This window comes from Symphalangus syndactylus, chromosome 22, assembly GCF_028878055.3.
Source record: "Symphalangus syndactylus isolate Jambi chromosome 22, NHGRI_mSymSyn1-v2.1_pri, whole genome shotgun sequence".
In the NCBI taxonomy this organism is placed as follows: domain Eukaryota; kingdom Metazoa; phylum Chordata; class Mammalia; order Primates; family Hylobatidae; genus Symphalangus; species Symphalangus syndactylus.
The window spans coordinates 5,210,366-5,282,454 of NC_072444.2; positions in this window are offsets into that span (position 1 = coordinate 5,210,366).

Sequence of the window (72,089 nt, forward strand, 5' to 3'; positions counted from 1 at the left end):
TAGTTTATATTTGAATATATTCCTTTTTCCACTACTACTCTCTTAGCGCTCCAAATGTCCAGTTGCATTTTCTACAGAAAGAGTGTTCAGATCTGCTCAATCAAAAGTATGGTTTAACTCTGTTAGCTGAATGCACAGATCAGAAAGATGTTTCACAGAATGATTCTGTGTAGTTTATATTTGGAGACATTCCTTTTTCCACTATTACCCTCTTAGCGCTCCGAATCTCCACTTGCATTTTCTACAGAAAGAGTGTTTCAGAACGGCTCAATCAAAACTAAGGTTCAACTCTTTTAGTTGAACAAACAGAACAGAAAGAAGTTTCACACAATTCTTCTGTGTAGTTTTTATTTGTAGACATTCTTTTTCCCAATATAGGCCTCTTAGCGCTCAGAATGTCCAATTGCAGTTTCTACAGAAAGAGTGTTTCAGAACGGCTCAATCAAAAGTAAGGTTCAACTCTGTTAGTTGAATGCACAGAACAGAAAGAAGTTTCATACAATGCTTCTGTGTAGTTTATATTTGAACATATTCTTTTTTCCACTATTACCCACTTAGCGCTACGAATGTCCAGTTGCATTTTCTACAGACAGAGTGTATCAAAACTGCTCAATCAAAAGTATGGTTTAACTCTGTTAGCTGAATGCTCAGATCAGAAAGAAGTTTCACAGAATGCTTCTGTGTAGTTTATATTTGAATATATTCCTTTTTCCACTACTACGCTCTTAGCGCTCCAAATGTCCAGTTGCATTTTCTACAGAAAGAGTGTTCAGATCTGCTCAATCAAAAGTATGGTTTAACTCTGTTAGCTGAATGCACAGATCAGAAAGAAGTTTCACCGAATGATTCTGTGTAGTTTATATTTGAAGATATTCCTTTTTCCACTATTACCCTCTTAGCGCTCCGAATCTCCACTTGCATTTTCTACAAAAAGAGTGTTTCATAACTGCTCAATCAAAAATATGTTTTATCTCTGTTAACTGAATTTACAGATCAGAAATAAGTTTCACAGAATGCATCTGTATAGTTTTTATTTGAAGATATTCTTTTTCCCAATGTAGGCCTCTTAGCGCTTGGCATGTCCAATTGCAGTTTCTACAGAAAGAGTGTTTCAGAACGGCTCAATCAAAAGTAAGGTTCAACTCTGTTAGTTGAATGCACAGAACAGAAAGAATTTTCACAGAATGCTACTGTGTAGTTTATATTTGAATATATTCCTTTTTCCACTATTACCCTCTTAGCGCTCCGAATGTCCACTTGCATTTTCTACAGAAAGAGTGTTCAGAACTGCGCAATCAAAAATATGGTTTAACTCTGTTAGCTTAATGAACATATCAGAAATAAGTTTCACACAATGCTTCTGTGTAGTTTTTATTTGAAGATATTATTTTTCCCAATAGAGGCCTCTTAGCGCTCAGAATGTCCAATTGCAGTTTCTACAGAAAGAGTGTTTCAGAAAGGCTCAATCAAAAGTAAGGTTCAACTCTGTTAGTTGAATGCACAGAACAGAAAGAAGTTTCATACAATGCTTCTGTGTAGTTTATATTTGAACATATTCTTTTTTCCACTATTACCCACTTAGCGCTACGAATGTCCAGTTGCATTTTCTACAGACAGAGTGTTTCAAAACTGCTCAATCAAAAGTATGGTTTAACTCTGTTAGCTGAATGCTCAGATCAGAAAGAAGTTTCACAGAATGCTTCTGTGTAGTTTATATTTGAATATAATCCTTTTTCCACTACTACTCTCTTAGTGCTCCAAATGTCCAGTTGCATTTTCTACAGAAAGAGTGTTCAGATCTGCTCAATCAAAAGTATGGTTTAACCCTGTTAGCTGAATGCACAGATCAGAAAGAAGTTTCACAGAATGATTCTGTGTAGTTTATATTTGGAGACATTCCTTTTTCCACTATTACCCTCTTAGCGCTCTGAATCTCCACTTGCATTTTCTACAGAAAGTGTGTTTCGGAACGGCTCAATCAAAACTAAGGTTCAACTCTTTTAGTTGAACAAACAGAACAGAAAGAAGTTTCACACAATTCTTCTGTGTAGTTTTTATTTGTAGACATTCTTTTTCCCAATATAGGCCTCTTATCGCTCAGAATGTCCAATTGCAGTTTCTACAGAAAGAGTGTTTCAGAACGGCTCAATCAAAAGTAAGGTTGAACTCTGTTAGTTGAATGCACAGAACAGAAAGAAGTTTCATACAATGCTTCTGTGTAGTTTATATTTGAACATATTCTTTTTTCCACTATTACCCACTTAGCGCTACGAATGTCCAGTTGCATTTTCTACAGACAGAGTGTTTCAAAACTGCTCAATCAAAAGTATGGTTTAACTCTGTTAGATTAATGAACATATCAGAAATAAGTTTCACACAATGCTTCTGTGTAGTTTTTATTTGAAGATATTATTTTTCCCTATAGAGGCCTCTTAGCGCTCAGAATGTCCAATTGCAGTTTCTACAGAAAGAGTGTTTCAGAAAGGCTCAATCAAAAGTAAGGTTCAACTCTGTTAGTTGAATGCACAGAACAGAAAGAAGTTTCATACAATGCTTCTGTGTAGTTTATATTTGAACATATTCTTTTTTCCACTATTACCCACTTAGCCCTACGAATGTCCAGTTGCATTTTCTACAGACAGACTGTTTCAAAACTGCTCAATCAAAAGTATGGTTTAACTCTGTTAGCTCAATGCTCAGATCAGAAAGAAGTTTCACAGAATGCTTCTGTGTAGTTTATATTTGAATATATTCCTTTTTCCACTACTACGCTCTTAGCGCTCCAAATGTCCAGTTGCATTTTCTACAGAAAGAGTGTTCAGATCTGCTCAATCAAAAGTATGGTTTAACTCTGTTAGCTGAATGCACAGATCAGAAAGAAGTTTCACCGAATGATTCTGTGTAGTTTATATATGAAGACATTCCTTTTTCCACTATTACCCTCTTAGCGCTCCGAATCTCCACTTGCATTTTCTACAAAAAGAGTGTTTCATAACTGCTCAATCAAAAATATGTTTTATCTCTGTTAACTGAATTTACAGATCAGAAATAAGTTTCACAGAATGCATCTGTGTAGTTTTTATTTGAAGATATTCTTTTTCCCAATGTAGGCCTCTTAGCGCTTAGCATGTCCAATTGCAGTTTCTACAGAAAGAGTGTTTCAGAACGGCTCAATCAAAAGTAAGGTTGAACTCTGTTAGTTGAATGCACAGAACAGAAAGAATTTTCACAGAATGCTACTGTGTAGTTTATATTTGAATATATTCCTTTTTCCACTATTACCCTCTTAGCGCTCCGAATGTCCACTTGCATTTTCTACAGAAAGAGTGTTCAGAACTTCGCAATCAAAAGTATGGTTTAACTCTGTTAGCTTAATGAACATGTCAGAAATAAGTTTCACACAATGCTTCTGTGTAGTTTTTATTTGAAGATATTATTTTTCCCAATAGACGCCTCTTAGCGCTCAGAATGTCCAATTGCAGTTTCTACAGAAAGAGTGTTTCAGAAAGGCTCAATCAAAAGTAAGGTTCAACTCTTTTAGTTGAATGCACAGAACAGAAAGGAGTTTCATACAATGCTTCTGTGTAGTTTATATTTGAACATATTCTTTTTTCCACTATTACCCACTTAGCGCTACGAATGTCCAGTTGCATTTTCTACAGACAGAGTGTTTCAAAACTGCTCAATCAAAAGTATGGTTTAACTCTGTTAGCTGAATGCTCAGATCAGAAAGAAGTTTCACAGAATGCTTCTGTGTAGTTTATATTTGAATATATTCCTTTTTCCACTACTACGCTCTTAGCGCTCCAAATGTCCAGTTGCATTTTCTACAGAAAGAGTGTTCAGATCTGCTCAATCAAAAGTATGGTTTAACTCTGTTAGCTGAATGCTCAGATCAGAAAGAAGTTTCACCGAATGATTCTGTGTAGTTTATATTTGAAGACATTCCTTTTTCCACTATTACCCACTTAGCGCTCCGAATCTCCACTTGTATTTTCTACAAAAAGAGTGTTTCATAACTGCTCAATCAAAAATATGTTTTATCTCTGTTAACTGAATTTACAGATCAGAAATAAGTTTCACAGAATGCATCTGAGTAGTTTTTATTTGAAGATATTCTTTTTCCCAAAGTTGGCCTCTTAGCGCTTAGCATGTCCAATTGCAGTTTCTACAGAAAGAGTGTTTCAGAACGGCTCAATCAAAAGTAAGGTTCAACTCTGTTAGTTGAATGCACAGAACAGAAAGAATTTTCACAGAATGCTACTGTGTAGTTTATATTTGAATATAGTCCTTTTTCCACTATTACCCTCTTAGCGCTCCGAATGTCCACTTGCATTTTCTACAGAAAGAGGGTTCAGCACTGCGCAATCAAAAGTATGGTTTAACTCTGTTAGCTTAATGAACATATCAGAAATAAGTTTCACGCAATGCTTCTGTGTAGTTTTTATTGGAAGATATTATTTTTCCCAATAGAGGCCTCTTAGCGCTCAGAATGTCCAATTGCAGTTTCTACAGAAAGAGTGTTTCAGAAAGGCTCAATCAAAAGTAAGGTTCAACTCTGTTAGTTGAATGCACAGAACAGAAAGAAGTTTCATACAATGCTTCTGTGTAGTTTATATTTGAACATATTCTTTTTTCCACTATTACCCACTTAGCGCTACGAATGTCCAGTTGCATTTTCTACAGACAGAGTGTTTCAAAACTGCTCAATCAATGTATGGTTTAACTCTGTTAGCTGAATGCTCAGATCAGAAAGAAGTTTCACAGAATTCTTCTGTGTAGTTTATATTTGAATATATTCCTTTTTCCACTACTACTCTCTTAGCGCTCCAAATGTCCAGTTGCATTTTCTACAGAAAGAGTGTTCAGATCTGCTCAATCAAAAGTATGGTTTAACTCTGTTAGCTGAATGCACAGATCAGAAAGATGTTTCACAGAATGATTCTGTGTAGTTTATATTTGGAGACATTCCTTTTTCCACTATTACCCTCTTAGCGCTCCGAATCTCCACTTGCATTTTCTACAGAAAGAGTGTTTCAGAACGGCTCAATCAAAACTAAGGTTCAACTCTTTTAGTTGAACAAACAGAACAGAAAGAAGTTTCACACAATTCTTCTGTGTAGTTTTTATTTGTAGACATTCTTTTTCCCAATATAGGCCTCTTAGCGCTCAGAATGTCCAATTGCAGTTTCTACAGAAAGAGTGTTTCAGAACGGCTCAATCAAAAGTAAGGTTCAACTCTGTTAGTTGAATGCACAGAACAGAAAGAAGTTTCATACAATGCTTCTGTGTAGTTTATATTTGAACATATTCTTTTTTCCACTATTACCCACTTAGCGCTACGAATGTCCAGTTGCATTTTCTACAGACAGAGTGTATCAAAACTGCTCAATCAAAAGTATGGTTTAACTCTGTTAGCTGAATGCTCAGATCAGAAAGAAGTTTCACAGAATGCTTCTGTGTAGTTTATATTTGAATATATTCCTTTTTCCACTACTACGCTCTTAGCGCTCCAAATGTCCAGTTGCATTTTCTACAGAAAGAGTGTTCAGATCTGCTCAATCAAAAGTATGGTTTAACTCTGTTAGCTGAATGCACAGATCAGAAAGAAGTTTCACCGAATGATTCTGTGTAGTTTATATTTGAAGATATTCCTTTTTCCACTATTACCCTCTTAGCGCTCCGAATCTCCACTTGCATTTTCTACAAAAAGAGTGTTTCATAACTGCTCAATCAAAAATATGTTTTATCTCTGTTAACTGAATTTACAGATCAGAAATAAGTTTCACAGAATGCATCTGTATAGTTTTTATTTGAAGATATTCTTTTTCCCAATGTAGGCCTCTTAGCGCTTGGCATGTCCAATTGCAGTTTCTACAGAAAGAGTGTTTCAGAACGGCTCAATCAAAAGTAAGGTTCAACTCTGTTAGTTGAATGCACAGAACAGAAAGAATTTTCACAGAATGCTACTGTGTAGTTTATATTTGAATATATTCCTTTTTCCACTATTACCCTCTTAGCGCTCCGAATGTCCACTTGCATTTTCTACAGAAAGAGTGTTCAGAACTGCGCAATCAAAAATATGGTTTAACTCTGTTAGCTTAATGAACATATCAGAAATAAGTTTCACACAATGCTTCTGTGTAGTTTTTATTTGAAGATATTATTTTTCCCAATATAGGCCTCTTAGCGCTCAGAATGTCCAATTGCAGTTTCTACAGAAAGAGTGTTTCAGAAAGGCTCAATCAAAAGTAAGGTTCAACTCTGTTAGTTGAATGCACAGAACAGAAAGAAGTTTCATACAATGCTTCTGTGTAGTTTATATTTGAACATATTCTTTTTTCCACTATTACCCACTTAGCGCTACGAATGTCCAGTTGCATTTTCTACAGACAGAGTGTTTCAAAACTGCTCAATCAAAAGTATGGTTTAATTCTGTTAGCTGAATGCTCAGATCAGAAAGAAGTTTCACAGAATGCTTCTGTGTAGTTTATATTTGAATATATTCCTTTTTCCACTACTACTCTCTTAGCGCTCCAAATGTCCAGTTCCATTTTCTACAGAAAGAGAGTTCAGATCTGCTCAATCAAATGTATGGTTTAACTCTGATAGCTGAATGCACAGATCAGAAAGAAGTTTCACCGAATGATTCTGTGTAGTTTATATTTGGAGACATTCCTTTTTCCACTATTACCCTCTTAGCGCTCCGAATCTCCACTTGCATTTTCTACAGAAAGAGTGTTTCAGAACGGCTCAATCAAAACTAAGGTTCAACTCTTTTAGTTGAACAAACAGAACAGAAAGAAGTTTCACACAATTCTTCTGTGTAGTTTTTATTTGTAGACATTCTTTTTCCCAATATAGTCCTCTTAGCGCTCAGAATGTCCAATTGCAGTTTCTACAGAAAGAGTGTTTCAGAACGGCTCAATCAAAAGTAAGGTTCAACTCTGTTAGTTGAATGCACAGAACAGAAAGAAGTTTCATACAATGCTTCTGTGTAGTTTATATTTGTATATATTCTTTTTTCCACTATTACCCACTTAGCGCTACGAATGTCCAGTTGCATTTTCTACAGACAGAGTGTTTCAAAACTGCTCAATCAAAAGTATGGTTTAACTCTGTTAGCTGAATGCTCAGATCAGAAAGAAGTTTCACAGAATGCTTCTGTGTAGTTTATATTTGAATATAATCCTTTTTCCACTACTACTCTCTTAGTGCTCCAAATGTCCAGTTGCATTTTCTACAGAAAGAGTGTTCAGATCTGCTCAATCAAAAGTATGGTTTAACCCTGTTAGCTGAATGCACAGATCAGAAAGAAGTTTCACAGAATGATTCTGTGTAGTTTATATTTGGAGACATTCCTTTTTCCACTATTACCCTCTTAGCGCTCTGAATCTCCACTTGCATTTTCTACAGAAAGTGTGTTTCGGAACGGCTCAATCAAAACTAAGGTTCAACTCTTTTAGTTGAACAAACAGAACAGAAAGAAGTTTCACACAATTCTTCTGTGTAGTGTTTATTTGTAGACATTCTTTTTCCCAATATAGGCCTCTTAGCGCTCAGAATGTCCAATTGCAGTTTCTACAGAAAGAGTGTTTCAGAACGGCTCAATCAAAAGTAAGGTTGAACTCTGTTAGTTGAATGCACAGAACAGAAAGAAGTTTCATACAATGCTTCTGTGTAGTTTATATTTGAACATATTCTTTTTTCCACTATTACCCACTTAGCGCTACGAATGTCCAGTTGCATTTTCTACAGACAGAGTGTTTCAAAACTGCTCAATCAAAAGTATGGTTTAACTCTGTTAGATTAATGAACATATCAGAAATAAGTTTCACAAAATGCTTCTGTGTAGTTTTTATTTGAAGATATTATTTTTCCCTATAGAGGCCTCTTAGCGCTCAGAATGTCCAATTGCAGTTTCTACAGAAAGAGTGTTTCAGAAAGGCTCAATCAAAAGTAAGGTTCAACTCTGTTAGTTGAATGCGCAGAACAGAAAGAAGTTTCATACAATGCTTCTGTGTAGTTTATATTTGAACATATTCTTTTTTCCACTATTACCCACTTAGCCCTACGAATGTCCAGTTGCATTTTCTACAGACAGACTGTTTCAAAACTGCTCAATCAAAAGTATGGTTTAACTCTGTTAGCTCAATGCTCAGATCAGAAAGAAGTTTCACAGAATGCTTCTGTGTAGTTTATATTTGAATATATTCCTTTTTCCACTACTACGCTCTTAGCGCTCCAAATGTCCAGTTGCATTTTCTACAGAAAGAGTGTTCAGATCTGCTCAATCAAAAGTATGGTTTAACTCTGTTAGCTGAATGCACAGATCAGAAAGAAGTTTCACCGAATGATTCTGTGTAGTTTATATATGAAGACATTCCTTTTTCCACTATTACCCTCTTAGTGCTCCGAATCTCCACTTGCATTTTCTACAAAAAGAGTGTTTCATAACTGCTCAATCAAAAATATGTTTTATCTCTGTTAACTGAATTTACAGATCAGAAATAAGTTTCACAGAATGCATCTGTGTAGTTTTTATTTGAAGATATTCTTTTTCCCAATGTAGGCCTCTTAGCGCTTAGCATGTCCAATTGCAGTTTCTACAGAAAGAGTGTTTCAGAACGGCTCAATCAAAAGTAAGGTTGAACTCTGTTAGTTGAATGCACAGAACAGAAAGAATTTTCACAGAATGCTACTGTGTAGTTTATATTTGAATATATTCCTTTTTCCACTATTACCCTCTTAGCGCTCCGAATGTCCACTTGCATTTTCTACAGAAAGAGTGTTCAGAACTTCGCAATCAAAAGTATGGTTTAACTCTGTTAGCTTAATGAACATGTCAGAAATAAGTTTCACACAATGCTTCTGTGTAGTTTTTATTTGAAGATATTATTTTTCCCAATAGACGCCTCTTAGCGCTCAGAATGTCCAATTGCAGTTTCTACAGAAAGAGTGTTTCAGAAAGGCTCAATCAAAAGTAAGGTTCAACTCTTTTAGTTGAATGCACAGAACAGAAAGAAGTTTCATACAATGCTTCTGTGTAGTTTATATTTGAACATATTCTTTTTTCCACTATTACCCACTTAGCGCTACGAATGTCCAGTTGCATTTTCTACAGACAGAGTGTTTCAAAACTGCTCAATCAAAAGTATGGTTTAACTCTGTTAGCTGAATGCTCAGATCAGAAAGAAGTTTCACAGAATGCTTCTGTGTAGTTTATATTTGAATATATTCCTTTTTCCACTACTACGCTCTTAGCGCTCCAAATGTCCAGTTGCATTTTCTACAGAAAGAGTGTTCAGATCTGCTCAATCAAAAGTATGGTTTAACTCTGTTAGCTGAATGCTCAGATCAGAAAGAAGTTTCACCGAATGATTCTGTGTAGTTTATATTTGAAGACATTCCTTTTTCCACTATTACCCTCTTAGCGCTCCGAATCTCCACTTGTATTTTCTACAAAAAGAGTGTTTCATAACTGCTCAATCAAAAATATGTTTTATCTCTGTTAACTGAATTTACAGATCAGAAATAAGTTTCACAGAATGCATCTGTGTAGTTTTTATTTGAAGATATTCTTTTTCCCAAAGTAGGCCTCTTAGCGCTTAGCATGTCCAATTGCAGTTTCTACAGAAAGAGTGTTTCAGAACGGCTCAATCAAAAGTAAGGTTCAACTCTGTTAGTTGAATGCACAGAACAGAAAGAATTTTCACAGAATGCTACTGTGTAGTTTATATTTGAATATAGTCCTTTTTCCACTATTACCCTCTTAGCGCTCCGAATGTCCACTTGCATTTTCTACAGAAAGAGGGTTCAGCACTGCGCAATCAAAAGTATGGTTTAACTCTGTTAGCTTAATGAACATATCAGAAATAAGTTTCACGCAATGCTTCTGTGTAGTTTTTATTGGAAGATATTATTTTTCCCAATAGAGGCCTCTTAGCGCTCAGAATGTCCAATTGCAGTTTCTACAGAAAGAGTGTTTCAGAAAGGCTCAATCAAAAGTAAGGTTCAACTCTGTTAGTTGAATGCACAGAACAGAAAGAAGTTTCATACAATGCTTCTGTGTAGTTTATATTTGAACATATTCTTTTTTCCACTATTACCCACTTAGCGCTACGAATGTCCAGTTGCATTTTCTACAGACAGAGTGTTTCAAAACTGCTCAATCAATGTATGGTTTAACTCTGTTAGCTGAATGCTCAGATCAGAAAGAAGTTTCACAGAATTCTTCTGTGTAGTTTATATTTGAATATATTCCTTTTTCCACTACTATTCTCTTAGCGCTCCAAATGTCCAGTTGCATTTTCTACAGAAAGAGTGTTCAGATCTGCTCAATCAAAAGTATGGTTTAACTCTGTTAGCTGAATGCACAGATCAGAAAGATGTTTCACAGAATGATTCTGTGTAGTTTATATTTGGAGACATTCCTTTTTCCACTATTACCCTCTTAGCGCTCCGAATCTCCACTTGCATTTTCTACAGAAAGAGTGTTTCAGAACGGCTCAATCAAAACTAAGGTTCAACTCTTTTAGTTGAACAAACAGAACAGAAAGAAGTTTCACACAATTCTTCTGTGTAGTTTTTATTTGTAGACATTCTTTTTCCCAATATAGGCCTCTTAGCGCTCAGAATGTCCAATTGCAGTTTCTACAGAAAGAGTGTTTCAGAACGGCTCAATCAAAAGTAAGGTTCAACTCTGTTAGTTGAATGCACAGAACAGAAAGAAGTTTCATACAATGCTTCTGTGTAGTTTATATTTGAACATATTCTTTTTTCCACTATTACCCACTTAGCGCTACGAATGTCCAGTTGCATTTTCTACAGACAGAGTGTTTCAAAACTGCTCAATCAAAAGTATGGTTTAACTCTGTTAGCTGAATGCTCAGATCAGAAAGAAGTTTCACAGAATGCTTCTGTGTAGTTTATATTTGAATATATTACTTTTTCCACTACTACGCTCTTAGCGCTCCAAATGTCCAGTTGCATTTTCTACAGAAAGAGTGTTCAGATCTGCTCAATCAAAAGTATGGTTTAACTCTGTTAGCTGAATGCACAGATCAGAAAGAAGTTTCACCGAATGATTCTGTGTAGTTTATATTTGAAGACATTCCTTTTTCCACTATTACCCTCTTAGCGCTCCGAATCTCCACTTGTATTTTCTACAAAAAGAGTGTTTCATAACTGCTCAATCAAAAATATGTTTTATCTCTGTTAACTGAATTTACAGATCAGAAATAAGTTTCACAGAATGCATCTGTGTAGTTTTTATTTGAAGATATTCTTTTTCCCAAAGTAGGCCTCTTAGCGCTTAGCATGTCCAATTGCAGTTTCTACAGAAAGAGTGTTTCAGAACGGCTCAATCAAAAGTAAGGTTCAACTCTGTTAGTTGAATGCACAGAACAGAAAGAATTTTCACAGAATGCTACTGTGTAGTTTATATTTGAATATAGTCCTTTTTCCACTATTACCCTCTTAGCGCTCCGAATGTCCACTTGCATTTTCTACAGAAAGAGGGTTCAGCACTGCGCAATCAAAAGTATGGTTTAACTCTGTTAGCTTAATGAACATATCAGAAATAAGTTTCACGCAATGCTTCTGTGTAGTTTTTATTGGAAGATATTATTTTTCCCAATAGAGGCCTCTTAGCGCTCAGAATGTCCAATTGCAGTTTCTACAGAAAGAGTGTTTCAGAAAGGCTCAATCAAAAGTAAGGTTCAACTCTGTTAGTTGAATGCACAGAACAGAAAGAAGTTTCATACAATGCTTCTGTGTAGTTTATATTTGAACATATTCTTTTTTCCACTATTACCCACTTAGCGCTACGAATGTCCAGTTGCATTTTCTACAGACAGAGTGTTTCAAAACTGCTCAATCAAAAGTATGGTTTAACTCTGTTAGCTGAATGCTCAGATCAGAAAGAAGTTTCACAGAATGCTTCTGTGTAGTTTATATTTGAATATATTACTTTTTCCACTACTACTCTCTTAGCGCTCCAAATGTCCAGTTGCATTTTCTACAGAAAGAGTGTTCAGATCTGCTCAATCAAAAGGATGGTTTAACTCTGTTAGCTGAATGCACAGATCAGAAAGAAGTTTCACAGAATGATTCTGTGTAGTTTACATTTGGAGACATTCCTTTTTCCACTATTACCCTCTTAGCGCTCCGAATCTCCACTTGCATTTTCTACAGAAAGAGTGTTTCAGAACGGCTCAATCAAAACTAAGGTTCAACACTTTTAGTTGAACAAACAGAACAGAAAGAAATTTCACACAATTCTTCTGTGTAGTTTTTATTTGTAGACATTCTTTTTCCCAATATAGGCCTCTTAGCGCTCAGAATGTCCAATTGCAGTTTCTACAGAAAGAGTGTTTCAGAACGGCTCAATCAAAAGTAAGGTTGAACTCTGTTAGTTGAATGCACAGAACAGAAAGAAGTTTCATACAATGCTTCTGTGTAGTTTATATTTGAACATATTCTTTTTTCCACTACTACCCACTTAGCGCTACGAATGTCCAGTTGCATTTTCTACAGACAGAGTGTTTCAAAACTGCTCAATCAAAAGTATGGTTTAACTCTGTTAGATTAATGAACATATCAGAAATAAGTTTCACACAATTCTTCTGTGTAGTTTTTATTTGAAGATATTATTTTTCCCTATAGAGGCCTCTTAGCGCTCAGAATGTCCAATTGCAGTTTCTACAGAAAGAGTGTTTCAGAAAGGCTCAATCAAAAGTAAGGTTCAACTCTGTTAGTTGAATGCACAGAACAGAAAGAAGTTTCATACAATGCTTCTGTGTAGTTTATATTTGAACATATTCTTTTTTCCACTATTACCCACTTAGCCCTACGAATGTCCAGTTGCATTTTCTACAGACAGACTGTTTCAAAACTGCTCAATCAAAAGTATGGTTTAACTCTGTTAGCTCAATGCTCAGATCAGAAAGAAGTTTCACAGAATGCTTCTGTGTAGTTTATATTTGAATATATTCCTTTTTCCACTACTACGCTCTTAGCGCTCCAAATGTCCAGTTGCATTTTCTACAGAAAGAGTGTTCAGATCTGCTCAATCAAAAGTATGGTTTAACTCTGTTAGCTGAATGCACAGATCAGAAAGAAGTTTCACCGAATGATTCTGTGTAGTTTATATATGAAGACATTCCTTTTTCCACTATTACCCTCTTAGCGCTCCGAATCTCCACTTGCATTTTCTACAAAAAGACTGTTTCATAACTGCTCAATCAAAAATATGTTTTATCTCTGTTAACTGAATTTACAGATCAGAAATAAGTTTCACAGAATGCATCTGTGTAGTTTTTATTTGAAGATATTCTTTTTCCCAATGTAGGCCTCTTAGCGCTTAGCATGTCCAATTGCAGTTTCTACAGAAAGAGTGTTTCAGAACGGCTCAATCAAAAGTAAGGTTCAACTCTGTTAGTTGAATGCACAGAACAGAAAGAATTTTCACAGAATGCTACTGTGTAGTTTATATTTGAATATATTCCTTTTTCCACTATTACCCTCTTAGCGCTCCGAATGTCCACTTGCATTTTCTACAGAAAGAGTGTTCAGAACTTCGCAATCAAAAGTATGGTTTAACTCTGTTAGCTTAATGAACATGTCAGAAATAAGTTTCACACAATGCTTCTGTGTAGTTTTTATTTGAAGATATTATTTTTCCCAATAGACGCCTCTTAGCGCTCAGAATGTCCAATTGCAGTTTCTACAGAAAGAGTGTTTCAGAAAGGCTCAATCAAAAGTAAGGTTCAACTCTTTTAGTTGAATGCACAGAACAGAAAGAAGTTTCATACAATGCTTCTGTGTAGTTTATATTTGAACATATTCTTTTTTCCACTATTACCCACTTAGCGCTACGAATGTCCAGTTGCATTTTCTACAGACAGAGTGTTTCAAAACTGCTCAATCAAAAGTATGGTTTAACTCTGTTAGCTGAATGCTCAGATCAGAAAGAAGTTTCACAGAATGCTTCTGTGTAGTTTATATTTGAATATATTCCTTTTTCCACTACTACCCTCTTAGCGCTCCGAATGTCCACTTGCATTTTCTACAGAAAGAGGGTTCAGCACTGCGCAATCAAAAGTATGGTTTAACTCTGTTAGCTTAATGAACATATCAGAAATAAGTTTCACACAATGCTTCTGTGTAGTTTTTATTTGAAGATATTATTTTTCCCAATAGACGCCTCTTAGCGCTCAGAATGTCCAATTGCAGTTTCTACAGAAAGAGTGTTTCAGAAAGGCTCAATCAAATGTAAGGTTCAACTCTGTTAGTTGAATGCACAGAGCAGAAAGAAGTTTCATACAATGCTTCTGTGTAGTTTATATTTGAACATATTCTTTTTTCCACTATTACCCACTTAGCGCTACGAATGTCCAGTTGCATTTTCTACAGACAGAGTGTTTCAAAACTGCTCAATCAAAAGTATGGTTTAACTCTGTTAGCTGAATGCTCAGATCAGAAAGAAGTTTCACAGAATGCTTCTGTGTAGTTTATATTTGAATATATTCCTTTTTCCACTACTACGCTCTTAGCGCTCCAAATGTCCAGTTGCATTTTCTACAGAAAGAGTGTTCAGATCTGCTCAATCAAAAGTATGGTTTAACTCTGTTAGCTGAATGCACAGATAAGAAAGAAGTTTCACCGAATGATTCTGTGTAGTTTATATTTGAAGACATTCCTTTTTCCACTATTACCCTCTTAGCGCTCCGAATCTCCACTTGCATTTTCTACAAAAAGAGTGTTTCATAACTGCTCAATCAAAAATATGTTTTATCTCTGTTAACTGAATTTACAGATCAGAAATAAGTTTCACAGAATGCATCTGTGTAGTTTTTATTTGAAGATATTCTTTTTCCCAATGTAGGCCTCTTAGCGCTTAGCATGTCCAATTGCAGTTTCTACAGAAAGAGTGTTTCAGAACGGCTCAATCAAAAGTAAGGTTCAACTCTGTTAGTTGAATGCACAGAACAGAAAGAATTTTCACAGAATGCTACTGTGTAGTTTATATTTGAATATATTACTTTTTCCACTATTACCCTCTTAGCGCTCCGAATGTCCACTTGCATTTTCTACAGAAAGAGTGTTCAGAACTTCGCAATCAAAAGTATGGTTTAACTCTGTTAGCTTAATGAACATGTCAGAAATAAGTTTCACACAATGCTTCTGTGTAGTTTTTATTTGAAGATATTATTTTTCCCAATAGACGCCTCTTAGCGCTCAGAATGTCCAATTGCAGTTTCTACAGAAAGAGTGTTTCAGAAAGGCTCAATCAAAAGTAAGGTTCAACTCTTTTAGTTGAATGCACAGAACAGAAAGAAGTTTCATACAATGCTTCTGTGTAGTTTATATTTGAACATATTCTTTTTTCCACTATTACCCACTTAGCGCTACGAATGTCCAGTTGCATTTTCTACAGACAGAGTGTTTCAAAACTGCTCAATCAAAAGTATGGTTTAACTCTGTTAGCTGAATGCTCAGATCAGAAAGAAGTTTCACAGAATGCTTCTGTGTAGTTTATATTTGAATATATTCCTTTTTCCACTACTACGCTCTTAGCGCTCCAAATGTCCAGTTGCATTTTCTACAGAAAGAGTGTTCAGATCTGCTCAATCAAAAGTATGGTTTAACTCTGTTAGCTGAATGCTCAGATCAGAAAGAAGTTTCACCGAATGATTCTGTGTAGTTTATATTTGAAGACATTCCTTTTTCCACTATTACCCTCTTAGCGCTCCGAATCTCCACTTGTATTTTCTACAAAAAGAGTGTTTCATAACTGCTCAATCAAAAATATGTTTTATCTCTGTTAACTGAATTTACAGATCAGAAATAAGTTTCACAGAATGCATCTGTGTAGTTTTTATTTGAAGATATTCTTTTTCCCAAAGTAGGCCTCTTAGCGCTTAGCATGTCCAATTGCAGTTTCTACAGAAAGAGTGTTTCAGAACGGCTCAATCAAAAGTAAGGTTCAACTCTGTTAGTTGAATGCACAGAACAGAAAGAATTTTCACAGAATGCTACTGTGTAGTTTATATTTGAATATAGTCCTTTTTCCACTATTACCCTCTTAGCGCTCCGAATGTCCACTTGCATTTTCTACAGAAAGAGGGTTCAGCACTGCGCAATCAAAAGTATGGTTTAACTCTGTTAGCTTAATGAACATATCAGAAATAAGTTTCACGCAATGCTTCTGTGTAGTTTTTATTGGAAGATATTATTTTTCCCAATAGAGGCCTCTTAGCGCTCAGAATGTCCAATTGCAGTTTCTACAGAAAGAGTGTTTCAGAAAGGCTCAATCAAAAGTAAGGTTCAACTCTGTTAGTTGAATGAACAGAACAGAAAGAAGTTTCATACAATGCTTCTGTGTAGTTTATATTTGAACATATTCTTTTTTCCACTATTACCCACTTAGCGCTACGAATGTCCAGTTGCATTTTCTACAGACAGAGTGTTTCAAAACTGCTCAATCAATGTATGGTTTAACTCTGTTAGCTGAATGCTCCGATCAGAAAGAAGTTTCACAGAATTCTTCTGTGTAGTTTATATTTGAATATATTCCTTTTTCCACTACTACTCTCTTAGCGCTCCAAATGTCCAGTTGCATTTTCTACAGAAAGAGTGTTCAGATCTGCTCAATCAAAAGTATGGTTTAACTCTGTTAGCTGAATGCACAGATCAGAAAGATGTTTCACAGAATGATTCTGTGTAGTTTATATTTGGAGACATTCCTTTTTCCACTATTACCCTCTTAGCGCTCCGAATCTCCACTTGCATTTTCTACAGAAAGAGTGTTTCAGAACGGCTCAATCAAAACTAAGGTTCAACTCTTTTAGTTGAACAAACAGAACAGAAAGAAGTTTCACACAATTCTTCTGTGTAGTTTTTATTTGTAGACATTCTTTTTCCCAATATGGGCCTCTTAGCGCTCAGAATGTCCAATTGCAGTTTCTACAGAAAGAGTGTTTCAGAACGGCTCAATCAAAAGTAAGGTTCAACTCTGTTAGTTGAATGCACAGAACAGAAAGAAGTTTCATACAATGCTTCTGTGTAGTTTATATTTGAACATATTCTTTTTTCCACTATTACCCACTTAGCGCTACGAATGTCCAGTTGCATTTTCTACAGACAGAGTGTTTCAAAACTGCTCAATCAAAAGTATGGTTTAACTCTGTTAGCTGAATGCTCAGATCAGAAAGAAGTTTCACAGAATGCTTCTGTGTAGTTTATATTTGAATATATTACTTTTTCCACTACTACGCTCTTAGCGCTCCAAATGTCCAGTTGCATTTTCTACAGAAAGAGTGTTCAGATCTGCTCAATCAAAAGTATGGTTTAACTCTGTTAGCTGAATGCACAGATCAGAAAGAAGTTTCACCGAATGATTCTGTGTAGTTTATATTTGAAGACATTCCTTTTTCCACTATTACCCTCTTAGCGCTCCGAATCTCCACTTGTATTTTCTACAAAAAGAGTGTTTCATAACTGCTCAATCAAAAATATGTTTTATCTCTGTTAACTGAATTTACAGATCAGAAATAAGTTTCACAGAATGCATCTGTGTAGTTTTTATTTGAAGATATTCTTTTTCCCAAAGTAGGCCTCTTAGCGCTTAGCATGTCCAATTGCAGTTTCTACAGAAAGAGTGTTTCAGAACGGCTCAATCAAAAGTAAGGTTCAACTCTGTTAGTTGAATGCACAGAACAGAAAGAATTTTCACAGAATGCTACTGTGTAGTTTATATTTGAATATAGTCCTTTTTCCACTATTACCCTCTTAGCGCTCCGAATGTCCACTTGCATTTTCTACAGAAAGAGGGTTCAGCACTGCGCAATCAAAAGTATGGTTTAACTCTGTTAGCTTAATGAACATATCAGAAATAAGTTTCACGCAATGCTTCTGTGTAGTTTTTATTGGAAGATATTATTTTTCCCAATAGAGGCCTCTTAGCGCTCAGAATGTCCAATTGCAGTTTCTACAGAAAGAGTGTTTCAGAAAGGCTCAATCAAAAGTAAGGTTCAACTCTGTTAGTTGAATGCACAGAACAGAAAGAAGTTTCATACAATGCTTCTGTGTAGTTTATATTTGAACATATTCTTTTTTCCACTATTACCCACTTAGCGCTACGAATGTCCAGTTGCATTTTCTACAGACAGAGTGTTTCAAAACTGCTCAATCAAAAGTATGGTTTAACTCTGTTAGCTGAATGCTCAGATCAGAAAGAAGTTTCACAGAATGCTTCTGTGTAGTTTATATTTGAATATATTACTTTTTCCACTACTACTCTCTTAGCGCTCCAAATGTCCAGTTGCATTTTCTACAGAAAGAGTGTTCAGATCTGCTCAATCAAAAGGATGGTTTAACTCTGTTAGCTGAATGCACAGATCAGAAAGAAGTTTCACAGAATGATTCTGTGTAGTTTACATTTGGAGACATTCCTTTTTCCACTATTACCCTCTTAGCGCTCCGAATCTCCACTTGCATTTTCTACAGAAAGAGTGTTTCAGAACGGCTCAATCAAAACTAAGGTTCAACACTTTTAGTTGAACAAACAGAACAGAAAGAAATTTCACACAATTCTTCTGTGTAGTTTTTATTTGTAGACATTCTTTTTCCCAATATAGGCCTCTTAGCGCTCAGAATGTCCAATTGCAGTTTCTACAGAAAGAGTGTTTCAGAACGGCTCAATCAAAAGTAAGGTTGAACTCTGTTAGTTGAATGCACAGAACAGAAAGAAGTTTCATACAATGCTTCTGTGTAGTTTATATTTGAACATATTCTTTTTTCCACTATTACCCACTTAGCGCTACGAATGTCCAGTTGCATTTTCTACAGACAGAGTGTTTCAAAACTGCTCAATCAAAAGTATGGTTTAACTCTGTTAGATTAATGAACATATCAGAAATAAGTTTCACACAATGCTTCTGTGTAGTTTTTATTTGAAGATATTATTTTTCCCTATAGAGGCCTCTTAGCGCTCAGAATGTCCAATTGCAGTTTCTACAGAAAGAGTGTTTCAGAAAGGCTCAATCAAAAGTAAGGTTCAACTCTGTTAGTTGAATGCACAGAACAGAAAGAAGTTTCATACAATGCTTCTGTGTAGTTTATATTTGAACATATTCTTTTTTCCACTATTACCCACTTAGCCCTACGAATGTCCAGTTGCATTTTCTACAGACAGAGTGTTTCAAAACTGCTCAATCAAAAGTATGGTTTAACTCTGTTAGCTCAATGCTCAGATCAGAAAGAAGTTTCACAGAATGCTTCTGTGTAGTTTATATTTGAATATATTCCTTTTTCCACTACTACGCTCTTAGCGCTCCAAATGTCCAGTTGCATTTTCTACAGAAAGAGTGTTCAGATCTGCTCAATCAAAAGTATGGTTTAACTCTGTTAGCTGAATGCACAGATCAGAAAGAAGTTTCACCGAATGATTCTGTGTAGTTTATATATGAAGACATTCCTTTTTCCACTATTACCCTCTTAGCGCTCCGAATCTCCACTTGCATTTTCTACAAAAAGACTGTTTCATAACTGCTCAATCAAAAATATGTTTTATCTCTGTTAACTGAATTTACAGATCAGAAATAAGTTTCACAGAATGCATCTGTGTAGTTTTTATTTGAAGATATTCTTTTTCCCAATGTAGGCCTCTTAGCGCTTAGCATGTCCAATTGCAGTTTCTACAGAAAGAGTGTTTCAGAACGGCTCAATCAAAAGTAAGGTTCAACTCTGTTAGTTGAATGCACAGAACAGAAAGAATTTTCACAGAATGCTACTGTGTAGTTTATATTTGAATATATTCCTTTTTCCACTATTACCCTCTTAGCGCTCCGAATGTCCACTTGCATTTTCTACAGAAAGAGTGTTCAGAACTTCGCAATCAAAAGTATGGTTTAACTCTGTTAGCTTAATGAACATGTCAGAAATAAGTTTCACACAATGCTTCTGTGTAGTTTTTATTTGAAGATATTATTTTTCCCAATAGACGCCTCTTAGCGCTCAGAATGTCCAATTGCAGTTTCTACAGAAAGAGTGTTTCAGAAAGGCTCAATCAAAAGTAAGGTTCAACTCTTTTAGTTGAATGCACAGAACAGAAAGAAGTTTCATACAATGCTTCTGTGTAGTTTATATTTGAACATATTCTTTTTTCCACTATTACCCACTTAGCGCTACGAATGTCCAGTTGCATTTTCTACAGACAGAGTGTTTCAAAACTGCTCAATCAAAAGTATGGTTTAACTCTGTTAGCTGAATGCTCAGATCAGAAAGAAGTTTCACAGAATGCTTCTGTGTAGTTTATATTTGAATATATTCCTTTTTCCACTACTACCCTCTTAGCGCTCCGAATGTCCACTTGCATTTTCTACAGAAAGAGGGTTCAGCACTGCGCAATCAAAAGTATGGTTTAACTCTGTTAGCTTAATGAACATATCAGAAATAAGTTTCACACAATGCTTCTGTGTAGTTTTTATTTGAAGATATTATTTTTCCCAATAGACGCCTCTTAGCGCTCAGAATGTCCAATTGCAGTTTCTACAGAAAGAGTGTTTCAGAAAGGCTCAATCAAATGTAAGGTTCAACTCTGTTAGTTGAATGCACAGAGCAGAAAGAAGTTTCATACAATGCTTCTGTGTAGTTTATATTTGAACATATTCTTTTTTCCACTATTACCCACTTAGCGCTACGAATGTCCAGTTGCATTTTCTACAGACAGAGTGTTTCAAAACTGCTCAATCAAAAGTATGGTTTAACTCTGTTAGATTAATGAACATATCAGAAATAAGTTTCACACAATGCTTCTGTGTAGTTTTTATTTGAAGATATTATTTTTCCCTATAGAGGCCTCTTAGCGCTCAGAATGTCCAATTGCAGTTTCTACAGAAAGAGTGTTTCAGAAAGGCTCAATCAAAAGTAAGGTTCAACTCTGTTAGTTGAATGCACAGAACAGAAAGAAGTTTCATACAATGCTTCTGTGTAGTTTATATTTGAACATATTCTTTTTTCCACTATTACCCACTTAGCCCTACGAATGTCCAGTTGCATTTTCTACAGACAGAGTGTTTCAAAACTGCTCAATCAAAAGTATGGTTTAACTCTGTTAGCTCAATGCTCAGATCAGAAAGAAGTTTCACAGAATGCTTCTGTGTAGTTTATATTTGAATATATTCCTTTTTCCACTACTACGCTCTTAGCGCTCCAAATGTCCAGTTGCATTTTCTACAGAAAGAGTGTTCAGATCTGCTCAATCAAAAGTATGGTTTAACTCTGTTAGCTGAATGCACAGATCAGAAAGAAGTTTCACCGAATGATTCTGTGTAGTTTATATATGAAGACATTCCTTTTTCCACTATTACCCTCTTAGCGCTCCGAATCTCCACTTGCATTTTCTACAAAAAGACTGTTTCATAACTGCTCAATCAAAAATATGTTTTATCTCTGTTAACTGAATTTACAGATCAGAAATAAGTTTCACAGAATGCATCTGTGTAGTTTTTATTTGAAGATATTCTTTTTCCCAATGTAGGCCTCTTAGCGCTTAGCATGTCCAATTGCAGTTTCTACAGAAAGAGTGTTTCAGAACGGCTCAATCAAAAGTAAGGTTCAACTCTGTTAGTTGAATGCACAGAACAGAAAGAATTTTCACAGAATGCTACTGTGTAGTTTATATTTGAATATATTCCTTTTTCCACTATTACCCTCTTAGCGCTCCGAATGTCCACTTGCATTTTCTACAGAAAGAGTGTTCAGAACTTCGCAATCAAAAGTATGGTTTAACTCTGTTAGCTTAATGAACATGTCAGAAATAAGTTTCACACAATGCTTCTGTGTAGTTTTTATTTGAAGATATTATTTTTCCCAATAGACGCCTCTTAGCGCTCAGAATGTCCAATTGCAGTTTCTACAGAAAGAGTGTTTCAGAAAGGCTCAATCAAAAGTAAGGTTCAACTCTTTTAGTTGAATGCACAGAACAGAAAGAAGTTTCATACAATGCTTCTGTGTAGTTTATATTTGAACATATTCTTTTTTCCACTATTACCCACTTAGCGCTACGAATGTCCAGTTGCATTTTCTACAGACAGAGTGTTTCAAAACTGCTCAATCAAAAGTATGGTTTAACTCTGTTAGCTGAATGCTCAGATCAGAAAGAAGTTTCACAGAATGCTTCTGTGTAGTTTATATTTGAATATATTCCTTTTTCCACTACTACCCTCTTAGCGCTCCGAATGTCCACTTGCATTTTCTACAGAAAGAGGGTTCAGCACTGCGCAATCAAAAGTATGGTTTAACTCTGTTAGCTTAATGAACATATCAGAAATAAGTTTCACACAATGCTTCTGTGTAGTTTTTATTTGAAGATATTATTTTTCCCAATAGACGCCTCTTAGCGCTCAGAATGTCCAATTGCAGTTTCTACAGAAAGAGTGTTTCAGAAAGGCTCAATCAAATGTAAGGTTCAACTCTGTTAGTTGAATGCACAGAGCAGAAAGAAGTTTCATACAATGCTTCTGTGTAGTTTATATTTGAACATATTCTTTTTTCCACTATTACCCACTTAGCGCTACGAATGTCCAGTTGCATTTTCTACAGACAGAGTGTTTCAAAACTGCTCAATCAAAAGTATGGTTTAACTCTGTTAGCTGAATGCTCAGATCAGAAAGAAGTTTCACAGAATGCTTCTGTGTAGTTTATATTTGAATATATTCCTTTTTCCACTACTACGCTCTTAGCGCTCCAAATGTCCAGTTGCATTTTCTACAGAAAGAGTGTTCAGATCTGCTCAATCAAAAGTATGGTTTAACTCTGTTAGCTGAATGCACAGATAAGAAAGAAGTTTCACCGAATGATTCTGTGTAGTTTATATTTGAAGACATTCCTTTTTCCACTATTACCCTCTTAGCGCTCCGAATCTCCACTTGCATTTTCTACAAAAAGAGTGTTTCATAACTGCTCAATCAAAAATATGTTTTATCTCTGTTAACTGAATTTACAGATCAGAAATAAGTTTCACAGAATGCATCTGTGTAGTTTTTATTTGAAGATATTCTTTTTCCCAATGTAGGCCTCTTAGCGCTTAGCATGTCCAATTGCAGTTTCTACAGAAAGAGTGTTTCAGAACGGCTCAATCAAAAGTAAGGTTCAACTCTGTTAGTTGAATGCACAGAACAGAAAGAATTTTCACAGAATGCTACTGTGTAGTTTATATTTGAATATATTCCTTTTTCCACTATTACCCTCTTAGCGCTCCGAATGTCCACTTGCATTTTCTACAGAAAGAGTGTTCAGAACTGCGCAATCAAAAGTATGGTTTAACTCTGTTAGCTTAATGAACATATCAGAAATAAGTTTCACACAATGCTTCTGTGTAGTTTTTATTTGAAGATATTATTTTTCCCAATAGAGGCCTCTTAGCGCTCAGAATGTCCAATTGCAGTTTCTACTGAAAGAGTGTTTCAGAAAGGCTCAATCAAATGTAAGGTTCAACTCTGTTAGTTGAATGCACAGAGCAGAAAGAAGTTTCATACAATGCTTCTGTGTAGTTTATATTTGAACATATTCTTTTTTCCACTATTACCCACTTAGCGCTACGAATGTCCAGTTGCATTTTCTACAGACAGAGTGTTTCAAAACTGCTCAATCAAAAGTATGGTTTAACTCTGTTAGCTGAATGCTCAGATCAGAAAGAAGTTTCACAGAATGCTTCTGTGTAGTTTATATTTGAATATATTCCTTTTTCCACTACTACGCTCTTAGCGCTCCAAATGTCCAGTTGCATTTTCTACAGAAAGAGTGTTCAGATCTGCTCAATCAAAAGTATGGTTTAATTCTGTTAGCTGAATGCACAGATCAGAAAGATGTTTCACCGAATGATTCTGTGTAGTTTATATTTGAAGACATTCCTTTTTCCACTATTACCCGCTAAGCACTCGGAATCTCCACTTGCCTTTTCTACAAAAAGAGTTTTTTCATAACTGCTCAATCAAAAATATGTTTTATCTCTGTTAACTGAATTTACAGATCAGAGATAAGTTTCACAGAATGCATCTGTGTAGTTTTTATTTGAAGAGATTCTTTTTCCCAATGTAGGCCTCTTAGCGCTTAGCATGTCCAATTGCAGTTTCTACAGAAAGAGTGTTTCAGAACGGCTCAATCAAAAGTAAGGTTCAACTCTGTTAGTTGAATGCACAGAACAGAAAGAATTTTCACAGAATGCTACTGTGTAGTTTATATTTGAATATATTACTTTTTCCACTATTACCCTCTTAGCGCTCCGAATGTCCACTTGCATTTTCTACAGAAAGAGTGTTCAGAACTGCGCAATCAAAAGTATGGTTTAACTCTGTTAGCTTAATGAACATATCAGAAATAAGTTTCACACAATGCTTCTGTGTAGTTTTTATTTGAAGATATTATTTTTCCCAATAGAGGCCTCTTAGCGCTCAGAATGTCCAATTGCAGTTTCTACAGAAAGAGTGTTTCAGAAAGGCTCAATCAAAAGTAAGGTTCAACTCTGTTAGTTGAATGCACAGAACAGAAAGAAGTTTCATACAATGCTTCTGTGTAGTTTATATTTGAACATATTCTTTTTTCCACTATTACAAAATTAGCGCTACGAATGTCCAGTTGCATTTTCTACAGACAGAGTGTTTCAAAACTGCTCAATCTAAAGTATGGTTTAACTCTGTTAGCTGAATGCTCAGATCAGAAAGAAGTTTCACAGAATGCTTCTGTGTAGTTTATATTTGAATATATTCCTTTTTCCACTACTACGCTCTTAGCGCTCCAAATGTCCAGTTGCATTTTCTACAGAAAGAGTGTTCAGATCTGCTCAATCAAAAGTATGGTTTAACTCTGTTAGCTGAATGCACAGATCAGAAAGAAGTTTCACCGAATGATTCTGTGTAGTTTATATTTGAAGACATTCCTTTTTCCACTATTACCCTCTTAGCGTGCGGAATCTCGACTTGCCTTTTCTACAAAAAGAGTGTTTCATAACTGCTCAATTAAAAATATGTTTTATCTCTGTTAACTGAATTTACAGATCAGAGATAAGTTTCACAGAATGCATCTGTGTAGTTTTTATTTGAAGAGATTCTTTTTCCCAATGTAGGCCTGTTAGCGCTTAGCATGTCCAATTGCAGTTTCTACAGAAAGAGTGTTTCAGAACGGCTCAATCAAAAGTAAGGTTCAACTCTGTTATTTGAATGCACAGAACAGAAAGAAGTTTCATACAATGCTTCAGTGTAGTTTATATTTGAACATATTCTTTTTTCCACTATTACCCACTTAGCGCTACGAATGTCCAGTTGCATTTTCTACAGACAGAGTGTTTCATAACTGCTCAATCAAAAATATGTTTTGTCTCTGTTAACTGAATTTACAGATCAGAAATAAGTTTCACAGAATGCATCTGTGTAGTTTTTATTTGAAGATATTCTTTTTCCCAAGGTAGGCCTCTTAGCGCTTAGAATGTCCAATTGCAGTTTCTACAGAAAGTGTGTTTCAGAACGGCTCAATCAAAAGTAAGGTTGAACTCTGTTAGTTGAATGCACAGAACAGAAAGAAGTTTCATACAATGCTTCTGTGTAGTTTATATTTGAACATATTCTTTTTTCCACTATTACCCACTTAGCGCTACGAATGTCCAGTTGCATTTTCTACAGACAGAGTGTTTCAAAACTGCTCAATCAAAAGTATGGTTTAACTCTGTTAGCTGAATGCTCAGATCAGAAAGAAGTTTCACAGAATGCTTCTGTGTAGTTTATACTTGAATATATTCCTTTTTCCACTTCTACGCTCTTAGCGCTCCAAATGTCCAGTTGCATTTTCTACAGAAAGAGTGTTCAGATCTGCTCAATCAAAAGTATGGTTTAACTCTGTTAGCTGAATGCACAGATCAGAAAGAAGTTTCACCGAATGATTCTGTGTAGTTTATATTTGAAGACATTCCTTTTTCCACTATTACCCTCTTAGCGCTCCGAATCTCCACTTGCATTTTCTACAAAAAGAGTGTTTCATAACTGCTCAATCAAAAATATGTTTTATCTCTGTTAACTGAATTTACAGATCAGAAATAAGTTTCACAGAATGCATCTGTGTAGTTTTTATTTGAAGATATTCTTTTTCCCAAAGTAGGCCTCTTAGCGCTTAGCATGTCCAATTGCAGTTTCTACAGAAAGAGTGTTTCAGAACGGCTCAATCAAAAGTAAGGTTCAACTCTGTTAGTTGAATGCACAGAACAGAAAGAATTTTCACAGAATGCTACTGTGTAGTTTATATTTGAATATAGTCCTTTTTCCACTATTACCCTCTTAGCGCTCCGAATGTCCACTTGCATTTTCTACAGAAAGAGGGTTCAGCACTGCGGAATCAAAAGTATGGTTTATCTCTGTTAGCTTAATGAACATATCAGAAATAAGTTTCACACAATGCTTCTGTGTAGTTTTTATTTGAAGATATTATTTTTCCCAATAGAGGCCTCTTAGCGCTCAGAATGTCCAATTGCAGTTTCTACAGAAAGAGTGTTTCAGAAAGGCTCAATCAAAAGTAAGGTTCAACTCTGTTAGTTGAATGCACAGAACAGAAAGAAGTTTCATACAATGCTTCTGTGTAGTTTATATTTGAATATATTCTTTTTTCCACTATTACCCACTTAGCGCTACGAATGTCCAGTTGCATTTTCTACAGACAGAGTGTTTCAAAACTGCTCAATCAAAAGTATGGTTTAACTCTGTTAGCTGAATGCTCAGATCAGAAAGAAGTTTCACAGAATGCTTCTGTGTAGTTTATATCTGAATATATTCCTTTTTCCACTACTACGCTCTTAGCGCTCCAAATGTCCAGTTGCATTTTCTACAGAAAGAGTGTTCAGATCTGCTCAATCAAAAGTGTGGTTTAACTCTGTTAGCTGAATGCACAGATCAGAAAGAAGTTTCACCGAATGATTCTGTGTAGTTTATATTTGAAGACATTCCTTTTTCCACTATTAACCTCTTAGCGCTCCGAATCTCCACTTGCATTTTCTACAAAAAGAGTGTTTCATAACTGCTCAATCAAAAATATGTTTTATCTCTGTTAACTGAATTTACAGATCAGAAATAAGTTTCACAGAATGCATCTGTGTAGTTTTTATTTGAAGATATTATTTTTCCCAATGTAGGCCTCTTAGCGCTTAGCATGTCCAATTGCAGTTTCTACAGAAAGAGTGTTTCAGAACGGCTCAATCAAAAGTAAGGTTCAAATCTGTTAGTTGAATGCACAGAACAGAAAGAATTTTCACAGAGTGCTACTGTGTAGTTTATATTTGAATATATTCCTTTTTCCACTATTACCCTCTTAGCGCTCCGAATGTCCACTTGCATTTTCTACAGAAAGAGTGTTCAGAACTGCGCAATCAAAAGTATGGTTTAACTCTGTTAGCTTAATGAACATATCAGAAATAAGTTTCACACAATGCTTCTGTGTAGTTTTTATTTGAAGATATTATTTTTCCCAATATATGCGTCTTAGCGCTCAGAATGTACAATTGCAGTTTCTACAGAAAGAGTATTTCAGAAAGGCTCAATCAAAAGTAAGGTTCAACTCTGTTAGTTGAATGCACAGAACAGAAAGAAGTTTCATACAATGCTTCTGTGTAGTTTATATTTGAACATATTCTTTTTTCCACTATTACCCACTTAGCGCTACGAATGTCCAGTTGCATTTTCTACAGACAGAGTGTTTCAAAACTGCTCAATCAAAAGTATGGTTTAACTCTGTTAGCTGAATGCTCAGATCAGAAAGAAGTTTCACAGAATGCTTCTGTGTAGTTTATATTTGAATATATTCCTTTTTCCACTACTACTCTCTTAGCGCTCCAAATGTCCAGTTGCATTTTCTACAGAAAGAGTGTTCAGATCTGCTCAATAAAAAGTATGGTTTAACTCTGTTAGCTGAATGCACAGATCAGAAAGAAGTTTCACAGAATGATTCTGTGTACTTTATATTTGGAGACATTCCTTTTTCCACTATTACCCTCTTAGCGCTCCGAATCTCCACTTGCATTTTCTACATAAAGAGTGTTTCAGAACGGCTCAATCAAAACTAAGGTTCAACTCTTTTAGTTGAACAAACAGAACAGAAAGAAGTTTCACACAATTCTTCTGTGTAGTTTTTATTTGTAGACATTCTTTTTCCCAATATAGGACTCTTAGCGCTCAGAATGTCCAATTGCAGTTTCTACAGAAAGAGTGTTTCAGAACGGCTCAATCAAAAGTAAGGTTCAACTCTCTTAGTTGAATGCACAGAACAGAAAGAAGTTTCATACAATGCTTCTGTGTAGTTTATATTTGAACATATTCTTTTTTCCACTATTACCCACTTAGCGCTGCGAATGTCCAGTTGCATTTTCTACAGACAGAGTGTTTCAAAACTGCTCAATCAAAATATGTTTTAACTCTGTTAGCTGAATGCTCAGATCAGAAAGAAGTTTCACAGAATGCTTCTGTGTAGTTTATATTTGAATATATTCCTTTTTCCACTACTACGCTCTTAGCGCTCCAAATGTCCAGTTGCATTTTCTACAGAAAGAGTGTTCAGATCTGCTCAATCAAAAGTATGGTTTAATTCTGTTAGCTGAATGCACAGATCAGAAAGATGTTTCACCGAATGATTCTGTGTAGTTTATATTTGAAGACATTCCTTTTTCCACTATTACCCGCTAAGCACTCGGAATCTCCACTTGCCTTTTCTACAAAAAGAGTTTTTTCATAACTGCTCAATCAAAAATATGTTTTATCTCTGTTAACTGAATTTACAGATCAGAGATAAGTTTCACAGAATGCATCTGTGTAGTTTTTCTTTGAAGAGATTCTTTTTCCCAATGTAGGCCTCTTAGCGCTTAGCATGTCCAATTGCAGTTTCTACAGAAAGAGTGTTTCAGAACGGCTCAATCAAAAGTAAGGTTCAACTCTGTTAGTTGAATGCACAGAACAGAAAGAATTTTCACAGAATGCTACTGTGTAGTTTATATTTGAATATATTACTTTTTCCACTATTACCCTCTTAGCGCTCCGAATGTCCACTTGCATTTTCTACAGAAAGAGTGTTCAGAACTGCGCAATCAAAAGTATGGTTTAACTCTGTTAGCTTAATGAACATATCAGAAATAAGTTTCACACAATGCTTCTGTGTAGTTTTTATTTGAAGATATTATTTTTCCCAATAGAGGCCTCTTAGCGCTCAGAATGTCCAATTGCAGTTTCTACAGAAAGAGTGTTTCAGAAAGGCTCAATCAAAAGTAAGGTTCAACTCTGTTAGTTGAATGCACAGAACAGAAAGAAGTTTCATACAATGCTTCTGTGTAGTTTATATTTGAACATATTCTTTTTTCCACTATTACAAAATTAGCGCTACGAATGTCCAGTTGCATTTTCTACAGACAGAGTGTTTCAAAACTGCTCAATCTAAAGTATGGTTTAACTCTGTTAGCTGAATGCTCAGATCAGAAAGAAGTTTCACAGAATGCTTCTGTGTAGTTTATATTTGAATATATTCCTTTTTCCACTACTACGCTCTTAGCGCTCCAAATGTCCAGTTGCATTTTCTACAGAAAGAGTGTTCAGATCTGCTCAATCAAAAGTATGGTTTAACTCTGTTAGCTGAATGCACAGATCAGAAAGAAGTTTCACCGAATGATTCTGTGTAGTTTATATTTGAAGACATTCCTTTTTCCACTATTACCCTCTTAGCGTGCGGAATCTCGACTTGCCTTTTCTACAAAAAGAGTGTTTCATAACTGCTCAATTAAAAATATGTTTTATCTCTGTTAACTGAATTTACAGATCAGAGATAAGTTTCACAGAATGCATCTGTGTAGTTTTTATTTGAAGAGATTCTTTTTCCCAATGTAGGCCTGTTAGCGCTTAGCATGTCCAATTGCAGTTTCTACAGAAAGAGTGTTTCAGAACGGCTCAATCAAAAGTAAGGTTCAACTCTGTTATTTGAATGCACAGAACAGAAAGAAGTTTCATACAATGCTTCAGTGTAGTTTATATTTGAACATATTCTTTTTTCCACTATTACCCACTTAGCGCTACGAATGTCCAGTTGCATTTTCTACAGACAGAGTGTTTCATAACTGCTCAATCAAAAATATGTTTTGTCTCTGTTAACTGAATTTACAGATCAGAAATAAGTTTCACAGAATGCATCTGTGTAGTTTTTATTTGAAGATATTCTTTTTCCCAAGGTAGGCCTCTTAGCGCTTAGAATGTCCAATTGCAGTTTCTACAGAAAGTGTGTTTCAGAACGGCTCAATCAAAAGTAAGGTTGAACTCTGTTAGTTGAATGCACAGAACAGAAAGAAGTTTCATACAATGCTTCTGTGTAGTTTATATTTGAACATATTCTTTTTTCCACTATTACCCACTTAGCGCTACGAATGTCCAGTTGCATTTTCTACAGACAGAGTGTTTCAAAACTGCTCAATCAAAAGTATGGTTTAACTCTGTTAGCTGAATGCTCAGATCAGAAAGAAGTTTCACAGAATGCTTCTGTGTAGTTTATACTTGAATATATTCCTTTTTCCACTTCTACGCTCTTAGCGCTCCAAATGTCCAGTTGCATTTTCTACAGAAAGAGTGTTCAGATCTGCTCAATCAAAAGTATGGTTTAACTCTGTTAGCTGAATGCACAGATCAGAAAGAAGTTTCACCGAATGATTCTGTGTAGTTTATATTTGAAGACATTCCTTTTTCCACTATTACCCTCTTAGCGCTCCGAATCTCCACTTGCATTTTCTACAAAAAGAGTGTTTCATAACTGCTCAATCAAAAATATGTTTTATCTCTGTTAACTGAATTTACAGATCAGAAATAAGTTTCACAGAATGCATCTGTGTAGTTTTTATTTGAAGATATTCTTTTTCCCAAAGTAGGCCTCTTAGCGCTTAGCATGTCCAATTGCAGTTTCTACAGAAAGAGTGTTTCAGAACGGCTCAATCAAAAGTAAGGTTCAACTCTGTTAGTTGAATGCACAGAACAGAAAGAATTTTCACAGAATGCTACTGTGTAGTTTATATTTGAATATAGTCCTTTTTCCACTATTACCCTCTTAGCGCTCCGAATGTCCACTTGCATTTTCTACAGAAAGAGGGTTCAGCACTGCGGAATCAAAAGTATGGTTTATCTCTGTTAGCTTAATGAACATATCAGAAATAAGTTTCACACAATGCTTCTGTGTAGTTTTTATTTGAAGATATTATTTTTCCCAATAGAGGCCTCTTAGCGCTCAGAATGTCCAATTGCAGTTTCTACAGAAAGAGTGTTTCAGAAAGGCTCAATCAAAAGTAAGGTTCAACTCTGTTAGTTGAATGCACAGAACAGAAAGAAGTTTCATACAATGCTTCTGTGTAGTTTATATTTGAACATATTCTTTTTTCCACTATTACCCACTTAGCGCTACGAATGTCCAGTTGCATTTTCTACAGACAGAGTGTTTCAAAACTGCTCAATCAAAAGTATGGTTTAACTCTGTTAGCTGAATGCTCAGATCAGAAAGAAGTTTCACAGAATGCTTCTGTGTAGTTTATATCTGAATATATTCCTTTTTCCACTACTACGCTCTTAGCGCTCCAAATGTCCAGTTGCATTTTCTACAGAAAGAGTGTTCAGATCTGCTCAATCAAAAGTGTGGTTTAACTCTGTTAGCTGAATGCACAGATCAGAAAGAAGTTTCACCGAATGATTCTGTGTAGTTTATATTTGAAGACATTCCTTTTTCCACTATTAACCTCTTAGCGCTCCGAATCTCCACTTGCATTTTCTACAAAAAGAGTGTTTCATAACTGCTCAATCAAAAATATGTTTTATCTCTGTTAACTGAATTTACAGATCAGAAATAAGTTTCACAGAATGCATCTGTGTAGTTTTTATTTGAAGATATTATTTTTCCCAATGTAGGCCTCTTAGCGCTTAGCATGTCCAATTGCAGTTTCTACAGAAAGAGTGTTTCAGAACGGCTCAATCAAAAGTAAGGTTCAAATCTGTTAGTTGAATGCACAGAACAGAAAGAATTTTCACAGAGTGCTACTGTGTAGTTTATATTTGAATATATTCCTTTTTCCACTATTACCCTCTTAGCGCTCCGAATGTCCACTTGCATTTTCTACAGAAAGAGTGTTCAGAACTGCGCAATCAAAAGTATGGTTTAACTCTGTTAGCTTAATGAACATATCAGAAATAAGTTTCACACAATGCTTCTGTGTAGTTTTTATTTGAAGATATTATTTTTCCCAATATATGCGTCTTAGCGCTCAGAATGTACAATTGCAGTTTCTACAGAAAGAGTATTTCAGAAAGGCTCAATCAAAAGTAAGGTTCAACTCTGTTAGTTGAATGCACAGAACAGAAAGAAGTTTCATACAATGCTTCTGTGTAGTTTATATTTGAACATATTCTTTTTTCCACTATTACCCACTTAGCGCTACGAATGTCCAGTTGCATTTTCTACAGACAGAGTGTTTCAAAACTGCTCAATCAAAAGTATGGTTTAACTCTGTTAGCTGAATGCTCAGATCAGAAAGAAGTTTCACAGAATGCTTCTGTGTAGTTTATATTTGAATATATTCCTTTTTCCACTACTACTCTCTTAGCGCTCCAAATGTCCAGTTGCATTTTCTACAGAAAGAGTGTTCAGATCTGCTCAATAAAAAGTATGGTTTAACTCTGTTAGCTGAATGCACAGATCAGAAAGAAGTTTCACAGAATGATTCTGTGTACTTTATATTTGGAGACATTCCTTTTTCCACTATTACCCTCTTAGCGCTCCGAATCTCCACTTGCATTTTCTACATAAAGAGTGTTTCAGAACGGCTCAATCAAAACTAAGGTTCAACTCTTTTAGTTGAACAAACAGAACAGAAAGAAGTTTCACACAATTCTTCTGTGTAGTTTTTATTTGTAGACATTCTTTTTCCCAATATAGGACTCTTAGCGCTCAGAATGTCCAATTGCAGTTTCTACAGAAAGAGTGTTTCAGAACGGCTCAATCAAAAGTAAGGTTCAACTCTCTTAGTTGAATGCACAGAACAGAAAGAAGTTTCATACAATGCTTCTGTGTAGTTTATATTTGAACATATTCTTTTTTCCACTATTACCCACTTAGCGCTGCGAATGTCCAGTTGCATTTTCTACAGACAGAGTGTTTCAAAACTGCTCAATCAAAGTATGTTTTAACTCTGTTAGCTGAATGCTCAGATCAGAAAGAAGTTTCACAGAATGCTTCTGTGTAGTTTATATTTGAATATATTCCTTTTTCCACTACTACGCTCTTAGCGCTCCAAATGTCCAGTTGCATTTTTTACAGAAAGAGTTTTCAGATCTGCTCAATCAAAAGTATGGTTTAACTCTGTTAGCTGAATGCACAGATCAGAAAGAAGTTTCACCGAATGATTCTGTGTAGTTTATATTTGAAGACATTCCTTTTTCCACTATTACCCTCTTAGCGCTCCGAATCTCCACTTGCATTTTCTACAAAAAGAGTGTTTCATAACTGCTCAATCAAAAATATGTTTTATCTCTGTTAACTGAATTTACAGATCAGAAATAATTTTCACTGAATGCATCTGTGTAGTTTTTATTTGAAGGTATTCTTTTTCCCAATGTAGAACTCTTAGCGCTTAGCATGTCCAATTGCAGTTTCTACAGAAAGAGTGTTTCAGAACGGCTCAATCAAAAGTAAGGTTCAATTCTGTTAGTTGAATGCACAGAACAGAAAGAGGTTTCACAGAATGCTACTGTGTAGTTTATATTTGTATATATTCCTTTTTCTACTATTACCCTCTTAGCGCTCCGAATGTCCACTTGCATTTTCTACAGAAAGAGGGTTCAGAACTGCGCAATCAAAAGTATGGTTTAACTCTGTTAGCTTAATGAACATATCAGAAATAAGTTTCACACAATGCTTCTGTGTAGTTTTTATTTGAAGATATTATTTTTCCCAATATAGGCCTCTTAGCGCTCAGAATGTCCAATTGCAGTTTCTACAGAAAGAGTGTTTCAGAAAGGCTCAATCAAAAGTAAGGTTCAACTCTGTTAGTTGAATGCACAGAACAGAAAGAAGTTTCATACAATGATTCTGTGTAGTTTGTATTTGAACATATACTTTTTCCACTATTACCCACTTAGCGCTACGAATGTCCAGTTGCATTTTCTACAGACAGAGTGTTTCAAAACTGCTCAATCAAAAGTATGGTTTAACTCTGTTAGCTGAATGCTCAGATCAGAAAGAAGTTTCACAGAATGCTTCTGTGTAGTTTATATTTGAATATATTCCTTTTTCCACTACTACTCTCTTAGCGCTCCAAATGTCCAGTTGCATTTTCTACAGAAAGAGTGTTCAGATCTGCTCAATCAAAAGTATGGTTTAAGTCTGTTAGCTGAATGCACAGATCAGAAAGAAGTTTCACAGAATGATTCTGTGTAGTTTATATTTGGAGACATTCCTTTTTCCACTATTACCCTCTTAGCGCTCCGAAACTCCACTTGCATTTTCTGCATAAAGAGTGTTTCAGAACGGCTCAATCAAAACTAAGGTTCAACTCTTTTAGTTGAACGAACAGAACAGAAAGGAGTTTCACACAATTCTTCTGTGTAGTTTTTATTTGTAGACATTCTTTTTCCCTATATAGGCCTCTTAGCGCTCAGAATGTCCAATTGCAGTTTCTACAGAAAGAGTGTTTCAGAACGGCTCAATCAAAAGTAAGGTTCAACTCTGTTAGTTGAATGCACAGAACAGAAAGAAGTTTCATACAATGCTTCTGTGTAGTATATATTTGAACATATTCTTTTTCCCACTATTACCCACTTAGCGCTATGAATGTCCAGTTGCATTTTCTACAGACAGAGTGTTTCAAAACTGCTCAATCAAAAGTATGGTTTAACTCTGTTAGCTGAATGCTCAGATCAGAAAGAAGTTTCACAGAATGCTTCTGTGTAGTTTATATTTGAATATATTCCTTTTTCCACTACTACGCTCTTAGCGCTCCAAATGTCCAGTTGCATTTTCTACAGAAAGAGTGTTCAGATCTGCTCAATCAAAAGTATGGTTTAACTCTGTTAGCTGAATGCACAGATCAGCAAGAAGTTTCACCGAATGATTCTGTGTAGTTTATACTTGAAGACATTCCTTTTTCCACTATTACCCTCTTAGCGCTCCGAATCTCCACTTGCATTTTCTACAAAAAGAGTGTTTCATAACTGCTCAATCAAAAATATGTTTTATCTCTGTTAACTGAATTTACAGATCAGAAATAAGTTTCACAGAATGCATCTGTGTAGTTTTTATTTGAAGATATTCTTTTTCCCAATGTAGGCCTCTTAGCGCTTAGCATGTCCAATTGCAGTTTCTACAGAAAGAGTGTTTCAGAACGGCTCAATCAAAAGTAAGGTTCAACTCTGTTAGTTGAATGCACAGAACAGAAAGAATTTTCACAGAATGCTACTGTGTTGTTTATATTTGAATATATTCCTTTTTCCACTATTACCCTCGTAGCGCTCCGAATGTCCACTTGCGTTTTCTACAGAAAGAGTGTTCAGAACTGCACAATCAAAAGTATGGTTTAACTCTGTTAGCTTAATGAACATATCAGAAATAAGTTTCACACAGTGCTTCTGTGTAGTTTTTATTTGAAGATATTATTTTTCCCAATATAGGCCTCTTAGCGCTCAGAATGTCCAATTGCAGTTTCTACAGAAAGAGTGTTTCAGAAAGGCTCAATCAAAAGTAAGGTTCAACTCTGTTAGTTTAATGCACAGAATAGAAAGAAGTTTCATACAATGCTTCTGTGTAGTTTATATTTGAACATATTCCTTTTTCCACTATTACCCACTTAGCGCTACGAATGTCCAGTTGCATTTTCTACAGACAGAGTGTTTCAAAACTGCTCAATCAAAAGTATTGTTTAACTCTGTTAGCTGAATGCTCAGATCAGAAAGAAGTTTCACAGAATGCTTCTGTGTAGTTTATATTTGAATATATTCCTTTTTCCACTACTACTCTCTTAGCGCTCCAAATGTCCAGTTGCATTTTCTACAGAAAGAGTGTTCAGATCTGCTCAATCAAAAGTATGGTTTAACTCTGTTAGCTGAATGCACAGATCAGAAAGAAGTTTCACCGAATGATTCCGTGTAGTTTATATTTGAAGACATTCCTTTTTCCACTATTACCCTCTTAGCGCTCCGAATCTCCACTTGCATTTTCTACAAAAAGAGTGTTTCATAACTGCTCAATCAAAAATATGTTTTATCTCTGTTAACTGAATTTACAGATCAGAAATAAGTTTCACAGAATGCATCTGTGTAGTTTTTATTTGAAGATATTCTTTTTTCCAATGTAAGCCTCTTAGCGCTTAGCATGTCCAAATGCAGTTTCTACAGAAAGAGTGTTTCAGAACGGCTCAATCAAAAGTAAGGTTCAACTCTGTTAGTTGAATGCACCGAACAGAAAGAATTTTCACAGAATGCTACTGTGTAGTTTATATTTGAATATATTCCTTTTTCCACTATTACCCTCTTAGCGCTCCGAATGTCCACTTGCATTTTCTACAGAAAGAGTGTTCAGAACTGCGCAATCAAAAGTATGGTTTAACTCTGTTAGCTTAATGAACATATCAGAACTAAGTTTCACACAATACTTCTGTGTAGTTTTTATTTGAAGATATTATTTTTCCCAATATAGGCCTCTTAGCGCTCAGAATGTCCAATTGCAGTTTCTACAGAAAGAGTGTTTCAGAACGGCTCAATCAAAAGTAAGGTTCAACTCTGTTAGTTGAATGCACAGAACAGAAAGAAGTTTCATACAATGCTTCTGTGTAGTTTATATTTGAACATATTCTTTTTCCCACTATTACCCACTTAGCGCTATGAATGTCCAGTTGCATTTTCTACAGACAGAGTGTTTCAAAGCTGCTCAATCAAAAGTATGGTTTAACTCTGTTAGCTGAATGCTCAGATCAGAAAGAAGTTTCACAGAATTCTTCTGTGTAGTTTATATTTGAATATATTCCATTTTCCACTACTACGCTCTTAGCGCTCAAAATGTCCAGTTGCATTTTCTACAGAAAGAGTGTTCAGATCTGCTCAATCAAAAGTATGGTTTAACTCTGTTAGCTGAATGCACAGATCAGAAAGAAGTTTCACCGAATGATTCCGTGTAGTTTATATTTGAAGACATTCCTTTTTCCACTATTACCCTCTTAGCGCTCCGAATCTCCACTTGCATTTTCTACAAAAAGAGTGTTTCATAACTGCTCAATCAAAAATATGTTTTATCTCTGTTAACTGAATTTACAGATCAGAAATAAGTTTCACAGAATGCATCTGTGTAGTTTTTATTTGAAGATATTCTTTTTTCCAATGTAGGCCTCTTAGCGCTTAGCATGTCCAAATGCAGTTTCTACAGAAAGAGTGTTTCAGAACGGCTCAATCAAAAGTAAGGTTCAACTCTGTAAGTTGAATGCACCGAACAGAAAGAATTTTCACAGAATGCTACTGTGTAGTTTATATTTGTATATATTCCTTTTTCCACTATTACCATCTTAGCGCTTCGAATGTCCACTTGCATTTTCTACAGAAAGAGTGTTCAGAACTGCGCAATGAAAAGTATGGTTTAACTCTGATAGCTTAATGAACATATCAGAACTAAGTTTCACACAATGCTTCTGTGTAGTTTTTATATGAAGATATTATATTTCCCAATATAGGCCTCTTAGCGCTCAGAATGTCCATTGCAGTTTGTACAGAAAGAGTGTTTCAGAAAGGCTCAATCAAAAGTAATGTTCAACTCTGTTAGTTGAATGCACAGAACAGAAAGAAGTTTCATACAATGCTTCTGTGTAGTTTATATTTGAACATATTCTTTTTTCCACTATTACCCACTTAGCGCTACGAATGTCCAGTTGCATTTTCTACAGACAGAGTGTTCCAAAACTGCTCAATCAAAAGTATGGTTTAACTCTGTTAGCTGAATGCTCAGATCAGAAAGAAGTTTCACAGAATGCTTCTGTGTAGTTTATATTTGAATATATTCCTTTTTCCACTACTACCCTCTTAGCGCTCCAAATGTCCAGTTGCATTTTCTACAGAAAGAGTGTTCAGATCTGCTCAATCAAAAGTATGGTTTAACTCTGTTAGCTGAATGCACAGATCAGAAAGAAGTTTCACAGAATGATTCTGTGTAGTTTATATTTGGAGACATTCCTTTTTCCACTATTACCCTCTTAGCGCTCCGAATCTCCACTTGCATTTTCTACAGAAAGAGTGTTTCAGAACGGCTCAATCAAAACTAAGGTTCAAATCTTTTAGTTGAACGAACAGAACAGAAAGAAGTTTCACACAATTCTTCTGTGTAGTTTTTATTTGTAGACATTCTTTTTCCCAATATAGGCCTCTTAGTGCTCAGAATGTCCAATTGCAGTTTCTACAGAAAGAGTGTTTCAGAACGGCTCAATCAAAAGTAAGGTTCAACTCTGTTAGTTGAATGCACAGAACAGAAAGTAGTTTCATACAATGCTTCTGTGTAGTTTATATTTGAACATATTCTTTTTTCCACTATTACCCACTTAGCGCTACGAATGTCCAGTTGCATTTTCTACAGACAGAGTGTTTCCAAACTGCTCAATCAAAAGTATGGTTTAAGTCTGTTAGCTGAATGCTCAGATCAGAAAGAAGTTTCACAGAATGCTTCTGTGTCGTTTATATTTGAATATATTCCTTTTTCCACTACTAAGCTATTAGCGCTCCAAATGTCCAGTTGCATTTTCTACAGAAAGAGTGTTCAGATCTGCTCAATCAAAAGTATGGTTTAACTCTGTTAGCTGAATGCACAGATCAGAAAGAAGTTTCACCGAATGATTCTGTGTAGTTTATATTTGTAGACATTCCTTTTTCCACTATTACCCTCTTAGCGCTCCGAATCTCCACTTGCATTTTCTACAAAAAGAGTGTTTCATAACTGCTCAATCAAAAATATGTTTTATCTCTGTTAACTGAATTTACAGATCAGAAATAAGTTTCACAGAATGCATCTGTGTAGTTTTTATTTGAAGATATTCTTTTTCCCAATGTAGGCCTCTTAGCGCTTAGCATGTCCAATTGCAGTTTCTACAGAAAAAGTGTTTCAGAACGGCTCAATCAAAAGTAAGGTTCAACTCTGTTAGTTGAATGCACAGAACAGAAAGAATTTTCACAGAATGCTACTGTGTAGTTTATATTTGAATATATTCCTTTTTCCACTATTACCCTCTTAGTGCTCCGAATGTCCACTTGCGTTTTCTACAGAAAGAGGGTTCAGAACTGCACAATCAAAAGTATGGTTTAACTCTGTTAGCTTAATGAACATATCAGAAATAAGTTTCACACAATGCTTCTGTGTAGTTTTTATTTGAAGATATTATTTTTCCCAATATAGGCCTCTTAGCGCTCAGAATGTCCAATTGCAGTTTCTACAGAAAGAGTGTTTCAGAAAGGCTCAATCAAAAGTAAGGTTCAACTCTGTTAGTTGAATGCACAGAACAGAAAGAAGTTTCATACAATGCTTCTGTGTAGTTTATATTTGAACATATTCTTTTTTCCACTATTACCCACTTAGCGCTACGAATGTCCAGTTGCATTTTCTACAGACAGAGTGTTTCAAAACTGCTCAATCAAAGGTATGGTTTAACTCTGTTAGCTGAATGCTCAGATCAGAAAGAAGTTTCACAGAATGCTTCTGTGTAGTTTATATTTGAATATATTCCTTTTTCCACTAATACCCTCTTAGCGCTCCAAATGTCCAGTTGCATTTTCTACAGAAAGAGTGTTCAGATCTGCTCAATCAAAAGTATGGTTTAACTCTGTTAGCTGAATGCACAGATCAGAAAGAAGTTTCACAGAATGATTCTGTGTAGTTTATATTTGGAGACATTCCTTTTTCCACTATTACCCTCTTAGCGCTCCGAATCTCCACTTGCATTTTCTACAGAAAGAGTGTTTCAGAACGGCTCAATCAAAACTAAGGTTCAACTCTTTTAGTTGAACGAACAGAACAGAAAGAAGTTTCACACAATTCTTCTGTGTAGTTTTTATTTGTAGACATTCTTTTTCCCAATATAGGCCTCTTAGCGCTCAGAATGTCCAATTGCAGTTTCTACAGAAAGAGTGTTTCAGAACGGCTCAATCAAAAGTAAGGTTCAACTCTGTTAGTTGAATGCACAGAACAGAAAGTAGTTTCATACAATGCTTCTGTGTAGTTTATATTTGAACATATTCTTTTTTCCACTATTACCCACTTAGCGCTACGAATGTCCAGTTGCATTTTCTACAGACAGAGTGTTTCCAAACTGCTCAATCAAAAGTATGGTTTAACTCTGTTAGCTGAATGCACAGATCAGAAAGAAGTTTCACCGAATGATTCCGTGTAGTTTATATTTGAAGACATTCCTTTTTCCACTATTACCCTCTTTGCGCTCCTAATCTCCACTTGCATTTTCTACAAAAAGAGTGTTTCATAACTGCTCAATCAAAAATATGTTTTATCTCTGTTAACTGAATTTACAGATCAGAAATAAGTTTCACAGAATGCATCTGTGTAGTTTTTATTTGAAGATATTCTTTTTCCCAATATAGGCCTCTTAGCGCTTAGCATGTCCAATTGCAGTTTCTACAGAAAGAGTGTTTCAGAACGGCTCAATCAAAAGTAAGGTTCAACTCTGCTAGTTGAATGCACAGAACAGAAAGAATTTTCACAGAATGCTACTGTGTAGTTTATATTTGAATATATTCCTTTTTCCACTATTACCCTCTTAGCGCTCCGAATGTCCACTTGCGTTTTCTACAGAAAGAGTGTTCAGAACTGCACAATCAAAAGTATGGTTTAACTCTGTTAGCTTAATGAACATATCAGAAATAAGTTTCACACAATGCTTCTGTGTAGTTTTTATTTGAAGATATTATTTTTCCCAATATAGGCCTCTTAGCGCTCAGAATGTCCAATTGCAGTTTCTACAGAAAGAGTGTTTCAGAAAGGCTCAATCAAAAGTAAGGTTCAACTCTGTTAGTTGAATGCACAGAACAGAAAGTAGTTTCATACAATGCTTCTGTGTAGTTTATATTTGAACATATTCTTTTTTCCACTATTACCCACTTAGCGCTACGAATGTCCAGTTGCATTTTCTACAGACAGAGTGTTTCCAAACTGCTCAATCAAAAGTATGGTTTAAGTCTGTTAGCTGAATGCTCAGATCAGAAAGAAGTTTCACAGAATGCTTCTGTGTCGTTTATATTTGAATATATTCCTTTTTCCACTACTAAGCTATTAGCGCTCCAAATGTCCAGTTGCATTTTCTACAGAAAGAGTGTTCAGATCTGCTCAATCAAAAGTATGGTTTAACTCTGTTAGCTGAATGCACAGATCAGAAAGAAGTTTCACCGAATGATTCTGTGTAGTTTATATTTGTAGACATTCCTTTTTCCACTATTACCCTCTTAGCGCTCCGAATCTCCACTTGCATTTTCTACAAAAAGAGTGTTTCATAACTGCTCAATCAAAAATATGTTTTATCTCTGTTAACTGAATTTACAGATCAGAAATAAGTTTCACAGAATGCATCTGTGTAGTTTTTATTTGAAGATATTCTTTTTCCCAATGTAGGCCTCTTAGCGCTTAGCATGTCCAATTGCAGTTTCTACAGAAAAAGTGTTTCAGAACGGCTCAATCAAAAGTAAGGTTCAAATCTGTTAGTTGAATGCACAGAACAGAAAGAATTTTCACAGAATGCTACTGTGTAGTTTATATTTGAATATATTCCTTTTTCCACTATTACCCACTTAGTGCTCCGAATGTCCACTTGCGTTTTCTACAGAAAGAGGGTTCAGAACTGCACAATCAAAAGTATGGTTTAACTCTGTTAGCTTAATGAACATATCAGAAATAAGTTTCACACAATGCTTCTGTGTAGTTTTTATTTGAAGATATTATTTTTCCCAATATAGGCCTCTTAGCGCTCAGAATGTCCAATTGCAGTTTCTACAGAAAGAGTGTTTCAGAAAGGCTCAATCAAAAGTAAGGTTCAACTCTGTTAGTTGAATGCACAGAACAGAAAGAAGTTTCATACAATGCTTCTGTGTAGTTTATATTTGAACATATTCTTTTTTCCACTATTACCCACTTAGCGCTACGAATGTCCAGTTGCATTTTCTACAGACAGAGTGTTTCAAAACTGCTCAATCAAAGGTATGGTTTAACTCTGTTAGCTGAATGCTCAGATCAGAAAGAAGTTTCACAGAATGCTTCTGTGTAGTTTATATTTGAATATATTCCTTTTTCCACTAATACCCTCTTAGCGCTCCAAATGTCCAGTTGCATTTTCTACAGAAAGAGTGTTCAGATCTGCTCAATCAAAAGTATGGTTTAACTCTGTTAGCTGAATGCACAGATCAGAAAGAAGTTTCACAGAATGATTCTGTGTAGTTTATATTTGGAGACATTCCTTTTTCCACTATTACCCTCTTAGCGCTCCGAATCTCCACTTGCATTTTCTACAGAAAGAGTGTTTCAGAACGGCTCAATCAAAACTAAGGTTCAACTCTTTTAGTTGAACGAACAGAACAGAAAGAAGTTTCACACAATTCTTCTGTGTAGTTTTTATTTGTAGACATTCTTTTTCCCAATATAGGCCTCTTAGCGCTCAGAATGTCCAATTGCAGTTTCTACAGAAAGAGTGTTTCAGAACGGCTCAATCAAAAGTAAGGTTCAACTCTGTTAGTTGAATGCACAGAACAGAAAGTAGTTTCATACAATGCTTCTGTGTAGTTTATATTTGAACATATTCTTTTTTCCACTATTACCCACTTAGCGCTACAAATGTCCAGTTGCATTTTCTACAGACAGAGTGTTTCCAAACTGCTCAATCAAAAGTATGGTTTAACTCTGTTAGCTGAATGCACAGATCAGAAAGAAGTTTCACCGAATGATTCCGTGTAGTTTATATTTGAAGACATTCCTTTTTCCACTATTACCCTCTTTGCGCTCCTAATCTCCACTTGCATTTTCTACAAAAAGAGTGTTTCATAACTGCTCAATCAAAAATATGTTTTATCTCTGTTAACTGAATTTACAGATCAGAAATAAGTTTCACAGAATGCATCTGTGTAGTTTTTATTTGAAGATATTCTTTTTCCCAATATAGGCCTCTTAGCGCTTAGCATGTCCAATTGCAGTTTCTACAGAAAGAGTGTTTCAGAACGGCTCAATCAAAAGTAAGGTTCAACTCTGCTAGTTGAATGCACAGAACAGAAAGAATTTTCACAGAATGCTACTGTGTAGTTTATATTTGAATATATTCCTTTCTCCACTATTACCCTCTTAGCGCTCCGAATGTCCACTTGCGTTTTCTACAGAAAGAGTGTTCAGAACTGCACAATCAAAAGTATGGTTTAACTCTGTTAGCTTAATGAACATATCAGAAATAAGTTTCACACAATGCTTCTGTGTAGTTTTTATTTGAAGATATTATTTTTCCCAATATAGGCCTCTTAGCGCTCAGAATGTCCAATTGCAGTTTCTACAGAAAGAGTGTTTCAGAAAGGCTCAATCAAAAGTAATGTTCAACTCTGTTAGTTGAATGCACAGAACAGAAAGAAGTTTCATACAATGCTTCTGTGTAGTTTATATTTGAACATATTCTTTTTTCCACTATTACCCATTTAGCGCTACGAATGTCCAGTTGCATTTTCTACAGACAGAGTGTTTCAAAACTGCTCAATCAAAAGTATGGTTTAACTCTGTTAGCTGAATGCTCAGATCAGAAAGAAGTTTCACAGAATGCTTCTGTGTAGTTTATATTTGAATATATTCCTTTTTCCACTACTTCTCTCTTAGCGCTCCAAATGTCCAGTTGCATTTTCTACAGAAAGAGTGTTCAGATCTGCTCAATCAAAAGTATGGTTTAACTCTGTTAGCTGAATGCACAGATCAGAAAGAAGTTTCACAGAATGATTCTGTGTAGTTTATATTTGGAGACATTCCTTTTTCCACTATTACCCTCTTAGCGCTCCGAATCTCCACTTGCATTTTCTACAGAAAGAGTGTTTCAGAACGGCTCAATCAAAACTAAGGTTCAACTCTTTTAGTTGAACGAACAGAACAGAAAGAAGTTTCACACAATTCTTCTGTGTAGTTTTTATTTGTAGACATTCTTTTTCCCAATATAGGCCTCTTAGCGCTCAGAATGTCCAATTGCAGTTTCTACAGAAAGAGTGTTTCAGAACGGCTCAATCAAAAGTAAGGTTCAACTCTGTTAGTTGAATGCACAGAACAGAAAGTAGTTTCATACAATGCTTCTGTGTAGTTTATATTTGAACATATTCTTTTTTCCACTATTACCCACTTAGCGCTACGAATGTCCAGTTGCATTTTCTACAGACAGAGTGTTTCCAAACTGCTCAATCAAAAGTATGGTTTAACTCTGTTAGCTGAATGCACAGATCAGGAAGAAGTTTCACCGAATGATTCCGTGTAGTTTATATTTGAAGACATTCCTTTTTCCACTATTACCCTCTTAGCGCTCCTAATCTCCACTTGCATTTTCTACAAAAAGAGTGTTTCATAACTGCTCAATCAAAAATATGTTTTATCTCTGTTAACTGAATTTACAGATCAGAAATAAGTTTCACAGAATGCATCTGTGTAGTTTTTATTTGAAGATATTCTTTTTCCCAATGTAGGCCTCTTAGCGCTTAGCATGTCCAATTGCAGTTTCTACAGAAAGAGTGTTTCAGAACGGCTCAATCAAAAGTAAGGTTCAACTCTGTTAGTTGAATGCACAGAACAGAAAGAATTTTCACAGAATGCTACTGTGTAGTTTATATTTGAATATATTCCTTTTTCCACTATTACCCTCTTAGCGCTCCGAATGTCCACTTGCGTTTTCTACAGAAAGAGTGTTCAGAACTGCACAATCAAAAGTATGGTTTAACTCTGTTAGCTTAATGAACATATCAGAAATAAGTTTCACACAATGCTTCTGTGTAGTTTTTATTTGAGGATATTATTTTTCCCAATATAGGCCTCTTAGCGCTCAGAATGTCCAATTGCAGTTTCTACAGAAAGAGTGTTTCAGAAAGGCTCAATCAAAAGTAATGTTCAACTCTGTTAGTTGAATGCACAGAACAGAAAGAAGTTTCATACAATGCTTCTGTGTAGTTTATATTTGAACATATTCTTTTTTCCACTATTACCCATTTAGCGCTACGAATGTCCAGTTGCATTTTCTACAGACAGAGTGTTTCAAAACTGCTCAATCAAAAGTATGGTTTAACTCTGTTAGCTGAATGCTCAGATCAGAAAGAAGTTTCACAGAATGCTTCTGTGTAGTTTATATTTGAATATATTCCTTTTTCCACTACTACTCTCTTAGCGCTCCAAATGTCCAGTTGCATTTTCTACAGAAAGAGTGTTCATATCTGCTCAATCAAAAGTATGGTTTAATTCTGTTAGCTGAATGCACAGATCAGAAAGAAGTTTCACAGAATGATTCTGTGTAGTTTATATTTGGAGACATTCCTTTTTCCACTATTACCCTCTTAGCGCTCCGAATCTCCACTTGCATTTTCTACAGAAAGAGTATTTCAGAACGGCTCAATCAAATCTAAGGTTCAACTCTTTTAGTTGAACGAACAGAACAGAAAGGAGTATCACACAATTCTTCTGTGTAGTTTTTATTTGTAGACATTCTTTTTCCCAATACAGGCCTCTTAGCGCTCAGAATGTCCAATTGAAGTTTCTACAGAAAGAGTGTTTCAGAACGGCTCAATCAAAAGTAAGGTTCAACTCTGTTAGTTGAATGCACAGAACAGAAAGAAGTTTAATACAATGCTTCTGTGTAGTTTATATTTGAACATATTCTTTTTCCCACTATTACCCACTTAGCGCTATGAATGTCCAGTTGCATTTTCTACAGACAGAGTGTTTCAAAACTGCTCAATCAAAAGTATGGTTTAACTCTGTTAGCTGAATGCTCAGATCAGAAAGAAGTTTCACAGAATGCTTCTGTGTAGTTTATATTTGAATATATTCCTTTTTCCACTACTACGCTCTTAGCGCTCCAAATGTCCAGTTGCATTTTCTACAGAAAGAGTGTTCAGATCTGCTCAATCAAAGTATGGTTTAACTCTGTTAGCTGAATGCACAGATCAGCAAGAAGTTTCACCGAATGATTCTGTGTAGTTTATATTTGAAGACATTCCTTTTTCCACTATTACCCTCTTAGCGCTCCGAATCTCCACTTGCATTTTCTACAAAAAGAGTGTTTCATAACTGCTCAATCAAAAATATGTTTTATCTCTGTTAACTGAATTTACAGATCAGAAATAAGTTTCACAGAATGCATCTGTGTAGTTTTTATTTGAAGATATTCTTTTTCCCAATGTAGGCCTCTTAGCGCTTAGCATGTCCAATTGCAGTTTCTACAGAAAGAGTGTTTCAGAACGGCTCAATCAAAAGTAAGGTTCAACTCTGTTAGTTGAATGCACAGAACAGAAAGAATTTTCACAGAATGCTACTGTGTAGTTTATATTTGAATATATTCCTTTTTCCACTATTACCCTCTTAGCGCTCCGAATGTCCACTTGCATTTTCTACAGAAAGAGTGTTCAGAACTGCACAATCAAAAGTATGGTTTAACTCTGTTAGCTTAATGAACATATCAGAAATAAGTTTCACACAATGCTTCTGTGTAGTTTTTATTTGAAGATATTATTTTTCCCAATATAGGCCTCTTAGCGCTCAGAATGTCCAATTGCAGTTTCTACAGAAAGAGTGTTTCAGAAAGGCTCAATCAAAAGTAAGGTTCAACTCTGTTAGTTGAATGCACAGAACAGAAAGAAGTTTCATACAATGCTTCTGTGTAGTTTATATTTGAACATATTCTTTTTTCCACTATTACCCACTTAGCGCTACGAATGTCCAGTTGCATTTTCTACAGACAGAGTGTTTCAAAACTGCTCAATCAAAGGTATGGTTTAACTCTGTTAGCTGAATGCTCAGATCAGAAAGAAGTTTCACAGAATGCTTCTGTGTAGTTTATATTTGAATATATTCCTTTTTCCACTACTACTCTCTTAGCGCTCCAAATGTCCAGTTGCATTTTCTACAGAAAGAGTGTTCAGATCTGCTCAATCAAAAGTATGGTTTAACTCTGTTAGCTGAATGCACAGATCAGAAAGAAGTTTCACAGAATGATTCTGTGTAGTTTATATTTGGAGACATTCCTTTTTCCACTATTACCCTCTTAGCGCTCCGAATCTCCACTTGCATTTTCTACAGAAAGAGTGTTTCAGAACGGCTCAATCAAAACTAAGGTTCAACTCTTTTAGTTGAACGAACAGAACAGAAAGGAGTTTCACACAATTCTTCTGTGTAGTTTTTATTTGTAGACATTCTTTTTCCCAATATAGGCCTCTTAGCGCTCAGAATGTCCAATTGCAGTTTCTACAGAAAGAGTGTTTCAGAACGGCTCAATCAAAATTAAGGTTCAACTCTGTTAGTTGAATGCACAGAACAGAAAGAAGTTTCATACAATGCTTCTGTGTAGTTTATATTTGAACATATTATTTTTCCCACTATTACCCACTTAGCGCTATGAATGTCCAGTTGCATTTTCTACAGACAGAGTGTTTCAAAACTGCTCAATCAAAAGTATGGTTTAACTCTGTTAGCTGAATGCTCAGATCAGAAAGAAGTTTCACAGAATTCTTCTGTGTAGTTTATATTTGAATATATTCCATTTTCCACTACTACGCTCTTAGCGCTCCAAATGTCCAGTTGCATTTTCTACAGAAAGAGAGTTCAGATCTGCTCAATCAAAATTATGGTTTAACTCTGTTAGCTGAATGCACAGATCAGAAAGAAGTTTCACCGAATGATTCCGTGTAGTTTATATTTGAAGACATTCCTTTTTCCACGATTACCCTCTTAGCGCTCCGAATCTCCACTTGCATTTTCCACAAAAAGAGTGTTTCATAACTGCTCAATCAAAAATATGTTTTATCTCTGTTAACTGAATTTACAGATCAGAAATAAGTTTCACAGAATGCATCTGTGTAGTTTTTATTTGAAGATATTCTTTTTTCCAATGTAGGCCTCTTAGCGCTTAGCATGTCTAAATGCAGTTTCTACAGAAAGAGTGTTTCAGAACGGCTCAATCAAAAGTAAGTTTCAACTCTGTTAGTTGAATGCACCGAACAGAAAGAATTTTCACAGAATGCTACTCTGTAGTTTATATTTGAATATATTCCTTTTTCCACTATTACCCTCTTAGCGCTCCGAATGTCCACTTGCATTTTCTACAGAAAGAGTGTTCAGAACTGCGCAATCAAAAGTATGGTTTAACTCTGTTAGCTTAATGAACATATCAGAACTAAGTTTCACACAATGTTTCTGTGCAGTTTTTATTTGAAGATATTATTTTTCCCAATATAGGCCTCTTAGCGCTCAGAATGTCCAATTGCAGTTTCTACAGAAAGAGTGTTTCAGAAAGGCTCAATCAAAAGTAAGGTTCAACTCTGTTAGTTGAATGCACAGAACAGAAAGAATTTTCACAGAATGCTACTGTGTAGTTTATATTTGAATATATTCCTTTTTCCACTATTACCCTCTTAGCGCTCCGAATGTTCTCTTGCGTTTTCTACAGAAAGAGTGTTCAGAACTGCACAATCAAAAGTATGGTTTAACTCTGTTAGCTTAATGAACATATCAGCAATAAGTTTCACACAATGCTTCTGTGTAGTTTTTATTTGAAGATATTATTTTTCCCAATAGAGGCCTCTTAGCGCTCAGAATGTCCAATTGCAATTCCTACAGAAAGAGTGTTTCAGAAAGGCTCAATCAAAAGTAAGTTTCAACTCTGTTAGTTGAATGCACAGAACAGAAAGAAGTTTCATACAATGCTTCTGTGTACTTTATGTTTGAACATATTCTTTTTTCCACTATTACCCACATAGCGCTACGAATGTCCAGTTGCATTTCCTACAGACAGAGTGTTTCAAAACTGCTCAATCAAAAGTATGGTTTAACTCTGTTAGCTGAATGCTCAGATCAGAAAGAAGTTTCACAGAATGCTTCTGTGTAGTTTATATTTGAATATATTCCTTTTTCCACTACTACTCTCTTAGCGCTCCAAATGTCCAGTTGCCTTTTCTACAGAAAGAGTGTTCAGATCTGCTCAATCAAAAGTATGGTTTAACTCTGTTAGCTGAATGCACAGATCAGAAAGAAGTTTCACAGAATGATTCTGTGTAGTTTATATTTGGAGACATTCCTTTTTCCACTATTACCCTCTTAGCGCTCGAATCTCCACTTGCATTTTCTACAGAAAGTGTTTTTCAGAACGGCTCAATCAAAACTAAGGTTCAACTCTTTTAGTTGAACGAACAGAACAGAAAGGAGTTTCACACAATTCTTCTGTGTAGTTTTTATTTGTAGACATTCTTTTTCCCAATATAGGCCTCTTAGCGCTCAGAATGTCCAATTGCAGTTTCTACAGAAAGAGTGTTTCAGAACGGCTCAATCAAAAGTAAGGTTCAACTCTGTTAGTTGAATGCACAGAACAGAAAGAAGTTTCATACAATGCTTCTGTGTAGTTTATATTTGAACATATTCTTTTTCCCACTATTACCCACTTAGCGCTATGAATGTCCAGTTGCATTTTCTACAGACAGAGTGTTTCAAAACTGCTCAATCAAAAGTATGGTTTAACTCTGTTAGCTGAATGCTCAGATCAGAAAGAAATTTCACAGAATTCTTCTGTGTAGTTTATATTTGAATATATTCCTTTTTCCACTACTACGCTCTTAGCGCTCCAAATGTTGAGTTGCATTTTCTACAGAAAGAGTGTTCAGATCTGCTCAATCAAAAGTATGGTTTAACTCTGTTAGCTGAATGCACAGATCAGAAAGAAGTTTCACCGAATGATTCCGTGTAGTTTATAGTTGAAGACATTCCTTTTTATACTAATACCCTCTTAGCGCTCCGAATCTCCACTTGCATTTTCTACAAAAAGAGTGTTTCATAACTGCTCAATCAAAAATATGTTTTATCTCTGTTAACTGAATTTACAGATCAGAAATAAGTTTCACAGAATGCATCTGTGTAGTTTTTATTTGAAGATATTCTTTTTTCCAATGTAGGCCTCTTAGCGCTTAGCATGTCCAAATGCAGTTTCTACAGAAAGAGTGTTTCAGAACGGCTCAATCAAAAGTAAGGTTCAACTCTGTTAGTTGAATGCACCGAACAGAAAGAATTTTCACAGAATGCTACTGTGTAGTTTATATTTGAATATATTCCTTTTTCCACTATTACCCACTTAGCGCCCCGAATGTCCACTTGCATTTTCTACAGAAAGAGTGTTCAGACCTGCGCAATCAAAAGTATGGTTTAACTCTGTTAGCTTAATGAACATATCAGAACTAAGTTTCACACAATGCTTCTGTGTAGTTTTTATTTGAAGATATTATTTTTCCCAATATAGGCCTCTTAGCGCTCAGAATGTCCAATTGCAGTTTCTACAGAAAGAGTGTTTCAGAAAGGCTCAATCAAAAGTAAGGTTCAACTCTGTTAGTTGAATGCACAGAACAGAAAGAAGTTTCATACAATGCTTCTGTGTAGTTTATATTTGAACATATTCTTTTTTCCACTATTACCCACTTAGCGCTACGAATGTCCAGTTGCATTTTCTACAGACAGAGTGTTTCAAAACTGCTCAATCAAAAGTATGGTTTAACTCTGTTAGCTGAATGCTCAGATCAGAAAGAAGTTTCACAGAATGCTTCTGTGTAGTTTATATTTGAATATATTCCTTTTTACACTACTACCCACTTAGCGCTCCAAATGTCCAGTTGCATTTTCTACAGAAAGAGTGTTCAGATCTGCTCAATCAAAAGTATGGTTTAACTCTGTTAGCTGAATGCACAGATCAGAAAGAAGTTTCACAGAATGATTCCGTGTAGTTTATATTTGGAGACATTCCTTTTTCCACTATTACCCTCTTAGCGCTCCGAATCTCCACTTGCATTTTCTAAAGAAAGAGTGTTTCAGAACGGCTCAATCAAAACTAAGGTTCAACTCTTTTAGTTGAACGAACAGAACAGAAAGAAGTTTCACACAATTCTTCTGTGTAGTTTTTATTTGTAGACATTCTTTTTCCCAATATAGGCCTCTTAGCGCTCAGAATGTCCAATTGCAGTTTCTACAGAAAGAGTGTTTCAGAACGGCTCAATCAAAAGTAAGGTTCAACTCTGTTAGTTGAATGCACAGAACAGAAAGAAGTTTCATACAATGCTTCTGTGTAGTTTATATTTGAACATATTCTTTTTTCCACTATTACCCACTTAGCGCTAGGAATGTCCAGTAGCATTTTCTACAGACAGAGTGTTTCAAAACTGCTCAATCAAAAGTATGGTTTAACTCTGTTAGCTGAATGCTCAGATCAGAAAGAAGTTTCACAGAATGCTTCTGTGTAGTTTATATTTGAATATATTCCATTTTCCACTACTACGCTCTTAGCGCTCCAAATGTCCAGTTGCATTTTCTACAGAAAGAGTGTTCAGATCTGCTCAATCAAAAGTATGGTTTAACTCTGTTAGCTGAATGCACAGATCAGAAAGAAGTTTCACCGAATGATTCTGTGTAGTTTATATTTGAAGACATTCCTTTTTCCACTATTACCCTCTTAGCGCTCCGAATCTCCACTTGCATTTTCTACAAAAAGAGTGTTTCATAACTGCTCAATCAAAAATATGTTTTATCTCTGTTAACTGAATTTACAGATCAGAAATAAGTTTCACAGAATGCATCTGTGTAGTTTTTATTTGAAGATATTCTTTTTCCCAATGTAGGCCTCTTAGCGCTTAGCATGTCCAATTGCAGTTTCTACAGAAAGAGTGTTTCAGAACGGCTCAATCAAAAGTAAGGTTCAACTCTGTTAGTTGAATGCACAGAACACAAAGAATTTTCACAGAATGCTACTGTGTAGTTTATATTTGAATATATTCCTTTTTCCACTATTACCCTCTTAGCGCTCCGAATGTCCACTTGCGTTTTCTACAGAAAGAGTGTTCAGAACTGCACAATCAAAAGTATGGTTTAACTCTGTTAGCTTAATGAACATATCAGAAATAAGTTTCACACAATGCTTCTGTGTAGTTTTTATTTGAAGATATTATTTTTCCCAATAGAGGCCTCTTAGCGCTCAGAATGTCCAATTGCAGTTTCTACAGAAAGAGTGTTTCAGAAAGGCTCAATCAAAAGTAAGGTTCAACTCTGTTAGTTGAATGCACAGAACAGAAAGAAGTTTCATACAATGCTTCTGTGTAGTTTATATTTGAACATATTCTTTTTTCCACTATTACCCACTTAGCGCAACGAATGTCCAGTTGCATTTTCTACAGAGTGTTTCAAAACTGCTCAATCAAAAGTATGGTTTAACTCTGTTTGCTGAATGCTCAGATCAGAAAGAAGTTTCACTGAATGCTTCTGTGTAGTTTATATTTGAATATATTCCTTTTTCCACTACTACACTCTTAGCGCTCCAAATGTCCAGTTGCCTTTTCTACAGAAAGAGTGTTCAGATCTGCTCAATCAAAAGTATGGTTTAACTCTGTTAGCTGAATGCACAGATCAGAAAGAAGTTTCACAGAATGATTCTGTGTAGTTTATATTTGGAGACATTCCTTTTTCCACTATTACCCTCTTAGCGCTCCGAATCTCCACTTGCATTTTCTACAGAAAGGGTTTTTCAGAACGGCTCAATCAAAACTAAGGTTCAACTCTTTTAGTTGAACGAACAGAACAGAAAGGAGTTTCACACAATTCTTCTGTGTAGTTTTTATTTGTAGACATTCTTTTTCCCAATATAGGCCTCTTAGCGCTCAGAATGTCCAATTGCTGTTTCTACAGAAAGAGTGTTTCAGAACGGCTCAATCAAAAGTAAGGTTCAACTCTGTTAGTTGAATGCACAGAACAGAAAGTATTTTCACAGAATGCTACTGTGTAGTTTATATTTGAATATATTCCTTTTTCCACTATTACCCTCTTAGCGCTCCGAATGTCCACTTGCGTTTTCTACAGAAAGACTGTTCAGAACTGCACAATCAAAAGTATGGTTTAACTCTGTTAGCTTAATGAACGTATCAGAAATAAGTTTCACACAATGCTTCTGTGTAGTTTTTATTTGAAGATATTATTTTTCCCAATAGAGGCCTCTTAGCGCTCAGAATGTCCAATTGCAGTTACTACAGAAAGAGTGTTTCAGAAAGGCTCAATCAAAAGTAAGGTTCAACTCTGTTAGTTGAATGCACAGAACAGAAAGTAGTTTCATACAATGCTTCTGTGTAGTTTATATTTGAACATATTCTTTTTTCCACTATTACCCACTTAGCGCTACGAATGTCCAGTTGCATTTTCTACAGACAGAGTGTTTCAAAACTGCTCAATCAAAAGTATGGTTTAACTCTGTTAGCTGAATGCTCAGATCAGAAAGAAGTTTCACAGAATGTTTCTGTGTAGTTTATATTTGAATATATTCCTTTTTCCACTACTACTCTCTTAGCGCTCCAAATGTCCAGTTGCCTTTTCTACAGAAAGAGTGTTCAGATCTGCTCAATCAAAAGTATGTTTTAACACTGTTAGCTGAATGCACAGATCAGAAAGAAGTTTCACAGAATGATTCTGTGTAGTTTATATTTGGAGACATTCCTTTTTCCACTATTACCCTCTTAGCGCTAAGAATCTCCACTTACATTTTCTACAGAAAGAGTTTTTCAGAATGGCTCAATCAAAACTAAGGTTCAACTCTTTTAGTTGAACGAACAGAACAGAAAGGAGTTTCACACAATTCTTCTGTGTAGTTTTTATTTGTAGACATTCTTTTTCCCAATATAGGCCTCTTAGCGCTCAGAATGTCCAATTGCAGTTTCTACAGAAAGAGTGTTTCAGAACGGCTCAATCAAAAGTAAGGTTCAACTCTGTTAGTTGAATGCACAGAACAGAAAGAAGTTTCATACAATGCTTCTGTGTAGTTTATATTTGAACATATTCTTTTTCCCACTATTACCCACTTAGCGCTATGAATGTCCAGTTGCATTTTCTACAGACAGAGTGTTTCAAAACTGCTCAATCAAAAGTATGGTTTAACTCTGTTAGCTGAATGCTCAGATCAGAAAGAAGTTTCACAGAATTCTTCTGTGTAGTTTATATTTGAATATATTCATTTTTCCACTACTACGCTCTTAGCGCTCCAAATGTCCAGTTGCATTTTCTACAGAAAGAGTGTTCAGATCTGCTCAATCAAAAGTATGGTTTAACTCTGTTAGCTGAATGCACAGATCAGAAGGTAGTTTCACCGAATGATTCCGTGTAGTTTATATTTGAAGACATTCCTTTTTCCACTATTACCCTCTTAGCGCTCCGAATCTCCACTTGCATTTTCTACAAAAAGAGTGTTTCATAACTGCTCAATCAAAAATATGTTTTATCTCTGTTAACTGAATTTACAGATCAGAAATAAGTTTCACAGAATGCATCTGTGTAGTTTTTATTTGAAGATATTCTTTTTTCCAATGTAGGCCTCTTAGCGCTTAGCATGTCCAAATGCAGTTTCTACAGAAAGAGTGTTTCAGAACGGCTCTATCAAAAGTAAGGTTCAACTCTGTTAGTTGAAGGCACCGAACAGAAAGAATTTTCACAGAATGCTACTGTGTAGTTTATATTTGAATATATTCCTTTTTCCACTATTACCCTCTTAGCGCTCCGAATGTCCACTTGCATTTTCTACAGAAAGAGTGTTCAGACCTGCGCAATCAAATGTATGGTTTAACTCTGCTAGCTTAATGAACATATCAGAACTAAGTTTCACACAATGCTTCTGTGTAGTTTTTATTTGAAGATATAATTTTTCCCAATATAGGCCTCTTAGCGCTCAGAATGTCCAATTGCAGTTTCTACAGAAAGAGTGTTTCAGAAAGGCTCAATCAAAAGTAAGGTTCAACTCTGTTAGTTGAATGCACAGAAAAGGAAGAAGTTTCATACAATGCTTCTGTGTAGTTTATATTTGAACATATTCTTTTTTCCACTATTACCCACTTAGCGCTACGAATGTCCAGTTGCATTTTCTACAGACAGAGTGTTTCAAAACTGCTGAATCAAATGTATGGTTTAACTCTGTTAGCTGAATGCTCAGATCAGAAAGAATTTTCACAGAATGCTTCTGTGTAGTTTATATTTGAATATATTCCTTTTTCCACTACTACCCTCTTAGCGCTCCAAATGTCCAGTTGCATTTTCTACAGAAAGAGTGTTCAGATCTGCTCAATCAAAAGTATGGTTTAACTCTGTTAGCTGAATGCACAGATCAGAAAGAAGTTTCACAGAATGATTCTGTGTAGTTTATATTTGGAGACATTCCTTTTTCCACTATTACCCTCTTAGCGCTCCGAATCTCCACTTGCATTTTCTACAGAAAGAGTGTTTCAGAACGGCTCAATCAAAACTAAGGTTCAACTCTTTTAGTTGATCGAACAGAACAGAAAGAAGTTTCACACAATTCTTCTGTGTAGTTTTTATTTGTAGACATTCTTTTTCAAAGTATAGGCCTCTTAGCGCTCAGAATGTCCAATTGCAGTTTCTACAGAAAGAGTGGTTCAGAACGGCTCAATCAAAAGTAAGGTTCAACTCTGTTAGTTGAATGCACAGAACAGAAAGAAGTTTCATACAATGCTTCTGTGTAGTTTATATTTGAACATATTCTTTTTTCCACTATTACCCACTTAGCGCTACGAATGTCCAGTTGCATTTTCTACAGACAGAGTGTTTCGAAACTGCTCAATCAAAAGTATGGTTTAACTCTGTTAGCTGAATGCTCAGATCAGAAAGAAGTTTCACAGAATGCTTCTGTGTAGTTTATATTTGAATATATTCCTTTTTCCACTACTACGCTCTTAGCGCTCCAAATGTCCAGTTGCATTTTCTACAGAAAGAGTGTTCAGATCTGCTCAATCAAAAGTATGGTTTAACTCTGTTAGCTGAATGCACAGATCAGAAAGAAGTTTCACCGAATGATTCTGTGTAGTTTATATTTGAAGACATTCCTTTTTCCACTATTACCCTCTTAGCGCTCCGAATCTCCACTTGCATTTTCTACAAAAAGAGTGTTTCATAACTGCTCAATCAAAAATATGTTTTATCTCTGTTAACTGAATTTACAGATCAGAAATAAGTTTCACAGAATGCATCTGTGTAGTTTTTATTTGAAGATATTCTTTTTCCCAATGTAGGCCTCTTAGCTCTTAGCATGTCCAATTGCAGTTTCTACAGAAAGAGTGTTTCAGAACGGCTCAATCAAAAGTAAGGTTCAACTCTGTTATTTGAATGCACAGAACAGAAAGAATTTTCACAGAATGCTACTGTGTAGTTTATATTTGAATATATTCCTTTTTCCACTATTACCCTCTTAGCGCTCCGAATGTCCACTTGCGTTTTCTACAGAAAGAGTGTTCAGAACTGCACAATCAAAAGTATGGTTTAACTCTGTTAGCTTAATGAACATATCAGAAATAAGTTTCACACAATGCTTCTGTGTAGTTTTTATGTGAAGATATTATTTTTCCCAATATAGGCCTCTTAGCGCTCAGAATGTCCAATTGCAGTTTCTACAGAAAGAGTGTTTCAGAAAGGCTCAATCAAAAGTAAGGTTCAACTCTGTTAGTTGAATGCACAGAACAGAAAGAAGTTTCATACAATGCTTCTGTGTAGTTTATATTTGAACATATTCTTTTTTCCACTATTACCCACTTAGCGCTACGAATGTCCAGTTGCATTTTCTACAGACAGAGTGTTTCAAAACTGCTCAATCAAAAGTATGGTTTAACTCTGTTAGCTGAATGCTCAGATCAGAAAGAAGTTTCACAGAATGCTTCTGTGTAGTTTATATTTGAATATATTCCTTTTTCCACTACTACTCTCTTAGCGCTCCAAATGTCCAGTTGCATTTTCTACAGAAAGAGTGTTCAGATCTGCTCAATCAAAAGTATGGTTTAACTCTGTTAGCTAAATGCACAGATCAGAAAGAAGTTTCACAGAATGATTCTGTGTAGTTTATATTTGGAGACATTCCTTTTTCCACTATTACCCTCTTAGCGCTCCGAATCTCCACTTGCATTTTCTACAGAAAGAGTTTTTCAGAACGGCTCAATCAAAACTAAGGTTCAACTCTTTTAGTTGAACGAACAGAACAGAAAGGAGTTTCACACAATTCTTCTGTGTATTTTTTATTTGTAGACATTCTTTTTCCCAATATAGGCCTCTTAGCGCTCAGAATGTCCAATTGCAGTTTCTACAGAAAGAGTGTTTCAGAACGGCTCAATCAAAAGTAAGGTTCAACTCTTTTATTTGAATGCACAGAACAGAAAGAAGTTTCATACAATGCTTCTGTGTAGTTTATATTTGAACATATTCTTTTTCCCACTATTACCCACTTAGCGCTATGAATGTCCAGTTGCATTTTCTACAGACAGAGTGTTTCAAAACTGCTCAATCAAAAGTATGGTTTAACTCTGTTAGCTGAATGCTCAGATCAGAAAGAAGTTTCACAGAATGCTTCTGTGTAGTTTATATTTGAATATATTCCTTTTTCCACTACTACTCTCTTAGCACTCCAAATGTCCAGTTGCATTTTCTACAGAAAGAGTGTTCAGATCTGCTCAATCAAAAGTATGTTTTAACTCTGTTAGCTGAATGCACAGATCAGAAAGAAGTTTCACAGAATGATTCTGTGTAGTTTATATTTGGAAACATTCCTTTTTCCACTATTACCCTCTTAGAGCTCCGAATCTCCACTTGCATTTTCTACAGAAAGAGTGCTTCAGAACGGCTCAATCAAAATTAAGGTTCAACTCTTTTAGTTGAACAAACCGAACAGAAAGAAGTTTCACACAATTCTTCTGTGTAGTTTTTATTTGTAGACATTCTTTTTCCCAATATAGGCCTCTTAGCGCTCAGAATGTCCAATTGCAGTTTCTACAGAAAGAGTGTTTCAGAACGGCTCAATCAAAAGTAAGGTTCAACTCTGTTAGTTGAATGCACAGAACAGAAAGAAGTTTCATACAATGATTCTGTGTAGTTTATATTTGAACATATTCTTTTTTCCACTATTACCCACTTAGCGCTACGAATGTCCAGTTGCATTTTCTACAGACAGAGTGTTTCAAAACTGCTCAATCAAAAGTATGGTTTATCTCTGTTAGCTGAATGCACAGATCAGAAAGAAGTTTCACAGAATGATTCTGTGTAGTTTATATTTGGAGACATTCCTTTTTCCACTATTACCCTCTTAGAGCTCCGAATCTCCACTTGCATTTTCTACAGAAAGAGTGTTTCAGAACGGCTCAATCAAAACTAAGGTTCAACTCTTTTAGTTGAACAAACAGAACAGAAAGAAGTTTCACACAATTCTTCTGTGTAGTTTTTATTTGTAGACATTCTTTTTCTCAATATAGGCCTCTTAGCGCTCAGAATGTCCAATTGCAGTTTCTACAGAAAGAGTGTTTCAGAACGGCTCAATCAAAAGTAAGGTTCAACTCTGTTAGTTGAATGCACAGAACAGAAAGAAGTTTCATACAATGATTCTGTGTAGTTTATATTTGAACATATTCTTTTTTCCACTATTACCCACTTAGCGCTACGAATGTCCAGTTGCATTTTCTACAGACAGAGTGTTTCAAAACTGCTCAATCAAAAGTATGGTTTAACTCTGTTAGCCTAATGCTCAGATCAGAAAGAAGTTTCACAGAATGATTCTGTGTAGTTTATATTTGAATATATTCATTTTTCCACTACTACGCTCTTAGTGCTCCAAATGTCCAGTTGCATTTTCTACAGAAAGAGTGTTCAGATCTGCTCAATCAAAAGTATGGTTTAACTCTGTTAGCTGAATGCACAGATCAGAAAGAAGTTTCACCGAATGATTCTGTGTAATTTATATTTGGAGACATTCCTTTTTCCACTATTACCCTCTTAGCGCTCCGAATGTCCACTTGCATTTTCTACAGAAAGAGTGTTCAGACCTGCGCAATCAAAAGTATGGTTTAACTCTGCTAGCTTAATGAACATATCAGAACTAAGTTTCACACAATGCTTCTGTGTAGTTTTTATTTGAAGATATAATTTTTCCCAATATAGGCCTCTTAGCGCTCAGAATGTCCAATTGCAGTTTCTACAGAAAGAGTGTTTCAGAAAGGCTCAATCAAAAGTAAGGTTCAACTCTGTTAGTTGAATGCACAGAAAAGGAAGAAGTTTCATACAATGCTTCTGTGTAGTTTATATTTGAACATATTCTTTTTTCCACTATTACCCACTTAGCGCTACGAATGTCCAGTTGCATTTTCTACAGACAGAGTGTTTCAAAACTGCTGAATCAAATGTATGGTTTAACTCTGTTAGCTGAATGCTCAGATCAGAAAGAATTTTCACAGAATGCTTCTGTGTAGTTTATATTTGAATATATTCCTTTTTCCACTACTACCCTCTTAGCGCTCCAAATGTCCAGTTGCATTTTCTACAGAAAGAGTGTTCAGATCTGCTCAATCAAAAGTATGGTTTAACTCTGTTAGCTGAATGCACAGATCAGAAAGAAGTTTCACAGAATGATTCTGTGTAGTTTATATTTGGAGACATTCCTTTTTCCACTATTACCCTCTTAGCGCTCCGAATCTCCAGTTGCATTTTCTACAGAAAGAGTGTTTCAGAACGGCTCAATCAAAACTAAGGTTCAACTCTTTTAGTTGATCGAACAGAACAGAAAGAAGTTTCACACAATTCTTCTGTGTAGTTTTTATTTGTAGACATTCTTTTTCAAAGTATAGGCCTCTTAGCGCTCAGAATGTCCAATTGCAGTTTCTACAGAAAGAGTGTTTCAGAACGGCTCAATCAAAAGTAAGGTTCAACTCTGTTAGTTGAATGCACAGAACAGAAAGAAGTTTCATACAATGCTTCTGTGTAGTTTATATTTGAACATATTCTTTTTTCCACTATTACCCACTTAGCGCTACGAATGTCCAGTTGCATTTTCTACAGACAGAGTGTTTCGAAACTGCTCAATCAAAAGTATGGTTTAACTCTGTTAGCTGAATGCTCAGATCAGAAAGAAGTTTCACAGAATGCTTCTGTGTAGTTTATATTTGAATATATTCCTTTTTCCACTACTACGCTCTTAGCGCTCCAAATGTCCAGTTGCATTTTCTACAGAAAGAGTGTTCAGATCTGCTCAATCAAAAGTATGGTTTAACTCTGTTAGCTGAATGCACAGATCAGAAAGAAGTTTCACCAAATGATTCTGTGTAGTTTATATTTGAAGACATTCCTTTTTCCACTATTACCCTCTTAGCGCTCCGAATCTCCACTTGCATTTTCTACAAAAAGAGTGTTTCATAACTGCTCAATCAAAAATATGTTTTATCTCTGTTAACTGAATTTACAGATCAGAAATAAGTTTCACAGAATGCATCTGTGTAGTTTTTATTTGAAGATATTCTTTTTCCCAATGTAGGCCTCTTAGCTCTTAGCATGTCCAATTGCAGTTTCTACAGAAAGAGTGTTTCAGAACGGCTCAATCAAAAGTAAGGTTCAACTCTGTTATTTGAATGCACAGAACAGAAAGAATTTTCACAGAATGCTACTGTGTAGTTTATATTTGAATATATTCCTTTTTCCACTATTACCCTCTTAGCGCTCCGAATGTCCACTTGCGTTTTCTACAGAAAGAGTGTTCAGAACTGCACAATCAAAAGTATGGTTTAACTCTGTTAGCTTAATGAACATATCAGAAATAAGTTTCACACAATGCTTCTGTGTAGTTTTTATGTGAAGATATTATTTTTCCCAATATAGGCCTCTTAGCGCTCAGAATGTCCAATTGCAGTTTCTACAGAAAGAGTGTTTCAGAAAGGCTCAATCAAAAGTAAGGTTCAACTCTGTTAGTTGAATGCACAGAACAGAAAGAAGTTTCATACAATGCTTCTGTGTAGTTTATATTTGAACATATTCTTTTTTCCACTATTACCCACTTAGCGCTACGAATGTCCAGTTGCATTTTCTACAGACAGAGTGTTTCAAAACTGCTCAATCAAAAGTATGGTTTAACTCTGTTAGCTGAATGCTCAGATCAGAAAGAAGTTTCACAGAATGCTTCTGTGTAGTTTATATTTGAATATATTCCTTTTTCCACTACTACTCTCTTAGCGCTCCAAATGTCCAGTTGCATTTTCTACAGAAAGAGTGTTCAGATCTGCTCAATCAAAAGTATGGTTTAACTCTGTTAGCTAAATGCACAGATCAGAAAGAAGTTTCACAGAATGATTCTGTGTAGTTTATATTTGGAGACATTCCTTTTTCCACTATTACCCTCTTAGCGCTCCGAATCTCCACTTGCATTTTCTACAGAAAGAGTTTTTCAGAACGGCTCAATCAAAAGTAAGGTTCAACTCTTTTAGTTGAACGAACAGAACAGAAAGGAGTTTCACACAATTCTTCTGTGTAGTTTTTATTTGTAGACATTCTTTTTCCCAATATAGGCCTCTTAGCGCTCAGAATGTCCAATTGCAGTTTCTACAGAAAGAGTGTTTCAGAACGGCTCAATCAAAAGTAAGGTTCAACTCTGTTAGTTGAATGCACAGAACAGAAAGAAGTTTCATACAATGCTTCTGTGTAGTTTATATTTGAACATATTCTTTTTCCCACTATTACCCACTTAGCGCTATGAATGTCCAGTTGCATTTTCTACAGACAGAGTGTTTCAAAACTGCTCAATCAAAAGTATGGTTTAACTCTGTTAGCTGAATGCTCAGATCAGAAAGAAGTTTCACAGAATTCTTCTGTGTAGTTTATATTTGAATATATTCATTTTTCCACTACTACGCTCTTAGCGCTCCAAATGTCCAGTTGCATTTTCTACAGAAAGAGTGTTCAGATCTGCTCAATCAAAAGTATGGTTTAACTCTGTTAGCTGAATGCACAGATCAGAAGGTAGTTTCACCGAATGATTCCGTGTAGTTTATATTTGAAGACATTCCTTTTTCCACTATTACCCTCTTAGCGCTCCGAATCTCCACTTGCATTTTCTACAAAAAGAGTGTTTCATAACTGCTCAATCAAAAATATGTTTTATCTCTGTTAACTGAATTTACAGATCAGAAATAAGTTTCACAGAATGCATCTGTGTAGTTTTTATTTGAAGATATTCTTTTTTCCAATGTAGGCCTCTTAGCGCTTAGCATGTCCAAATGCAGTTTCTACAGAAAGAGTGTTTCAGAACGGCTCTATCAAAAGTAAGGTTCAACTCTGTTAGTTGAAGGCACCGAACAGAAAGAATTTTCACAGAATGCTACTGTGTAGTTTATATTTGAATATATTCCTTTTTCCACTATTACCCTCTTAGCGCTCCGAATGTCCACTTGCATTTTCTACAGAAAGAGTGTTCAGACCTGCGCAATCAAATGTATGGTTTAACTCTGCTAGCTTAATGAACATATCAGAACTAAGTTTCACACAATGCTTCTGTGTAGTTTTTATTTGAAGATATAATTTTTCCCAATATAGGCCTCTTAGCGCTCAGAATGTCCAATTGCAGTTTCTACAGAAAGAGTGTTTCAGAAAGGCTCAATCAAAAGTAAGGTTCAACTCTGTTAGTTGAATGCACAGAAAAGGAAGAAGTTTCATACAATGCTTCTGTGTAGTTTATATTTGAACATATTCTTTTTTCCACTATTACCCACTTAGCGCTACGAATGTCCAGTTGCATTTTCTACAGACAGAGTGTTTCAAAACTGCTGAATCAAATGTATGGTTTAACTCTGTTAGCTGAATGCTCAGATCAGAAAGAATTTTCACAGAATGCTTCTGTGTAGTTTATATTTGAATATATTCCTTTTTCCACTACTACCCTCTTAGCGCTCCAAATGTCCAGTTGCATTTTCTACAGAAAGAGTGTTCAGATCTGCTCAATCAAAAGTATGGTTTAACTCTGTTAGCTGAATGCACAGATCAGAAAGAAGTTTCACAGAATGATTCTGTGTAGTTTATATTTGGAGACATTCCTTTTTCCACTATTACCCTCTTAGCGCTCCGAATCTCCACTTGCATTTTCTACAGAAAGAGTGTTTCAGAACGGCTCAATCAAAACTAAGGTTCAACTCTTTTAGTTGATCGAACAGAACAGAAAGAAGTTTCACACAATTCTTCTGTGTAGTTTTTATTTGTAGACATTCTTTTTCAAAGTATAGGCCTCTTAGCGCTCAGAATGTCCAATTGCAGTTTCTACAGAAAGAGTGGTTCAGAACGGCTCAATCAAAAGTAAGGTTCAACTCTGTTAGTTGAATGCACAGAACAGAAAGAAGTTTCATACAATGCTTCTGTGTAGTTTATATTTGAACATATTCTTTTTTCCACTATTACCCACTTAGCGCTACGAATGTCCAGTTGCATTTTCTACAGACAGAGTGTTTCGAAACTGCTCAATCAAAAGTATGGTTTAACTCTGTTAGCTGAATGCTCAGATCAGAAAGAAGTTTCACAGAATGCTTCTGTGTAGTTTATATTTGAATATATTCCTTTTTCCACTACTACGCTCTTAGCGCTCCAAATGTCCAGTTGCATTTTCTACAGAAAGAGTGTTCAGATCTGCTCAATCAAAAGTATGGTTTAACTCTGTTAGCTGAATGCACAGATCAGAAAGAAGTTTCACCGAATGATTCTGTGTAGTTTATATTTGAAGACATTCCTTTTTCCACTATTACCCTCTTAGCGCTCCGAATCTCCACTTGCATTTTCTACAAAAAGAGTGTTTCATAACTGCTCAATCAAAAATATGTTTTATCTCTGTTAACTGAATTTACAGATCAGAAATAAGTTTCACAGAATGCATCTGTGTAGTTTTTATTTGAAGATATTCTTTTTCCCAATGTAGGCCTCTTAGCTCTTAGCATGTCCAATTGCAGTTTCTACAGAAAGAGTGTTTCAGAACGGCTCAATCAAAAGTAAGGTTCAACTCTGTTATTTGAATGCACAGAACAGAAAGAATTTTCACAGAATGCTACTGTGTAGTTTATATTTGAATATATTCCTTTTTCCACTATTACCCTCTTAGCGCTCCGAATGTCCACTTGCGTTTTCTACAGAAAGAGTGTTCAGAACTGCACAATCAAAAGTATGGTTTAACTCTGTTAGCTTAATGAACATATCAGAAATAAGTTTCACACAATGCTTCTGTGTAGTTTTTATGTGAAGATATTATTTTTCCCAATATAGGCCTCTTAGCGCTCAGAATGTCCAATTGCAGTTTCTACAGAAAGAGTGTTTCAGAAAGGCTCAATCAAAAGTAAGGTTCAACTCTGTTAGTTGAATGCACAGAACAGAAAGAAGTTTCATACAATGCTTCTGTGTAGTTTATATTTGAACATATTCTTTTTTCCACTATTACCCACTTAGCGCTACGAATGTCCAGTTGCATTTTCTACAGACAGAGTGTTTCAAAACTGCTCAATCAAAAGTATGGTTTAACTCTGTTAGCTGAATGCTCAGATCAGAAAGAAGTTTCACAGAATGCTTCTGTGTAGTTTATATTTGAATATATTCCTTTTTCCACTACTACTCTCTTAGCGCTCCAAATGTCCAGTTGCATTTTCTACAGAAAGAGTGTTCAGATCTGCTCAATCAAAAGTATGGTTTAACTCTGTTAGCTAAATGCACAGATCAGAAAGAAGTTTCACAGAATGATTCTGTGTAGTTTATATTTGGAGACATTCCTTTTTCCACTATTACCCTCTTAGCGCTCCGAATCTCCACTTGCATTTTCTACAGAAAGAGTTTTTCAGAACGGCTCAATCAAAACTAAGGTTCAACTCTTTTAGTTGAACGAACAGAACAGAAAGGAGTTTCACACAATTCTTCTGTGTATTTTTTATTTGTAGACATTCTTTTTCCCAATATAGGCCTCTTAGCGCTCAGAATGTCCAATTGCAGTTTCTACAGAAAGAGTGTTTCAGAACGGCTCAATCAAAAGTAAGGTTCAACTCTTTTATTTGAATGCACAGAACAGAAAGAAGTTTCATACAATGCTTCTGTGTAGTTTATATTTGAACATATTCTTTTTCCCACTATTACCCACTTAGCGCTATGAATGTCCAGTTGCATTTTCTACAGACAGAGTGTTTCAAAACTGCTCAATCAAAAGTATGGTTTAACTCTGTTAGCTGAATGCTCAGATCAGAAAGAAGTTTCACAGAATGCTTCTGTGTAGTTTATATTTGAATATATTCCTTTTTCCACTACTACTCTCTTAGCACTCCAAATGTCCAGTTGCATTTTCTACAGAAAGAGTGTTCAGATCTGCTCAATCAAAAGTATGTTTTAACTCTGTTAGCTGAATGCACAGATCAGAAAGAAGTTTCACAGAATGATTCTGTGTAGTTTATATTTGGAAACATTCCTTTTTCCACTATTACCCTCTTAGAGCTCCGAATCTCCACTTGCATTTTCTACAGAAAGAGTGCTTCAGAACGGCTCAATCAAAATTAAGGTTCAACTCTTTTAGTTGAACAAACCGAACAGAAAGAAGTTTCACACAATTCTTCTGTGTAGTTTTTATTTGTAGACATTCTTTTTCCCAATATAGGCCTCTTAGCGCTCAGAATGTCCAATTGCAGTTTCTACAGAAAGAGTGTTTCAGAACGGCTCAATCAAAAGTAAGGTTCAACTCTGTTAGTTGAATGCACAGAACAGAAAGAAGTTTCATACAATGATTCTGTGTAGTTTATATTTGAACATATTCTTTTTTCCACTATTACCCACTTAGCGCTACGAATGTCCAGTTGCATTTTCTACAGACAGAGTGTTTCAAAACTGCTCAATCAAAAGTATGGTTTATCTCTGTTAGCTGAATGCACAGATCAGAAAGAAGTTTCACAGAATGATTCTGTGTAGTTTATATTTGGAGACATTCCTTTTTCCACTATTACCCTCTTAGAGCTCCGAATCTCCACTTGCATTTTCTACAGAAAGAGTGTTTCAGAACGGCTCAATCAAAACTAAGGTTCAACTCTTTTAGTTGAACAAACAGAACAGAAAGAAGTTTCACACAATTCTTCTGTGTAGTTTTTATTTGTAGACATTCTTTTTCTCAATATAGGCCTCTTAGCGCTCAGAATGTCCAATTGCAGTTTCTACAGAAAGAGTGTTTCAGAACGGCTCAATCAAAAGTAAGGTTCAACTCTGTTAGTTGAATGCACAGAACAGAAAGAAGTTTCATACAATGATTCTGTGTAGTTTATATTTGAACATATTCTTTTTTCCACTATTACCCACTTAGCGCTACGAATGTCCAGTTGCATTTTCTACAGACAGAGTGTTTCAAAACTGCTCAATCAAAAGTATGGTTTAACTCTGTTAGCCTAATGCTCAGATCAGAAAGAAGTTTCACAGAATGATTCTGTGTAGTTTATATTTGAATATATTCATTTTTCCACTACTACGCTCTTAGTGCTCCAAATGTCCAGTTGCATTTTCTACAGAAAGAGTGTTCAGATCTGCTCAATCAAAAGTATGGTTTAACTCTGTTAGCTGAATGCACAGATCAGAAAGAAGTTTCACCGAATGATTCTGTGTAATTTATATTTGGAGACATTCCTTTTTCCACTATTACCCTCTTAGCGCTCCGAATGTCCACTTGCATTTTCTACAGAAAGAGTGTTCAGACCTGCGCAATCAAAAGTATGGTTTAACTCTGCTAGCTTAATGAACATATCAGAACTAAGTTTCACACAATGCTTCTGTGTAGTTTTTATTTGAAGATATAATTTTTCCCAATATAGGCCTCTTAGCGCTCAGAATGTCCAATTGCAGTTTCTACAGAAAGAGTGTTTCAGAAAGGCTCAATCAAAAGTAAGGTTCAACTCTGTTAGTTGAATGCACAGAAAAGGAAGAAGTTTCATACAATGCTTCTGTGTAGTTTATATTTGAACATATTCTTTTTTCCACTATTACCCACTTAGCGCTACGAATGTCCAGTTGCATTTTCTACAGACAGAGTGTTTCAAAACTGCTGAATCAAATGTATGGTTTAACTCTGTTAGCTGAATGCTCAGATCAGAAAGAATTTTCACAGAATGCTTCTGTGTAGTTTATATTTGAATATATTCCTTTTTCCACTACTACCCTCTTAGCGCTCCAAATGTCCAGTTGCATTTTCTACAGAAAGAGTGTTCAGATCTGCTCAATCAAAAGTATGGTTTAACTCTGTTAGCTGAATGCACAGATCAGAAAGAAGTTTCACAGAATGATTCTGTGTAGTTTATATTTGGAGACATTCCTTTTTCCACTATTACCCTCTTAGCGCTCCGAATCTCCAGTTGCATTTTCTACAGAAAGAGTGTTTCAGAACGGCTCAATCAAAACTAAGGTTCAACTCTTTTAGTTGATCGAACAGAACAGAAAGAAGTTTCACACAATTCTTCTGTGTAGTTTTTATTTGTAGACATTCTTTTTCAAAGTATAGGCCTCTTAGCGCTCAGAATGTCCAATTGCAGTTTCTACAGAAAGAGTGTTTCAGAACGGCTCAATCAAAAGTAAGGTTCAACTCTGTTAGTTGAATGCACAGAACAGAAAGAAGTTTCATACAATGCTTCTGTGTAGTTTATATTTGAACATATTCTTTTTTCCACTATTACCCACTTAGCGCTACGAATGTCCAGTTGCATTTTCTACAGACAGAGTGTTTCGAAACTGCTCAATCAAAAGTATGGTTTAACTCTGTTAGCTGAATGCTCAGATCAGAAAGAAGTTTCACAGAATGCTTCTGTGTAGTTTATATTTGAATATATTCCTTTTTCCACTACTACGCTCTTAGCGCTCCAAATGTCCAGTTGCATTTTCTACAGAAAGAGTGTTCAGATCTGCTCAATCAAAAGTATGGTTTAACTCTGTTAGCTGAATGCACAGATCAGAAAGAAGTTTCACCAAATGATTCTGTGTAGTTTATATTTGAAGACATTCCTTTTTCCACTATTACCCTCTTAGCGCTCCGAATCTCCACTTGCATTTTCTACAAAAAGAGTGTTTCATAACTGCTCAATCAAAAATATGTTTTATCTCTGTTAACTGAATTTACAGATCAGAAATAAGTTTCACAGAATGCATCTGTGTAGTTTTTATTTGAAGATATTCTTTTTCCCAATGTAGGCCTCTTAGCTCTTAGCATGTCCAATTGCAGTTTCTACAGAAAGAGTGTTTCAGAACGGCTCAATCAAAAGTAAGGTTCAACTCTGTTATTTGAATGCACAGAACAGAAAGAATTTTCACAGAATGCTACTGTGTAGTTTATATTTGAATATATTCCTTTTTCCACTATTACCCTCTTAGCGCTCCGAATGTCCACTTGCGTTTTCTACAGAAAGAGTGTTCAGAACTGCACAATCAAAAGTATGGTTTAACTCTGTTAGCTTAATGAACATATCAGAAATAAGTTTCACACAATGCTTCTGTGTAGTTTTTATGTGAAGATATTATTTTTCCCAATATAGGCCTCTTAGCGCTCAGAATGTCCAATTGCAGTTTCTACAGAAAGAGTGTTTCAGAAAGGCTCAATCAAAAGTAAGGTTCAACTCTGTTAGTTGAATGCACAGAACAGAAAGAAGTTTCATACAATGCTTCTGTGTAGTTTATATTTGAACATATTCTTTTTTCCACTATTACCCACTTAGCGCTACGAATGTCCAGTTGCATTTTCTACAGACAGAGTGTTTCAAAACTGCTCAATCAAAAGTATGGTTTAACTCTGTTAGCTGAATGCTCAGATCAGAAAGAAGTTTCACAGAATGCTTCTGTGTAGTTTATATTTGAATATATTCCTTTTTCCACTACTACTCTCTTAGCGCTCCAAATGTCCAGTTGCATTTTCTACAGAAAGAGTGTTCAGATCTGCTCAATCAAAAGTATGGTTTAACTCTGTTAGCTAAATGCACAGATCAGAAAGAAGTTTCACAGAATGATTCTGTGTAGTTTATATTTGGAGACATTCCTTTTTCCACTATTACCCTCTTAGCGCTCCGAATCTCCACTTGCATTTTCTACAGAAAGAGTTTTTCAGAACGGCTCAATCAAAAGTAAGGTTCAACTCTTTTAGTTGAACGAACAGAACAGAAAGGAGTTTCACACAATTCTTCTGTGTAGTTTTTATTTGTAGACATTCTTTTTCCCAATATAGGCCTCTTAGCGCTCAGAATGTCCAATTGCAGTTTCTACAGAAAGAGTGTTTCAGAACGGCTCAATCAAAAGTAAGGTTCAACTCTTTTATTTGAATGCACAGAACAGAAAGAAGTTTCATACAATGCTTCTGTGTAGTTTATATTTGAACATATTCTTTTTCCCACTATTACCCACTTAGCGCTATGAATGTCCAGTTGCATTTTCTACAGACAGAGTGTTTCAAAACTGCTCAATCAAAAGTATGGTTTAACTCTGTTAGCTGAATGCTCAGATCAGAAAGAAGTTTCACAGAATGCTTCTGTGTAGTTTATATTTGAATATATTCCTTTTTCCACTACTACTCTCTTAGCACTCCAAATGTCCAGTTGCATTTTCTACAGAAAGAGTGTTCAGATCTGCTCAATCAAAAGTATGGTTTAACTCTGTTAGCTGAATGCACAGATCAGAAAGAAGTTTCACAGAATGATTCTGTGTAGTTTATATTTGGAAACATTCCTTTTTCCACTATTACCCTCTTAGAGCTCCGAATCTCCACTTGCATTTTCTACAGAAAGAGTGCTTCAGAACGGCTCAATCAAAATTAAGGTTCAACTCTTTTAGTTGAACAAACCGAACAGAAAGAAGTTTCACACAATTCTTCTGTGTAGTTTTTATTTGTAGACATTCTTTTTCCCAATATAGGCCTCTTAGCGCTCAGAATGTCCAATTGCAGTTTCTACAGAAAGAGTGTTTCAGAACGGCTCAATCAAAAGTAAGGTTCAACTCTGTTAGTTGAATGCACAGAATAGAAAGAAGTTTCATACAATGATTCTGTGTAGTTTATATTTGAACATATTCTTTTTTCCACTATTACCCATTTAGCGCTACGAATGTCCAGTTGCATTTTCTACAGACAGAGTGTTTCAAAACTGCTCAATCAAAAGTATGGTTTATCTCTGTTAGCTGAATGCACAGATCAGAAAGAAGTTTCACAGAATGATTCTGTGTAGTTTATATTTGGAGACATTCCTTTTTCCACTATTACCCTCTTAGAGCTCCGAATCTCCACTTGCATTTTCTACAGAAAGAGTGTTTCAGAACGGCTCAATCAAAACTAAGGTTCAACTCTTTTAGTTGAACAAACAGAACAGAAAGAAGTTTCACACAATTCTTCTGTGTAGTTTTTATTTGTAGACATTCTTTTTCCCAATATAGGCCTCTTAGCGCTCAGAATGTCCAATTGCAGTTTCTACAGAAAGAGTGTTTCAGAACGGCTCAATCAAAAGTAAGGTTCAACTCTGTTAGTTGAATGCACAGAACAGAAAGAAGTTTCATACAATGATTCTGTGTAGTTTATATTTGAACATATTCTTTTTTCCACTATTACCCACTTAGCGCTACGAATGTCCAGTTGCATTTTCTACAGACAGAGTGTTTCAAAACTGCTCAATCAAAAGTATGGTTTAACTCTGTTAGCCTAATGCTCAGATCAGAAAGAAGTTTCACAGAATGATTCTGTGTAGTTTATATTTGAATATATTCATTTTTCCACTACTACGCTCTTAGTGCTCCAAATGTCCAGTTGCATTTTCTACAGAAAGAGTGTTCAGATCTGCTCAATCAAAAGTATGGTTTAACTCTGTTAGCTGAATGCACAGATCAGAAAGAAGTTTCACCGAATGATTCTGTGTAATTTATATTTGGAGACATTCCTTTTTCCACTATTACCTTCTTAGCGCTCCGAATCTCCACTTGCATTTTCTACAGAAAGAGTGTTTCATAACTGCTCAATCAAAAATATGTTTTATCTCTGTTAACTGAATTTACAGATCAGAAATAAGTTTCACAGAATGCATCTGTGTAGTTTTTATTTGAAGATATTCTTTTTCCCAATATAGGCCTCTTAGCGCTTAGCATGTCCAATTGCAGTTTCTACAGAAAGAGTGTTTCAGAACGGCTCAATCAAAAGTAAGGTTCAACTCTGTTAGTTGAATGCACAGAACAGAAAGAAGTTTCATACAATGCTTCTGTGTAGTTTATATTTGAACATATTCTTTTTTCCACTATTACCCACTTAGCGCTACGAATGTCCAGTTGCATTTTCTACAGACAGAGTGTTTCAAAACTGCTCAATCAAAAGTATTGTTTAACTCTGTTAGCTGAATGCTCAGATCAGAAAGAAGTTTCACAGAATGCTTCTGTGTAGTTTATATTTGAATATATTCCTTTTTCCACTACTACGCTCTTAGCGCTCCAATTGTCCAGTTGCATTTTCTACAGAAAGAGTGTTCAGATCTGCTCAATCAAAAGTATGGTTTAACTCTGTTAGCTGAATGCACAGATCAGAAAGAAGTTTCACCGAATGATTCTGTGTAGTTTATATTTGAAGACATTCCTTTTTCCACTCTTACCCACTTAGCGCTCCGAATCTCCAATTGCATTTTCTACAAAAAGAGTGTTTCATAACTGCTCAATCAAAAATATGTTTTATCTCTGTTAACTGAATTTACAGATCACAAATAAGTTTCACAGAATGCATCTGTGTAGTTTTTATTTGAAGATATTCTTTTTCCCAATGTAGGCCTCTTAGCGCTTAGCATGTCCAATTGCAGTTTCTACAGAAAGAGTGTTTCAGAACAGCTCAATCAAAAGTAAGGTTCAACTCTGTTAGTTGAATGCACAGAACAGAAATAATTTTCACAGAATGCTACTGTGTAGTTTATATTTGAATATATTCCTTTTTCCACTATTACCCTCTTAGCGCTCCGAATGTC